Source organism: Carica papaya, chromosome 6 (genome assembly GCF_054855325.1).
Source record: "Carica papaya isolate Zhongbai chromosome 6, ASM5485532v1, whole genome shotgun sequence".
Classification (NCBI taxonomy): domain Eukaryota; kingdom Viridiplantae; phylum Streptophyta; class Magnoliopsida; order Brassicales; family Caricaceae; genus Carica; species Carica papaya.
The window spans coordinates 9120429-9192517 of record NC_142314.1 but is presented as its reverse complement, the minus strand read 5'-3'; the positions used below and the strand labels follow the sequence as shown (position 1 = coordinate 9192517).

At 36.8% G+C, this 72089-nt stretch overlaps 2 protein-coding genes across 3 annotated transcripts; both read left to right on the top strand.

The window, feature by feature from the left end:
- Nucleotides 1–49095: 49095 nt before the first annotated feature.
- LOC110824786 (UPSTREAM OF FLC protein (DUF966)) lies at nucleotides 49096–51567 on the top strand. Of its 2 annotated transcripts, none has more exons than XM_088223534.1 (5): nucleotides 49096–49559; nucleotides 49638–49707; nucleotides 49799–49902; nucleotides 49981–50797; nucleotides 51164–51567. In XM_088223534.1, the coding sequence occupies exons 1-5, from the start codon at nucleotides 49331–49333 to the stop codon at nucleotides 51294–51296; spliced, it is 1353 nt and encodes a 450-aa protein (XP_088079660.1). In that variant the 5' UTR covers nucleotides 49096–49330; the 3' UTR covers nucleotides 51297–51567. The 2 variants fall into 2 exon arrangements, with proteins under 2 accessions (XP_088079660.1, XP_088079659.1); XM_088223533.1 differs by having other exon boundaries at nucleotides 49098–49559; nucleotides 49799–49911.
- Nucleotides 51568–53876: 2309 nt separating this feature from the next.
- Nucleotides 53877–54746, top strand: LOC148253294 (protein DOWNSTREAM OF FLC-like). The gene is made up of 2 exons (XM_088222759.1): nucleotides 53877–54082; nucleotides 54322–54746. The coding sequence occupies exons 1-2, from the start codon at nucleotides 53938–53940 to the stop codon at nucleotides 54654–54656; spliced, it is 480 nt and encodes a 159-aa protein (XP_088078885.1). The 5' UTR covers nucleotides 53877–53937; the 3' UTR covers nucleotides 54657–54746.
- The last annotated feature ends 17343 nt before the right edge of the window (nucleotides 54747–72089 follow it).

Below are 72089 nucleotides of genomic sequence, written 5' to 3'. Positions count from 1 at the left end.
CTTTTATTAATTGATGAATGACTCTTTGTTAGAAAGATTAAATATAAGCTTCTTATGAAAGCAATCTATGATGGCGTGATACACCATAACCAATTCATCACTAGAATTACATCCAAAATCTCTCATGTCTATTATTATCAAATCTACACTCAATTTTTTACTTGTTATTTTTACTATGCAAGATTTGTATATGACCTCCCCCTAATAGTGTCTCATTTCCAAGAGTAGACACAAATAGTACAGAATTAAGATTTTTAGGTAACACATTGAAATTTTTTACAAAAGCATGTGAGACAAAAGAATAAAAAGCATCAGTATCAATTCAAACATGTGCAAGGTGATTACAGATAGTGTACGTACCGTGTATCACGTTCGGGTTAGCTTCAGTATCCTGCTGGGTGAGAATGTAAGCTCTACCGTAGAAGGGAGGTCTGCCTTAATTCTAATTTCGCGGGCACTCTCTCGTGTAGTGCTGACCACTTCCACATTTACGACAGGTATTGTTGAAGCAATAGCAAGGTCAGTTCCCATGATCCTTGCCACATTGTTGGTAAGCCCTGTCACATCCTGTTACTGGAGTCTGAGTAGGAGCTTGAGTCACAGGCCTAGATATCTTATTCTGCTGAGTTGGTGCAGTTGGTATCGGTTTGCGGTGTGAAACCAGGGGTTTGGAATTTCTTTCTGTTTGAGAGGAAATGCGAAGATTCCTTTCTATTAACTGTGTCTTGGCCATGACTTCTGAGTAGGTACTGAGCTCGAATACATACAACTGTTGTCTGATCTCAGGATGGAGGCCCCACTCAAACTTTTTTATCTTTTTGTAGTCATCCATCATACTCTCAGGAGAATACTGGTCCAACTCTAGGAACTTTTGGGTATATTCAGACATTACCATCTCACCCTGTACCAGGTATGCAAACTATATTTATTTCAAATACCGAAGATGCTTTGGGAGGTACTCTGCATTGAAAGCTATTAAGAACCATTCCCAAGTGACTGGAATGGACAAGGTGGTCTGCTTTAGCTGCCACCAGTGACCCGCCTCACCCATGAGCATGTAAGTGGTAAGTACAACCTTCTGTTCGGGAATTACCCCAAGAATTGCAAATGCCTTCTTTGTCTCGGTTAACCAATACTCGACCTCTTCGAAGAATGATGCCCCTGTAAAGGTAAATGAGTTTAGTCTATTATATCTCTCAATGTAGTCTTGTTCTATCATTGGCAGAATTGAGTCCCACAGAAGAGGGGTTGGATTATGCTAAGGAAAGGCCAAGTGGTCCTGTGGTTACACCTGATTGTATGGTGGGGGCACCGAATTATACTGTGGTGGTGCCAGATGATAAGGTGGAGGAACAGGGTTGTATCGGGGTGGCACTGGATTTTTTCATTACAGGGGTGGCTTATACCGTGGTAGTGGTGGAGGGTCAGGCAGCTCCCTCCTATCTTATTGGGCTTGCTAGGTAGAGATAAGTTTCTCCAACATCTCAAAGAGTCAATTGACATCCTCTTAAAGCGACCCATCCCGGGTTGCTCTATTTAGTACGGGTCTTCCTCTCTTCATATCCTTATACATGTATTTCACAATAAAGGGTTGAGCATCGAGTTGTATTCCAGTGTTTTTAAATCTCTGTATAAAGAATGGTTATGAGGAATACGACTCTAATACCAACTGTAAAAGCTCAAAACCTTAAGGAAAGGAATATATATTAAAATAGCGAAAACAAATAGTAATTTAGGATTTACATTCCTTACACAGTAAATTAAAGTGCTCAATAGGGTTACGAGAATGTCCATTTTAAAGAAGTTAAAGTAATAGAAAACAAAAATGAAACTAAAATTCCATGGGGTTAAACTATACTGCCAACTTTGATGGGGTATGAGAAATAACCTTTACTCGCAACCCTCCTAATGTTCAAGATCTAGATCTTAATCTTCTTTAACTGAAATGGTTAAATAGAAAGATGAACTACACTAGTCCAGTAAGAATATCACACTAATCACTGATATGGAAAGTCGAATGTTGGTAAAAATTATAAAATAGCTAATTGAGCTATTGATTTAGATAAATTCATTTAACGTAAAACCGTTTATTTCATACTTACCACTATGGATTCCTAAAAATCGACCTATAAAGGCAATAACTCAAATAACATTGTAATTTCATCTTGAAGTGAGCAAGAATAATAACTTATATTTTTACCTGCTTACTGGTACTTCTGATGGTCCATAGGGATCTCCCCCTAAACGTGAACCCAATATCTAAATTTGTAAATCAACCGGCCGTCTTCATACCTTATCTAGTAATGGGCGTTAAACATACCATCGCATCGACACCCCGTCCGATATGAGGGTGGACCATATCTCACAAACCCTTATGGTATGGAACTTTTCAGCCCCGTCCAACTAAGGTAACATTCACGGTAGATTTTTTCCTATGTACTAGGTCCATCCATCTTTTCCTAGGGTACCCAGTAAGCTTTCATGCTTAGATTTACATTATCAACCAATTCCCAATTATATATCAATATCTCATATTTACCAATCGTCAACATCCCATATTTATAAATTAAGCGTGAATGTTAGCAGGGTGTTACATCCTCCTCCACCTTAGAAAATTTGGTCCCCCAAATTTATCTTGAATAAGCTTGAAAACTTCTCTCTCATCTCGTTCTCCAACTCCCACGTTGCCTCTTTCAGAGTGTGGCGCTGCCACTGCACCTTCACCATAGGGATCTTCTTGTTACGTAAAACCTTGTCGGTCCAACCAATAATTTTCACGAAAATTTCTTCGTATGTCATATCGGCTTGCACCTGCGTCTCATCATGAGGAATGATATGAGAAGGGTCAGGGTGGTACCTTTTAAGTATGAAGACATGGAAAATATCATGTAGACCTGCAAACTCTCGAGGCAGAGTAAGGTGGTATGCCACGGGTCCAATGCGCTCCACGATCCTAAAAGGTCCCACAGATCGAGGACTCAACTTCCCTCTTTACTCGAACTGTATTTTTCCCTTGTAAGGAAAAATCTTGAGGAAGACGTGGTCATAAACAGTGAATTTCAAGGATTTTCTACGATTATCAACCTAACTCTTTTGGTGACTCTGAATGGTAGCCAATTTCCTACAGATGATAGCAACCTTCTCAATAATTTTCTGGATGAAGTCTGGTCCTAAACGATGTTGATTTCCGACTTCGCTCCAGTAAGTGAGAGAATGACAGGGCCTATTGTACAACGCTTCATACGAAGTCATGCTGATGCTAGAACAATAACTGTTATTATAAAAAAATTCATACAAGGAAATATATTCATACCAGTTTTCACCAGAGTCGATGACGCAAGCACGCAACATGTCTTCTAACATGTAAATAGTATGTTCAGATTGACCACCAGTTTGAGGACGATAAGTAGTGTTGAAATACAATCCAAACCCAAGTCCTTCTTGGAAGCTATCCCAAAAGTGGGAGGTGAATCGAAGATCTCAATCGGATACAATGAATAAGGGAACACTATGGAATCGAACAATTTCATTGACATACAAGCGGGCTAATCTGCTGGTGGAGTCAGTGGTTCTGATGGGTAAGAAGTGAGCAGTCTTACTTAGTCTATCAATAATGACCCAAATAGCACTACAACCAAAATAGGTCATGGGTAAACCAATGACAAAATTTATGCTTACATGCTTCCACTTCTATTCTGGAATCAGGGGGCCCTGTAACAAACTGTTGAGTTTCTGGTGTTCTGCATTAACTTGTTGGAAGGTATCAGGAGATATAGTCAAAAATATTCTTCTTCATTCCCCACCACCAGTATTAATGCTTTAGGTCCTAGTATATCTTGGTATTCCTGGGGTGGATGGACAATTTGGAGGCATGGACAGCCTTAAGAACAACCGTCCTGACAACAACAGGGACCCAAATACAGTCCTGAAATTTGCATAACCCATCATCACTAAACCTGAAATCATGAAACTAGTCAGAAGTGAACTTACTTAATTTTTTTGTGATTTCTTAGTTCGTGGACTAAGTTTCCCAAATCTTTATAAAAAGATTAGGCAAAGCTCGGATCTTAACGAGATAGGTGCTATTCGGTTGAGACGAAAGTACCTGCATAACATCAACTAATTTTCAAGGCAAACACAACAAACTCCTTCTGGCTCAACACATCAGCGAGTATATTCTCTCTACTGGAATGATAGATGATCTTACAGTCATAGTCCTTAAGGAGGTCCATCCAATGTCTTTGTCTCATGTCCATCTTCCGCTGCGAGAAAATGTACTTTAAACTTTTGTAGTTAATGTAAATTTTAAAGGTAACCAAACAAGTAATGACGCCATATTTTCAAGGCAAAAATGATGGTCATCAACTCCAGATCATGAGTAGGGTAGTTTTAGTCATAGGACTTCAACTGTATGGATCCATAAGCGACCACCCTACAATATTGCATCAAAATGCATCCCAAACCAATATGAGATGCATCACAGTAGGCCTGAAATTTTCTAGTGTTGTCAGGGAGGATCAACACTAGAGCAGAGGTAAGAGGATGCTTTAATTCCATAAAACTCTCTTCACATTCGTAATCCCAGAAAAAAGGTATGCCCTTCCTAGTGAAATGGGTCAATGGACAAGCAATCTTAGAAAATCCATAGATGAATAATTGGTAGTAACCTACAAAACTAAGGAAACTATGTACCTCAACTACGTTGGTGGGCGGGTTCCAATTGATCACTATTTGAACCTTGGCTGAATCCACAACAACTCCTTCACTCGAAATCATATGACTAAAAAAAGAGACTCGATCCAACTAAAATAAGCATTTACTGAGTTTAGTAAATAGTTAATTTCGACGAAGTGTCCCCAGTACTTCAGATAGGTGGATTGCATGTTCCTCCAAGCTCTTAAATACACTGGGATGTTATCAATGAATACGATGACATATTGATCCATTGCATGCCGGACCCTGTTCATGAGATCCATTAAGGCAGTAGGGGTATTAGTTAACTCGAATGATATAAACTTGAACTCGTACAGGCCGTATCGACACCAAAAAATCGTCTTTAAGATATCTTTTTCCTTGACTCTCAATTGGTAGTACCCTGATCTGAGGTCGATCTTGGAAAAGATCATGACTCCTTACAACTAGTCGAAAAGATCGTCGATATGAGTTACCCAATTGAGTTCATGGTAGTCTATGCATAGTCTGAGGGAGTTGTCATTCTTTTCAACAAATAACACCGGAGCGCCCCAATGGGAATGTCTAGGGCAGATGACTTTCTTTCCAAGGAGTTCAAATAGTTGATTTTCCAGTTTTACGAGCTGAGTACGACTCATGTGATATGCAGGTTTTGATATTAGTTAAGTTTTAAGAAGTAGGTGGATAGAAAACTCTATCTCTCGTGGTGGAGGCAGACTAGGTAGTTCTTCCGGAAAAACTCTCGGAAATTTACAAACAATGGGAATGAAATACAAAGCTGGATTAGCTGTCATATTCTTGTTTATTTAATTATTAGAGAATAACAAAAATAGTTTTTTTTTTTTTTTCTGAGTTCGCAAGGTTACAACTTTACTTTCACAATTAATAATTACCCTATATTTCTCTAACCAATCCATTTCTAGAATAATGTTAAACCTTGAGAAATGGAAAAGTATTAGATATACAAATATTTCTATTTTTGAAGTTTTTATCTTACAATTTTTATATACACAGTGAGCTTCTAGTAATCCCCATAGAGAGAGTTTTAATAGCTAATATTTCTTTTAAAGGTTCAAGCTTAACATCTAATTATAAGTAAATACACAAGAAATAAAAAGAGTTGATAGCACCTGCATCGATTAAAGCTATAACATAAGTATCATGAATAGAAAGTATACACACGACCCTGGGCTACAGGTCTGTCCAAGTTCTTTAATCGCTAAAGGCAACCTTTTATAAGGTATTGAGTTCTTCTGCACTGATAACAGACATGATTAATATGCTGACAGGGTAGTTCACCATACAGGCGACCACAATGCTAACATGGTTGAGAAGGTTAGGTAGTTTGCCAGTGGGTGGAGGTAAAGCAAAGGGATGGACAACTCGGGTTTGTTTATCGGGGTGGCTACTTACTGGGTGTGACATTCTTCTTCTGGGTTATTAGGGTTATTGTCATTATTGGGTGCGAACTTGGATAATGCATTGGTGCTTGACTAAGATGAGGTCTTCTACCAGCTGGGCATGTTTTAACACTTCGACATACGAGTTGGGTTTCAGCATTACAACCCGATTGTAGATATTGGCATGAAGGCCTTTTAGAAACTTCCTAACTTTACGACTTTAATGAGTGACCATTAGAGGGGCAAATCTAGATAATTGAATAAATTGAGCTACATATTGGGAAATCGTCAAATTTCCTTGGAGAAGGTCCTAAAATTCCTCCTCCTTCACTCGGGCATAGGCTAGGAAGAAGTTATCAAAGAATACGTCCATAAAAACTTCTCAAGTAGTAGGGGTAGGTAGAACTTCCTTTTTAAGTCGCCATCAGTGTTCAACTTCGTTGGTTAGTATAAAGGCTCCTAGGGAGACTTTTTGTTTCTCGGTTAGGTATAGGACAGAGAAAAACTTCTCTATCTGCAAGATCCAGACTTAGGTACTAAAGGGTTAAGACCACCTTCGAAATGTAGTAGGTTAAGCTTCTTAAACTCTACTATGTTATGAGAGATAGACCTTTTGGTTGGTCGGTATTCTGAGGCAGGGTGTTGACAAGGGATGGCTTGGTTCTGTCCTATGGCTGTGGTCAATCCCTAGGTAGCTCAGAAGAGGTCGGTAAACTTGGCACTGGTCGGAAGATCCTAGGCCTCAGGTCTTTTAGTACACTCTACAGAAGGTCTCCCTTGCGTCATTCCTCCAAAAAGAAAAGGAAGACACGAGTTAGTGGTCTAGTTTTGGAATATATGACTTATTTTCCTAGATATCCTAAGGGTTTTTCTACCTACAGCCTCAATCATAAGGGATTTAATTCACGTAATTGCTTTGATACTATCTGTGACATCCTAAATTCTAATTAAGGCATAAGGATGTTAGATACAGAAACAGATTACGAGTACATGATAAATAATTGTATGCAGTGGAGTAAATTATTACAAATCTCTTACCAAAATATATGAGTCTCAATTACACATATATAACTGAGACTAGAAGTGACAACATAATACAAAATATCAAAATACAATACTATGTGAATGGACTCATCAGAGTGTGGGACAAGTCATGCACTCAAGGTTTGTAGATCCTTAGGATCCTTATTGCCTTCAAGGGATAGGTCAGCGATCGGTTCCTCACTATCTTCCTCATTTGGGGAGGGGAATGGAAAGGGGTGAGTTCCATATACTCAATAAGAAAAACAGTATTTAAATAACATCATAAGATTTTAAGAATGAATAATTATGTCATCAACACTTACCATTATGGGTTATATCAGGATACTTTCTTACTTTATCAAAATAATTTATTTACTAAAGAAAATATCATATCCATCATATTATAATCATAACAATAAAATCAATCATGCTGATAATAGAGAAAATCAAATAAATGAGAAAATGCTCAGATTTTCGTTTCATGCTTCACAAAGTCGTTCTAACTTCCATCTACTGAGGGTAGATACAAATTTTTGACTACCTATGTGGAATGACCAGATCAGATTTATATAACAGCAATTTGCTTACGGTACATTTTCGGCTTGTCAAACCATGACACGATCTATGGCCACGATTGTGCCAACCACAGTAATCTTATCAGATATTCTATATTCATGGTAGTACTTAGTGAAAGGCGATCCTTAACAAATAATTCGTGTCACCACTCTCATAAAAGGGTACGTCGTCATCCACATGGAGCAGTTCTCTCATGTTTTTCTAGAGCAAATGGGGGAGGGAAAAACAGAAACCTATCAGAAATAAAAAGTCTAAAGAGACATTTGATAAATTATACATGTCAATACAGACACATATTTTTCATACTATTTCATGCTTAATCTCCTTTTCATGTTTCAAAAATTTATCACCAATCATATCATTTAATTCACATGCGAATCATCAAATGCCTATATGATCATATAACATGCTTTATCAAGTAAAATTTACTTTATTTGGATAATAAATTTCAAGCTTCATAATTTTAATTCTAGAAATACTCCTTAAGATATTAAAAAAAATATTAAATTCCTTACCGAAACCGAAAGCTTGAAGTTTTCCTACAACTTTCTTCTTCTTCTCATCTCTTCTCTCTAGATCACTCCCTCTCTCTCTAAGATCTTGGAAGATGGAAGAATCAAATGGAAGTTATGGGGAAAAATAGAAGAGAGAGGTCCGTATTTATAAAAAATAGGGACCGTTAGATTTGCGCTAAATGGCAAAATCTGGTTAGTAGAGAAAAAGTTAAGTAAAAAAAAGTGGTGTGATGCGACGCGATAGCAGCGCAAAAATAGAGGAAGACCCTCCCAACTGACGACGACTCATCACCCAAGGCGGCGGTGGCACACCGCCCAAGGCAGTGCAAAGTGCCCAAGGGGTGGCAACACAATGCCCGAGGCAGTAGCATGCCGACTTATCCTGATGCGCGCAGGCCTACTTCACGGACGGGGCGCACACAGGTCGCACGATGCCTGGCCTGTCCACGCATGATGGTATGCGTGCGCAAATTGGCCTCACGCCCCGCGCAGACAGATGTACGCACAGTGAACACATCATGTGCTGGTCGCATGCACACACGTACACGCGGCGTGTGATGCCTGTGCATGAGAGTTTTTCCCACGAGATTCCGCTCCTTTTTCGGTCTTTTCCGTTGAATATTATTTTAAAATGAAATAACATAATAATAAGGTAAAATTGGCAAAAATAATAAAATTTTAAAATAAAATTAAAAATACGAATTAAATTTACGAAATATAATATAAAAATTACAAGATAACTTAAAAGAGTTCATGTGGCCTTAGGGCCCAAATAAATAGGAGTTACAAATTAAGCGCAATAGTTTGCAAGGTGTTACAAAGCAAGTCCTGGGTTGCTTTGATAACGACTTATCAAATCAACCGTAAAAAAAATGTCTGGCCATGTAGACAATATATGACATACACCAAACTGCCTATTGCACTAGCATAAGGAACGTTGCTCTTTTTTTTTTTCTCTTCATCTATCTTTGGGCATTGACTTAAGATTAGACTATTCTCAACGGGATTATCAACGAGTTAAGAGTAATGTATCCGAAATCATTTCAAGACTTTTTTAATATATGCTTATTGGCATAGTCCTAAAAGCTTCTTGGGACGGTGTAGCGCCCGGAAAGGGGCCGAAAAAAAAAAAAAAGCCACGTCGGCAGCCACGTCGGCAGCCACGTCAGCAGTCCCGGCCAACCGGGACCTGCCACGTGGCAAGACCACGTCGTTCCAAAAAGGGCCACGTTGGCGATCCACGTCGGCGCGATCGGACGGCCCAGATCAAGCGTGCGATCGGACGGCCCACATTTAAACGCACGGACGGCCCAGATTTAATCAAAAACGGACAGCCCAGATTAAAACAAAATGGACGGCTGAGATCAAAAGGCAAAGGGTTATAAATAGAACCCCCACACCAGACCACAAACCCTAGCCGCCTGCCGCTCGCCGGAGAAGACGAACCAGAAGCCGGCCGCCGCCACCCGCCGCCGCACCGGAGAAATTTCCGACCGCCGATCGAGGTAAATTTCGCGCCCCGACTCGGTTTTTGCCTCCGATGAGGCCCTTCCCGGCCTCCGTTTGATGCAATTTTTATATCACCGTGATCACCATTCTTTTCTCTACAGGTTGACCGGAGCCGAATCACCAAAACACGAACCTCACCGGAGAGCCGCTGCACCCGAGAGCGCCGCCCGCCGGTAAGTTCCGTTTTTCCGTGATTTTTTGGCCACCCCCGAGGGCCCTAGGGTTGTTTTCTCGCAGGGACCGATGCGAGTGTGGCCGAATTCGGTCGGAAACGGCCGAAAATAGCCAACCCGAGGCGAATCGCCGCTGCCAGCGGTGGCGCCGTCGCCGGAGCTCGGCGGAGCCGCCGTGCCGGAGTTGCGATTCGGGCCGAAAGGGGCCCTGGGCCTAATTTGGGATTTTTTTGGAACACGTGCAGGTACCAGTAGTGCGTTTCAGTTCCCCGAGGAAAATTCAGGGAAAATTAAGGACAGCCTGCAAGCGCACTGTGAAGCCGTGTTCGGACCCCGAAACAAGTAAGGACCCCTCACCCTATTTCCTATCACGGTTTTAAAGTCCAATAAATGATAAAACGGTATTTCATGAATCAACGAATGTGTGAAATTGCTTAAGGTCGCTAATGGAGCCCGAGTCTAGTGTGTTTGTCGGTTAACTGTTATTTGGCCTGTTTTACAGTTTTAAATACAGCATGAGGTTCGATGTTTTCATTTTATAGTTTCGTGTGCATATTTTACTGTTTTATTGATTATGGATTGAATGACCGGGATATTGATGCTATATGTTGTCTGTTTGGCATAAATTATCGTTTTGCTTGTTTGTATGTGATTTATAATGTTGACTGAGGGAAAAGGAGAATGAAAGATTATGTGAATGGAAATTGTCTAATGTGTTCAGCCTGACTAGATATCCTGGGAGATGGTGGACGGACCGGGTCCGTAGGGAACCCTACCGGGATTGTGGTCTCCCATACCGAACGGGGTATGGAGATCTTATGTGTTTTGGCGCCCATACCGGACGGGGTATGGGGACGGCCCGTTTCACCCTCATACCGGACGGGGTAATGAGGTCTATGGTTTGGCGCCCATACCGGACGGGGTATGGGGACGGCCCTGGAATTTAATTTCAAGTGTTAAGCATTAACGGGTAGCGGGACCCCTATGGATCCCCATGGATACTAGTGGGCTGGTGAATTAGGAAAATATGTTGTGTAACGATTGAATTACAAAAATTGTGATAGGTATTATGTTATACAGTTCATATATATGTTTCCATGATGATGATGATGTTATTGCTTTCGTATATTATTTTATGAATTTCACCGAGGTAAGTAAATGGTAAAGGTTTTATTATCGATAAAAGGATTTGTTGTAAATTATGCTCCATTGGTCTTTTTGTGTTTTCTACCCACCTTTATCTCCGTGACGGTGAGATATCGTGATGTCTTTACTGGGCTAGTGTAGCTCATTCCTTATTTAATCATTTCAGATCAAGAGGACATCGTTCCCGAGCCGGTTCCGCAGGAGGACGACGAAGGGGACGCCTAAAGACTCCATAGTCACATTCGTAGTTTTTACTTTCAAGTTTCTCCTTTAGGTAGTTTAATCTTTTATATTTTGTGAGCACGTTTTGGTTTCAGTGTAAGGGATGTTATTCAAATTTTGACTTCGCTTCCGCATTTGATATTTATAATATAAATTCCATTATGAATTTCCGGGGCTGCTACAGACGGTCTTTCATTATTTCTACACCAAGGACAACCACTGCTTAGTATTATCGATGATCTCTATGTTGTTTCCAGTTAATAGTATGTCATCATCGTATAAGGAAAGAAACATAATCCCCCCATTGTTTTCTTAACATACACACAATAGTCTTTATCTACCATGGACAAGCCAAACGAAGTAATGGCTTCATGGAATTTGAAATACCATTTTCTGGAAGACTGTTTGAGACCATATATGGATATTTTAAGACGACAAACTTTGTTTTCTTGACATTTTGAGACAAATCCAATAGGTTGATCCATATATATTTCTTTTTTAAGTGTACCATTGAAAAAAGCAATTTTAACATCCATTTGAAATAACTTCAAGTCTAAATGGGCAACTAGGGCGAGAAGGAGGTAAATAGAGGTAAATCTCACCACATGAGAAAAAGTCTCTTCATAATCTATACCCTCAATTTGGGTAAAATTTTTGCCACTAGTTGAGCCTTAAATTTTTCAATTGATCCATCTATTCTACGTTTTATATTAAAAACTCACTTGTTTCTATTTGATTTATGTCGAGGTTGGAGATCAACTAGTTCTCAAACCTTATTTCTCATCATTAAATCCATTTCATCCCTCATGGCATCAATCCACTATTTACTGTTTGGTGAATTCACAGCCTCCTTAAAGGAAGTGGGTTCCTCAATTTCTAAAAGAGTGCATAGAAAAATTTCTCTTTCGATTTGAAAATATTGTCGGAGAATTTTTCTACATTCAATCCTTTATATTCTAGGAAATTCATCACCTATCTGACTAGATGATAAATCTCTCTCACTGTCCCTTGGCATGAGATTTGGAACTTAAAAAGTAAGCTCATGTTCCAAGCTCGGATCTTGAGGACTAACCCCATTTTCTGGTGGATTATCATTTGTAGGCAAGTTTTCACAATTTAAAATAGTAGGATCACTCCCACAATCTTTTTCATTTGGTAGAATATCACTATCCTTGGTGACTTAGTAGGTTCTCAATACCTCCCTCTCACTAATAGATAGTTGCATGTTCTCCTATAACTCATACAGTTCAAGATTCTCTTTTATTTCACTAATGTTTGGGATTTAATCCTCAAGGAAATCAACATTGTGGAAGTCTATTTCGGTCATGCCACCATTCGAGTGTTCTCCAAACATTATATATCCTTTTGAATGTTCAAGATATCTAATGAACACCATCTTAGTTGCTCTTAAACTTAGTTTTTCGTGCTTATGGGTTGGGTTATGCATATAGCTTGCTGACACTCAAGGATATAAATGATCTAAAATGGGTTTCTTACCATTTCATAACTTATATGGAGTGATGGGTACACTTTTACTCGATACACAGTTAAGGATGTAGGTTGTCGTAAGCCAACGCATCTTCCCAAAAATTATTAGAGAGGTTGGCCTATGCCATCATCGATTTAACTATGTCTAGTAATGTACGATTCTTTCATTCTGTTACATTATTTTGTTGTGGAGTATGAGAAATTGTAAGTTGCCTACGTATTCTCTTTTTCTCACGATATTCTTTGAACATATCATAAAGATATTCACGACCACGATAGGTTCAAAGAGTCTTTACTCTTTTATCCATTTGATTTCCTACTTTTGCTACAAAACGTTTAAATATATCTAATGCTTCATAGTGGTGAGAAAGTAGATATACATATTCATATTGTGAATATTCATCTATTAAAATGAGAAAATATATGGCATCATGACGTTTTTTTATATTTAAAGGTCTGCAAATATCAAAATGGATTAATTCTAAGGGACTTGACGCCCTTGAAGCCTTACCAAAAGGCTTTTTACTGACTTTACTGGCTAAGCATGACTCACATTTAGGCAACTTAACCTTAGTAAGTAAGTCTATACCTTCTTTAGCCAATCTACTCATTCAGTCTTGGCCAATATGGCTAATTCTAGTATGTCACTTAACAGATTCAGAATCACAATCAAAGTGAGAAACATAAGCAAGTATAGAATTATTATATATGTTATCATCCAAGTCAAGAAAAAAAAAATTATTTCTTAAAAACCCATGACCAAATATATCGCCATGATATAAAATGTCTAAAGTATCAGGCTTAAAGTTAAAAGAGAAACCCAATTTCAATAAGAAAATAACTAAAAATAAACAATATCGCACCCTAGGTGTATAGAGAGTATTATGAAGGAGTAAAGTATTTCCTCCATGTAGCTTGAGGTGGTATATTCTGATTCCAAGGACATCATTTTCATTGTCGTTGCCCAATACAACAGTTTGCGAACCCATCGAAACACGATGGTAGTCCATGAATCCAGCTCGATCTTGAACTACATGTTTGTTTGCTCCCGTGTCTACAATCCAATTAGAAAAATAATTAGAAACTAATGCATGGGAACAAATAAATAAATCAATAGGTAAAATATAAAAAAGTACCGTCTTTGGCTCGAAATAATCACGAGCGAAGTTTTTCTTATTGCCGCAATTATAGCACTTAATACGCGCTATATTTTCCTCTCTATGGCCTTTAGTCTTATGTTGTTTGTCACACCACCTTTAGGTGAACGAGGCGCCAACCTTTATTAAATTTCTTAGCACGATTAGGCTTGTTTGCCTTGGGTCTAACCCAATGGGCAACAAACGCCACATTGGAAGGATTAAGCACTTTTTTATGCTCAACTTCCATCTCAATGTGTTTGGCAATTTCAGAGAAAGTATTAATGTGTTCACTCTGAACTATCAGGAGTTTAAAATTTTTCTAACATTTAGGTTCATCTGGAAGTGAACGAATCACATTCAGAACTTGCTCCCGATCTCTTATATCACGTCCTTTAACCTTAAGGTCACGAACCATAACACTCACAATATATAAGTGTTTAGCTATATTGTGCTTTAGATCTATTTCATATTTCATCCACTTTAAATCCAATGCACAGAGCCTTGTAACGAATATTGGTCATAAGTGACCTTATGCTTATCCCACATGTCCTTAGCCGTAGAATAACTCTCAAACTCTCCAATGAAATCGTTATGCATGCAACACAATATAATATAACGCACAAAATGATCTTTCTTAGACCATTCCTGGTATGCAGCTAGATCTTTATTGTACCGGTCACTATAAATATTTGTTGGTTCAGGTACAGTAGTGGTCAAAGTTTCAAAAATTCTACGCTCATTAAGAAGATATTAAATCTTCCTATGTCATATACCATAATTTGTCATATCTAACTTCTCATTGGTAGACAAATTAGTTTTCACGTTCTTGATTACTATTTCTACAAATATATAAAAAATTTAATATTAAGCACGATTTTTTTAATAATTAAATTATCACTTCAGTGTTTATATCACATGCTCGAAAACTTCACTACGTTCATAATCATCACATATAATAAAAATTAAAAACATGATAATTTAATTATATAATAAAATAAAAATTAAATGGAACATATTCATGTAACCCTTTAATTTTACTAAATTAATTAGCATAAAAAAAATATCATGTAAATATATATAATTATTTCAACTTAACATAAAATACATAACTAACTAATGTACATAAATTAATTAATATACATTAGTACAAAGATGATAAACAGCATAACAAAATATTATATACTATCCAAATAAATAAAATAGTATGCATACATGGAATACTATTAAAATGCACATACTGTCAACAAATGAATATGCTTAAATGCAAAAATATTGATGTTTATTTCTTAGCTCAATTTATTAGAGCATTCATTTGGTTTTGAGTTCAAAACCTACTTTCGCAATTTATTTTTTTTTATAGAAAAACAAAATAAGCAACATCGTCGTCATCATCATCATGAAAGAGAAAAAAAGAAATAATAATAATAATAAAATAAAAGGGCTTTTCTTTATACATATATGCATATATATATATATATCTATATAATGCACATATTTATATATGTACATATATATATCTCTCTTCTTCTGCTTTCACGCACACACAGTGCACTTTTTCTTTTTGTTACTCACCATAGTGCATCATCCTCGTCCTTTTTTTCTTTCAAACACACACAGTGCAACTCCTCTCTCAATTGTTTTTAGTATTCTATATATATATTTATATGCATATTCTATATATATATATATATATATATATATATCTTCAACATTTTTCTTTCTCTCCCAAGTTTTTCCTTCCTTCATGCATACACTGCACGCACACACCCTTTTTTTTCATTCTGCCACCAACCACAAGACAGTATTTAGGATTTTCTGATTTTCACTAATTATGCTAATTTAGCATTCGACACAGAAGAAAAATAGTAGTTACTAATTCTTAATTAAAAATATATGCATGTGAAAAAAAAAATATGTCATCTAGATTTATCATTATAAAAAAAATAAATTTAATTCAAATTGAACATAATTATTATAGAGACAGATGTAAACTATTAAATTTTGATACAATTATTAAAAAATATTAAAATTAATTTTAATGCAAAAATAATAAAATAAGATGTTTATTTTTTTATTAACAAAAAATAATTATATTAATATTTTATTTTTTTTCAAATACTATTAGAAAAATAAAAATATAAGTATATCATTTTTTAAATAAATTGTAGAAGTACCAATAGCTAGACTAGAAAGGCATGGACTTCTAAATATACGTTTAACTTTATAACATATTTTATATATGATTTTGATAACTTATTTTGCTTTTTATAACTTTTTTATGAATCATTTTTTTTATAGTTTAAATACTTGTAATGTCTGAATTAATAATTTTAAACCACTTTCGTAATTTATTATTTTGAGATAATTGCTAACCTAAACATTTGACCATAAGATATCATAGTAATTAATCAAGATACTATTTGGATTACCACCCGTAAAGAATTACTTTATAAATTGATTTTTTTTTAAAAAAATATGTATATATATTCTAAAAATATTAGTAGTAGTATATGCTAAACTTTTTATTTTATAATTAATTATTAATATTTAAAAATAAATTAATCATATTTACAAAATTTTGTAAAAATATATAATATTTAATTTAATAAAATTTAGTAATGTATTTATAATATTATAATAATTAAAATAATTATAATATATTAAAAATTTAATCTAATAGTTGAAGGTAGGGTGGCATAGGGTTTTGTAGGCTTATAGGAAATTTGCACAGATTGATTCCTTCCTTTGCTAGGCCCTCACCTCTCTTCTGCCTATTTCTAGCTGCCTCCACTCTTTACGGCAAGGATGTGGGGGTCTACATACTACATAATCGAAATATTAAATTTTTCTTAAACAAAAATAATATAAGTCCGGATAATTTAATATGATCTCAAAATAGATTGTATATATAAAATTATTGTAATATTCGGACTCAAAATTTAAGACGGGATTAATTTTAAATTTTAAAAAATATATAAAAATCTAATTTTAAAATTAATAAATTTTTATTTAATGTGAAATTAGGAAAAAAAATAAGTTGAAAATAAAATTGAAAACAATTTTGAGAAAAAAAGGTGAAAATTTAGGTTCAGATTGTGTTTTTAAAAGAAAAATCAGAAACTGTGAGTCAATATGTAATTAAAAAAAAATTTTATCATGTAGGACCACCTAGTCAGCAGTCCTGATGAACCAGAGCGCACCGTGTGGTAAGGTACGCTGACTCAGTGCCACGCAGAAGGCAATGTTTGTAACACCCTAAATTAGTTTCTTTGTAATTTAGGATTTTATTATAAATATAATAAAATAATTTTTTCAATTCTCTTTATTTATTTAGAGTAAAATTTAAATAAAATTGATGAAGGATTAAATTAAAAATAATTTTAGGAAAAAAATGTGAAAATTTTGATTCTAGAGATATTTTTGAAAGAAAAATCGAAAATCAGGGGTCAAAATAAAATTTAGAGAAGTTTTCCCATGTCAGACGCTGTAACGACCCCGAAAATTTAAAAGGGAAATGTATATAAAGAATATAAGTGCAGAAGCGAAATAAAAGGTTCTGGTTCATATCCTTTACACAATAACTTAAACGTACTAACAATATCGAAAATAAGTTATCTAAAGGAAAATACTAGAAATGAAAGACTATAAGAGAAATTAATAAACATCTAGGTAACTACTCGCTGTCTTCTTGTAGATCAGGCTCGGGAACCAACTCCTCCGGATCTGAAATGGTTAAGTAAGGAGTGAGCTACACTAAGCCAGTAAAGACATCACACTATATCACTGTCACAGAAATAAATATTGGTAGAAAACCAAAAACAACCAATGGAGCATAAGTTTCAAGTAAATTCATTTATCAATAATCAAACTATATACCGTCCACTTACCTCAGTGGAATTTATAAAAACGACATATAAAAACAATAACATCATAGATATCATAAGTTCATACACAATCTGTAACATAGTACATGTCATACTTTTATATTTCAATCATAAAACAATAGTTATCCCTTTTTATCAGCCTACTAGTATCCGTGGGGATCCAAAGGGGTCCCTGCTAGCCGTGAATTATTCCCTTAACAAACTTAATTTTCAGGGCCGTTCCCATACCCCGTCTGGTATGGGCGCCAAACAATAAACCTCAATACCCCGTTCGGTATGAGGGTGAAGCGGGTCGTCCCCATATCCCGTCCGGTATAAGCGCCAAAACATTTAAAGTCTCCATACCCCGTCCGGTATGAAACAATGTTCCCGGTAGGGTTCTCTATGGACCCGGTCCGTCCACCATCTCCCAGGATATCTAGTGAGGCTGTCAACTTATCCATTTATCAATTCACATACCTTTTCTATTTTTTTTCTTAGTTTTTCGTTTTCCACATAAACATGAATACTTAAACAATTAACGAGCACCCAACAAGGCAAGTATATTATTAGTTTCACGAAATCAGACCGAAATAAAGTAAGCAGTGATTCATGTATTCAAAACTATAGAATGAGTAAAATAGATACCATACTGCATTTAAAACTGTAAAATAAACCAAACAGGAACTGACAGAGAAATACGTCCGGTTCGGGCTCCATTAGCAACTGTAATAAATTACGTGTATCTATATAATTCATAAAATACAGTTTTATCACTTATTAGACTTTAATCCCGTGATAGAAAATATGGTGCGGGGTCCTTACTCGATTCGAAGTCTAAAATCAGTTTTTCACTGTGCCTACGGGCAGTCCTTAGATTCCCTAAATTTTTTTCTAGGAATTGAAACGCACTTACGGTACCTACACATGTCCCCAAATAACTCAAAATAAGAACCAGAGCCTACTTGGCCAACTTCAAAAATTTCGGCACGGCGGCTCTGCAAATGTTCTAGAGACAGTGCCGCTGCTTATGGCGACAATCCGCCTCGGGCTGGTCGTTTCCAATCGTTTTTGGCCGAATTCAGCCAAACTTGCATTGGTTCCTGTGATAAAACACCCCTAAGGCCCTCGGTGGGCCGAAAAAACACCGAAAACTAAAACTCACCGGCGACGAGGCTCTCCGGTGCGGCGGCTCCTCCAGCTCGAGTCGCGCTTTGGTGTTTTGCTCCAGTCAACCTGTAGAGGAAGGAACGGTGGTCACAATGGTGTAAAAATTACATCGAATGGGAATCAGGAATGGCCTCATCGGAGGCAAAAATCGAAAAAACCTGCGGCGGTGCAGCTGGGCTTCGACGGTGTTTTTCGGCCAATTAGCCGATTTTTTGGCTTCGATTTGGCCACAGGTGGGTTTAGAATCGAAATCCGAGCCAAGAGGAGAATGTTTACCTCGTTTGGCGGCCGGAAGGTGCTCTGGTGCGGCGGCGGGTGGCAGCGGTCGGTCCTCCGGTGGCTGGGCTATCTTCTCCAGCGAAGGCTCTGGCGGCTAAGGTTAGGGTTTGGGTGTGGATGAGATTATTTATAATTTTTCACTTTTAATTTGAGCCGTCCATCGCGATTTAATCTGGGTCGTCCGATCGCGATTAAATAGGAAAAGAATATGGACTGTTCATCGCGATGCAATATGGGCGTCTGTGCGCGATTCAATCTGGGCTGTCTGTACGCGCTTTTGATCTGGGCCGTGCGTGCGCGCGAGAACGGATCTTAGCCATTCAATTGCGCGCACGCGGATCGCCCACGTGGCTCCCTTCCGCGTGGCCTCCCGCGTCAGTGTCTCTGCCACGCGCGTGTCCTGGTTGGCCGGGGCTGCTGACGTGGCGTAAATTTTTCAAATTACATTTTGACCCCTGGTTTTTAAATTTTCTTTCAAAAATACTCCTAGAACCCAAATTTTTACCCATTTTTCCCAAAATTGCTTTCAATTAAATCCCTTAAATAATTTTACCCCCTTTTTATGTTATTTATTTATTATTATTTCTATTTAATATAAATTAAAATAATTTAAAATAAATTAAACTCGATTAACACTTAATTGTATTTATTTAGAATTAATTAAAAATAATATAGTAAAATAATAATAATAATAATAAATAAATAAAATTTTTGGGTGTTACAACTCTCCCCCCTTAAAGAAATTTGGTCCCTCAAATTTGCCTCTTATTCTTGATCGAACAACTGGGGGTATTGGGCTCTAAAGTCTGATTCTAGCTCCCATGTAGCCTCCCTTGACGTATGATTTTGCCACACGACCTTTACAAAAGATATTTTTCGATTGCGGAGTAATCTCCTCTTTCGGTCCGTAATACCAACTGGTACTTCCTCATAAGATAAGTTCTCCTGGAGTGGAAGCAGTTCATGAGCCAAGACATGAGAGGGGTTCGGGTTGTACTTACGTAGCATGGATACATGGAACACATTGTGGACCTTGGAAAGCTCTGGAGGTAGTGCTAGTCTGTAAGCAGTAGTACCAATCTTGTCTAAGATTTCGAATGGTCCAATGAATCGGGTGTTCAGTTTTCCCCACCTGCCAAACCTACTAATTTCCTTGAAATGAGTGACCTTGAGGAACACCCGATCATCTTTCTCAAACGCTAAATCTCTCATCCGGGTGTCCGCGTAACTCTTCTGCTTACTCTGAGCCATCTGAATGTTCCTTCTGATCTTAACTATCTTGGATGTGGTCTCCTCCACCAGCTCTGGGCCGAACAGTTTCCTATCGTCCACTTCTTCCTAACAAATCGGCGATCTGTATGGACGCCCATATAATACCTCATACGGGGCCATGCCAATGCTCGTTTGGTAACTGTTGTTGTAGGTAAATTCTATCAGGGGCAGATGGTCGTCCTAATGGCCCCCAGAGTCAAAGACACAAGCTCGAAGCATATCTTCAAGTGTACGGATTGTCCTATCTGATTGTCCATCAGTCTGCGGGTGGAAAGCAGTACTGAGGGACAACTTCGTTTCCATGGCTTGCTGAAAGCTACTCCAAAATCGAGAAGTGAACCTAGGGTCCCTGTCGGACACCACTGTCACTTGAACTCCATGTAATCTGACTATTTTCCGGGTATACATTCTTGCCAACTTGTCCAAGGGATTGGTCGTTCTGATGACTAAGAAGTAGGAAGACTTGGTGAGCCGGTCAACAATTACCTAGATGGCGTCATGTTCTGCGCGTGTCTTAGGTAACCCTGTCACGAAGTCCATGGTGATATGTTTCCATTTCTATTCAGGGATCAGTAAAGGCTGAAGTAGGCCACCTGCGTGCTGATGCTCTGCTTTGACCTGCTGACATATTAAGCACTTAGACACAAAGTCAGCTATGTCTCTTTTCATCCCATTCCACCAAATTCGCGGTCGCATGCTTTTGTACATTTTGGTTCTTCCGGGATGCATGGCAAACTTTGAGCTATGGGCCTCAGTCATAATGTCTCTCTTCAATTCACTGTCATTCGGAACACATACCTTGTCTTGAAATCGGAGTAACCCATCGACAGAGACTCAGAATTCTGAACTAACTCCTTGTCCTGCATTGTTCTTGAGGGCCATTAGGGCGGAATCAGCTGACTGAGCTTCCTTTATTCTCTGGATTAACTCAGGCTAGATGGTCAAATGGCTCAAACATGTGGCTATCCTCAAGTCCTGAAGTCGAACCTGTTGTGTAGCCCCAATTTGCCTGCATTCTGAGACCATCAAATGGGCTAAGATACCTTCACTTTTCCTACTGAGTGCAACGGCTACCACATTGTTTTTACCCAGGTGGTACAAGATATCACAATCATAGTCTTTAAGAAGTTTTATCCACCTTCTCTAACGCATGTTGAGATCCTTCTGAGTGAATATATGTTTCAAACTCTTATAATCGGTATAGATCTGAAAGGTCTCTTCGTATAAATAATAGCCCCAGGTCTTCAAGGCGTGTATAATTGAGGCAAGCTCTAAGTCATGGGTGGGATAATTTTTCTCATGGCTCTTTAACTGTCTGACCCATAGGCTATGACCTTCCCATGCTGCATTAGGACACAACCCAGGCCTAATAGGAGGCATCACTGTAAATCGTATATCCCTCCGATCCACTCGGTAAGGCCAGCACGGGTGCAGTAGTCAGCCGCTTCTTCAGTTCTGAAAAACTTCTTTCACAGTTCTCATTCCACTCAAACTTGACATTCTTCTTTGTAAGTCAGGTTAAAGGAGCTGCTAGGCTAGAAAATCCTTCAACGAACATGCAATAATAGCCCGTCATTCCCAAAAAGCTACGAATTTCTTTGACTGATGTCAATTTCTCCCAGCCGAGCACCGCTTCAACCTTTTCAGGATTCACTGATACTCCATCCTTTGATATGATGTGTCCTAGGAAGGCGGTCGGCTCAAGCCAGAATCCACACTTACTCAACTTTGCATACAGCTTCTTTCTTCTGAGAACCTGCAAAACCTGGGGTAGATGGTGAGCATGTTCTTCCCTGCTTTTTGAGTAGATTAGGATGTCATCGATGAATACGATAACAAATTGATCTAGGAATTCTTTGAAGACCCAGTTCATCAAATCCATGAAGATGGCTGGGGCGTTGGTTAGCCCAAATGGCATGACCAGGAACTCATAGTGTCCATACCTGATTCGAAAGGCCGTCTTGGGGATGTCTTCTGTTCTTATTTTCACCTAATGGTAACCTGATGGGAGGTTTATTTTGGAGAAGACCTGCGCACCCTGCAACTGATCAAAGATGTCATCAATTCTGAAAAAGGGATACTTGTTTTTGATTGTGACCCTGTTCAATCCTCTGTAATCAATACATAGCATCAACGTTCCATCTGCCTTCTTAGCAAAAGTGACTCTGGCACCCTAAGGGGACACACTATGTCTGATAAAACCACTGTCTTGAAATTCAGTGATCTGCTTCCTTAGCTCCTCTATCTCAACGCGACTCATGCGGTAAGGAGCAACCGAAATAGGTTGGGTGCCAGGCTGTAGGTCTATGGTGAACTCGACTTCTCTATCTACTGGTAGTCCGAGCAGCTCATCCGGAAATACATATGGAAAGTCTCGGACTACCGGGATCTCTTGAATACAATTCTCTTTCTTGGGTTTGCCTAGTTAGAAAAAATAGCAAGGTTAAAGAATTCGACAAGTAAGAAAATTGTCATCGAGTAATAAGTACTAAATGATTTTATTCATTTGTAAATGGCTCCCCATTTGGAGGATTAAATACAACTTTTTAGCTAAAACAATCTATGGTGGCGTGATACGCTGCTAGCCAATTCTTTCCTAAAATTATATCAAAATCCCTTGTGTCTAATTTTATCAGGTCTACACTCAGTTTCCTATTTGCTATCTCCACAGAACAAGCCTTGTAGACAACTTCTCCTAGTAATGTTGCACTCCCAGCAATAGACACAATTAACATCGAATCAAGTTTATCAGGCAATACATTAAAGTTGGATGCAAAAACAGGTGAAATAAATGAATGCGATGCACCAGTGTCAAACAAAACATGAGCAAAATGGTTACAGATAGTGTACATACCCTGTATTACGTCTGGGTCGGCATCGGCATCCTGCTGGGTAAGGTTGTAAACCCTGCCTTGAATAAGAGGTCTTTCTTTATTCTGGTTCCTTAGACACTCTCTCGCATAGTGTTGGGTACTACCACATATGCGACAAGTGTTGTTAAGGCGGTAACATGGTCGGTCCCTGTGATCCCTGCCGCAATGCTGACAGATCTTACCACGTCCTGCCACTAGAGCCTGAGGGGGAGCCTGGATCACCGGTCTGGGCCTCTTATTCTATTGGACGGGCGCAGTAGGTGCTGGTCTACGGGGTGGAGCTGAGGGTCTGTGACTCCCTGCTGACTGAGGAAGGGTGTGGAGGCTCCTCTCCACTAACTGTGCCTTTACCAGAATGGCTGAGTATGTCTTGAGCTCCAGTACAAATAAGTGTTGTTTTATCTCTGGGCGGAGGCCCCACTAGAACCTCCTAACCTTCCTACCCTCATCCATTAACGTCTCCAGAGAGTCTCGGCCCAACTCTAGGAACTTACGAGCATATTCCAATACCGTCATGTTTTCTTGGACTAATTGGACAAACTCCATCTCCTTTAGATGTCGGATGTGCTCTGGGAGGTATTCCGCATGGAAGGCTACTAAGAACTGTTCCCAAGTGACTGGAACAGGCAAGGTGATCTACTTGAGTTCCCACCAATGATCTGCTTCTCCCACCAGCATGTAGATAGTAAGGGTGACCTTCTGTTCGGGAACCACTCCTAGGGTTTTAAAAGCCTTCTCTGTCTTCGCCAATCAGTACTAGCCATCTTCAAAAGAGGATTCCCCTGCAAAAGTGGAAGGGTTCAGTCTCCTGTACCTCTCTACGTAGCCTGGGTCAATCAAAGAAGGAGTTGGGTCTCGTGGAAGGGGGACTGAGACGGGCTGAGGATAGACTGGGGGGCCCTGTGGTGGCACTTACTGGTATGGTGGGGGCACCAGATTGTACTGTGGCGGTGCCAGGCAGTACTGCGGCTGGGGCACTAAATTATACTGCGGTGGTGGCACCGGGTGGTACTGTAGAGGAGCAGGCTCATTTCGGGGTGGCTCGAGATTCTCTTGCTGCAGTGGTGGCTCAACTTGTAATAGTGGGGGAGGGTCGAGTAGTTCCCTTATCTCCACTCGACCTTGCTGGGCAGCAATGAGCCTTTCCAACATCTCAAATATTCTGTCAACGTCCTCCCGAAGTGAACTATCCTGAGTTGCTCAGTTTAGTGGGAGTCTTCCTCTCCTAATCTCTCTGTACCTGCATTTCACAAGAAAGGGTTGAGTAATGATTCATTGGTTTTGTATGTCTCTACGTATTATTATATAAGGGACGAGTCCGAGGAACGCGGCTCTGATACAAACTGTAACGACCCCGAAAATTTAAAAGGAAAATGTATATAAAGAATATAAGTGCGGAAGCAAAATAAAAGATTCTGGTTCATATCCCTTACACAATAACTTAAACGTACTAACAATATCAAAAATAAGTCATCTAAAGAAAAATACTATAAATGAAAGACTATAAGAGAAATTAAATAAACATCTAGGTAACTACTCGCAGTCTTCTTGTAGATCGGGCTCGGAAACCAAGTCCTCTGGATCTGAAATGGTTAAGTAAGGAGTGAGCTACACTAGTCCAGTAAAGAAATCACACTATATCATTGTCACAGAAATAAAGGTTGGTAGAAAACCAAAAACAACCAATAGAGCACAAGTTTCAAGTAAATTAATTTATCAATAATCAAACCATTTACCGTCCACTTACCTCAGTGGGATTTATGAAAACGACATATGGAAACAATAACATCATAGATATCATCAGTTCATACACAATCTGTAACATAGTATATGTCATACTTTTATATTTCAATCATCAAACAACAGTTATCCCTTTTTATCAGCCTACTAGTATCCGTGGGGATCCAAAGGGGTCCCCGCTACCCATGAACTATTCCCTTAACAAACTTAATTTCCAGGGCCATCCTCATACCTCGTCCGGTATGGGCGCCAAACAATAAATCTTAATACCCCGTCCGGTATGAAGGTGAAGCGAGCCGTCCCCATATCCCCGTCCGATATGAGCGCCAAAACATTTAAAGTCTCCATACCCTGTCCGGTATGAGACAACGTTCCCGGTAAGGTTTCCTATGGATCCGGTCCGTCCACCATCTCCCAGGATATCTAGTGAGGCTGTCAACTTATCTATTTATCAATTCACATACCTTTTCTATATTTTTTTTCTTAGTTTTCCGTTTCCCACATAAACATGAATACTTAAACAATTAACGAGCACCCAACAAGGTAAGCATATTATTAGATTCACGAAATCAGGCCGAAATAAAGTAAGCAGTGATTCATGCATTCTAAACCATAGAATGAATAAAACAGATACCATACTGCATTTAAAACTGTAAAATAAACCAAACAGGAACTGATAGAGAAATACGTCCGGTTCGGGCTCCATTAGCAACCGTAATAAATTATGTGTATCTATATAATTCATAAAATACAGTTTTATCACTTATTAGACTTTAATCCTGTGATAGGAAATAGGGTAAGGGGTTCTTACTTGATTCGAAATCTAAAATCGATTTTTCACTGTGCCTACGGGCAGTCCCTAGATTTCTTGAATTTTTTTTCGGAAATTGAAACGCACTTACGGTACCTACACATGTCCCCAAATAACTCAAAATCAGACTCAGGGCCTACTCGATAAATTTCAGAAATTTCGTCACGGCGGCTCCGCCGTGTTCCGGCGCAAACGGCGACGATCCGCCTCGGGCTGGCCTTTTTCGGCCAGATTCGGCCAAACTTGCATTGGTTCCGATGATAAAACACCCCTAGGGCCCTCAGTGGACTGAAAAAACACCGAAAATCGAAACTTACCAGCGGTGGGTGGCGGCGGTCGGTCCTCCAGTGGCTGGGCTGTCTTCTCCGGCGAAGGCTCTGGCAGCTAGGGTTAAGGTTTGGGTGTGGATGAGATTATTTATAACCTTTCGCTTTTAATCTGAGCCGTCCATCACAATTTAATCTGGGCTGTGCAATTAAATAGGAAATGAATCTGGGTCGTTCATCACGATACAATCTGGACCGTCCGTGCGCGATTCAATCAGGGCCGTCTGTACGCGTGCAATCCGGGCTGTCCGTATGCGCTTTTGATCTGGATCGTCCATGCGCGCGGGAACGGATATCAGCCGTTCGATCGCGCGCACGCAGGTCGCTCACGTGTCTCCCTTCCGTGTGGCCTCCCGCATCACCGTCTCTGCCACGCGGCGTGTCCTGGTTGGCCGGGGCTGCTGACGTGGCGCAAGTTTTTCAAATGGCGTTTTGACATCTAGTTTTCAATTTTTCTTTCAAAAATACTCACAGAACCCAAATTTTCACCCCTTTTTCCCAAAATTGCTTTCAATTAAATCTCTAAAATAATTTTACCCCCTTTTTATTATATTTATTATTATTATTTCTATTTAATATAAATTAAAATAATTTAAAATAAATTAAATTCGATTAATACTTAATTATATTTATTTAGAATTAATTAAAAATAATACAGTAAAATAATAATAATAATAATAATAATAATAATAATAAATAAAATTTTTTGGGTGTTACAGACGCCCGGTCAGCAGGCCCGATGAATCAGGATGCACTATGTGGCAATGAATGCTGATGCAGTGCCACACGGGTGATCCACGTGCCCGCAATTGAACAACCCAGATCCGTTTCTGTACACACGGATGGCCCAGATGCGTTTCCTCCCCAAATGCGATCGGACGGTCAAATTTGAACGCGATTTGATGGCCTAGAGTGGATCGCGATGGACAGTTCAGATTGGATCGCGATGGACGACCCAGATTTACTCCCTATTTAATCGCGATCGGACGGTTCAGATCAAAAGTAGATGGATATAAATATCCTCCATCTACACCAAACCCTAACCCTAGTCGCCAGACCCCTTTGCCGAAGAAGAAGACCCGTCCACTGGGAAGGACACCGCCACCAGCCGCCGCCACACCGGAGCTTTTTTCGACCGCCAAAAATGGTAATACATTTTCCCTTTTGCTCGAAATTCAATTTTAAGCACACCTATGACCAAATCGAAGCAAAAAGACCGGCCAATTGGCCGAAAAATGCTGACGAAGCTCGGGGGCGGCGCCGCGGGGAATTTCACAAAATGCCTCCGATGAGACCCTTCCCGATTCTCATTCTATGTAATGTTTCCATTGTTGTGACCACCATATCCTTCTCTACAGGTTGAAAAGAGCAAAACACCCAACCGCAACGTGAGCCGGAGAAGCCGCCGCATCGGAGAGCCCAGCCGCCGATGAGTTTTGATTTTTTGTATTTTTTTCGGCTAACCGAGACCCTTAATATGTTTTCTCGCAATTATTGATGCAGAATCAGCTAAATTTGGCCGAAAATGGCCGAAAACTGCCAACCCGAGGCGGACCGCCGCTGCAGGCGACGGTGTCGTCTCCGTAGCACGGCAGAGCCGCCATGCCAGGATTCTGAAGTTGGTTAAGTGGGCCTTGGGACTGATTTTGGGAATGCAGGAACCGCCCGTAGGGGCCGTCGAACAGCGTAGCTTTCAGACATCGAATTGAGTAAAGACCTTCACTCTATTTCCTACCATAGAATTGAAGTCAAAATAAATAATAATATGATATTTTGTGTGAATATAGAAAATGTGCATAATTAATTACATATTGCTAATGGAACCAGAACTAAAAATTATCTACTGTTGTTTGTTGATTGTTTTACAGTTTATATGTATGATGGTATCTCATTAACTTATTTTATGACTTTGAATGCATGTATGGTTTATTCTATGTGTTACTATCGAATCGGAAAAAAAGAAGGTTAAACGGTAAAAATTGTGTGATAAAATGAATAGATGAAAAGGCAGCCTTACTGGATATCCTAGTAGATGATAGACGGACCAGGGATATAAGAAACTCTACCGTGAACATTGTCTCATATCAGATGGGGTATGAAGACTTGATAATTTGGCGCTCATACTGGACAAGAAATGGGGACGACCCGCTTCACCCTCATACCAGACGGGGTATTGATATTTGATAAATTAGCGCTCATACCAGACGATGTATGGGGACGGCTCACAATTGAGAATGTTAAATGAAAGGGTTCGCTTGTGGCGAGGACATCCCTTTGAACCTCAATAAATATCAGCAGGCTAGTAAAAAGAGCGATAGTTATTGTGGGTTTATTGATGATAGACATAAATGTATAATGTGTACTATGATTGCTGATTTTACATCAAATCATGATCTGTATAATATTATTGTCTGTATAGATTATTTTTATGAATTCCACCACGATAAGTGAATGGTAAATGGTTTTATTTTTAGTAAATGTATTGGTTTAAGTTAAGTTCTCCATTAGTTGTTTTGATTTTATACCAATTTTTACTTATGTGTCGGTGATATAGTGTGATATCCTTATTGGGTTAATGTAGCTCATCCCTTATTTAACCATTTCAGATCAAGAGAACCAGATTCCAGAGGCCGATCCGCAAGAGGATTGCGAGTAGATGTTAGATTTCTTTATTTTCGTTCATTTCTTTATTTCTTGTGTTTCTTTCAAAATGGTGAATTCCGTAACACTATTTAGTACTTTCAGTTATTTGTGTAAGGAATATAAACTCTGAACATTTGTTACACTTCTGCACTTTAATTATCTTTTATTTTCATTGGATATTTCCAGGGTCATTACAACATTGGTGATCTATGTGCCCCGCGATCGGACGGCCCAGAAACGTTCCCACGCGCGTGGACGGTCTGGATCCGTTCCCTCCTCCGGCGCGATCGGACGATCCCGATTAAACGCGATGAACGGTCCAAATTCGTTCCCTCTTTAAACGCGATCGTATGGTCAAGATCAAATTGCGATGACGGGTCATATTCATTTCTTCTTTAAACGTGATCGGACGGTCGAGATTAAATGCGATGAACGGCCCAGATTAATGCGAGATGAGTATAAACATCTCGCATCACACCGAACTTAAACCATAGTCGTCAGTCTTGCACCGAAGAAGAAGAACCAGTCACTAGAGAAAGGAGCCGACTGCCGCCCGCCGCCAAGCAGAAACCACCTCTGACTGCCAAAAAAGGTAAAAATTCTCCTATTCGCTTGGAATTTGATTTCGAGCACCCCCATGGCCAAATCGAAGTAAAAGGAATGGCAGATGTAACACCCACCTAAAGCTTTTATTTTTATTTTTTTATTAATAAATATAATTTTTGATTATTTAATTTAATTTATTATATTATATTTTGTTTTATTTTAATTTAACAAAAAACTGAGTAAATTAATACAGGATTAACTTGAAAATAATGTTGGGAAAATGAGTGAAAATTTAGGTTATGTGGGTATTTTTGAAAGAAACTTCAAAAATCGAGGGTCAAAACGTAATTTAAAAAAATTGCACCACGTCATACGCCCAGTCAGCAGCCCCGACCAACCAATACGGGCCAGGTGGTAGAGGCGCTGACGCGGGAGGCCACGCGGGGGGAGCCGCGTGGGCGATCCGCGTGCGCGCGATCGAATGACTGAGGTCCGTTCCTGCACACACGAACGGCCCAGATTGGATCGTGATGAACGGCTCAAATTCACTTCCTATTTAATCGCGATCGGACGGTCTAGATCAAAAATGATAAACAGCCCAGATCAAAAGCAGATGGGTATAAATAACCTCATCCGCACTCAAATCCTAACCCTAGCCACCAGAACCCCTCGCCAGAGAAGACAACCCAGCCATCGGGGAGCCGACCGCCGCCACCCGCCGCAGCACTGGAACCCTTTCCGACCACCAAAAAAGGTAAAGATTTTTTATTTTGCACGAAATTCAATTTTAAACCTATCCATGACCAAGTTAGAGTGAAAGAACCGGCCAATTGGCTGAAAAATATCACCGAAGCCCGGTGCTGCCGCCGTGGGGAATTTCACAAACCGCCTCAAATGAGACCCTTCCCAATTCTTATTTCGTGTAATTTTTCTACCGTTGTGATCACCGTTTTCCTCTGTACAGGTTAACCGAAGCGAAACACCCAACCGCAATGTGAGCCGGAGGAGCCGCTGCACCAGAGAGCCCCGCCGCCGGTGAGTTTCAGTTTTTCATATTTTTTGGTCCATCGAGACCCTTTAGCATGTGTACTCACAGGAATCGATGTAAAATCGACCGAATTCGGCCGAAAACGGCCGATTCAGGGCGGGGGCGCCATCACCGGAGCACAGCGGAGCCGCCGTGCTGGATTTCTGAAATTGGTCGAGTAGGCCCTGGGACTTATTTTTGGGTTTATTTGAGATATTTATAGGTACCATAAGCGCGTTTCAGTTCTCAAAAAAAAATTCAGGGAACCCAAGGACCGCTCGTAGGCGCAGTAAACCATTTAGCTTTTTGGTTTCAAATCAAATAAGGATCCCTCACCCTATTTTCTATTATAGAATTGAAGTTTGAATAAATAATAATGCGGTATTTTGTACAAATTAAATAGATGTGCATAATTAATTTTGGATTGCTAATGGAGCCTGAACCAGACATGGTTCTCTGTTGATTTTTGTTGATTTATTTTATAGTGTAAAAGTATGATGGTATCTTGTTTATCTATTTTATAGTTTAAATGCATGTATTACTGCCTTACTTGAGCACTGTTTGATTTTGAAATTTGATACATGATTGCATTACCGGATGCATATTTATTTGTTTATGTGATTATATTTGATTTGATAATGGAGACTAAGAAAAAACAAGAAAGGGGTGTAATCAAGTAAAAAGATATACAGACAACCTTACTAGATATCCTGAGAGATAGCGAACAGACCAGTACATAAAGAACCCTACCGTGAACGTTGTCTCATACCGGATGAGGTATGGAGACTTGGTAATTTGGCGCTCATACCGGACGGGATATGGAGACGGCCCGCTTCACCCTCATATCAGATGGGATATTGAGGTTTAATGTCTTTGGTGCTCATAACGGACATGGTATGGGGACGACCCTGTAATTGAGATTGTTAAGGGAAATGGTTCACGTGTAGCGAGGACACCCCTACGAACCTCCATGAATACTAGTAGGCTGGTGAAACGAGAAACGGTTATGATTTGGTTTATTGTTAATGAATATGAATTTATGATATGTTCTATGTTACTAATTGTACATGAAGTTATGATCTGTATGATATTATTGTCTCTATAGGTTATTTTCATAAATTTCACAATGGTAAGTGAACGGTAAATGATTTTATAATTGATAAACGAATTTGCTAAATTTAGTGCTCCATTAGTTGTTTTGATTTTCTACCAACCTTTACTTATGTGCCGTGATATAGTGTGATATCTTTACTGGGCTAGTGTAACTCATCCTTTATTTAACCATTTCAGATCAGGAGGATCTGGTTCCAGAGTCCGATCCGTAAGAGGATTACAAGTAGATGCTAGATACTTTCTATTTTCCAATACCCCTCACCCTATTTCCTATCATGAAATTGAAGTTTGAATAAATGATAAACTACATTTTGTACAAATTAAATAGAAATACATAATTAATTACGGTTGCTAATGGAGCCCGAACCGGACATATTTCTCTGTCAATTCCTGTTTGATTTATTTTAAAGTTTAAATGCATTATGGTATCTTATTTATTTATTCTATGGTTTTAAATACATGTATCACTGCTTACTTCACTACTGTTTGATTTTGGAAATCTAAGATATGCTTGCTTTGTTCGATGCACGTTACTTGTGTATGTATTCATGTCTGAGTTGGTAACGGAGACTAAGGACAAATAGGAATGGGATGGGATTTGATAAATGGATAAGATGACAACCTCACTAGATATTCTGGAAGATGGTGGATGGACCGGGTTCATAGGGAACCCTACCGTGAACGTTGTCTCATACCAGACGGGGTATGGAGACTTGGTCACTTGGTGTCTAGACCATATGGGGTATGGAGACGACCCACTTCACCCTTATACCGAACGAGGTATTGAGGTTTATTGTTTTGGCGCTCATACCGGACGGGGTATGGGGACGGCCCTGGAATTAAGCTTGTTTAAGGGAATGGTTCACGTGTAGGTAGGACCCTTATGGATCCCCATAGATACTAGTAGGTTGATAAAAATGGGCAATTGTTGTTTGATGATTTGAATATAAAAGTATGATATGTGTTATGTTACAGATTATATATGAATTCATGATATTTACAATGTTATTGTTTCCATAGATTGTTTTTATAAATCTCACTGCGTTAAGTGGACGGTAAATAGTTTGATTATTGATAAATGAATTTATTTAAATCTACTGCTCCATTGGTTGTTTTAATTTTCTACTAACTTTTGCTTCTGTGACGGTGATTAGTGTGATGTCCTTATTGGGGTAGTGTAGCTCATTCCTTATTTAACCATTTCAGATCAGGAGGACCTGGTTTCCGAGCCCGATCCACAAGAAGACGGCGAATAGATGCTAGATACCTTATAGTTTCGTTTATTTTTCTTATTTCTCGTATTTCTTTTAGAGAACTTATTCTGTGATATTGTTTAGTACTTTTAAGTTATTATGTAAGGGATATTAATCTTAATCTTTTATTTCGCTTCCACACTCAGTTATTATATGTATTTCCTTTTAAATTTTTGAGGCTGTTATACCGGGTATATAGAGAACCCTCCTGTGAACGTTATCTCATACCGGATGAGGTATGGAGACTTAGTAATTTGGCGCTCATACCGGACGGGATATTGAGATTTAATGTCTTTGGTGCTCATACTGGACATGGTATGGGGACGGCCCTGTAATTGAGATTGTTAAGGGAAATGGTTCACATATAGCGGGGACACCCCTACGAACCCCCATGAATACTAGTAGGCTGGTGAAACAAGAAACGGTTATGATTTAGTTTATTGTTAATGAATATGAATGTATGATATGTTCTATGTTACTGATTGTGCATGAAATTATGATCTGTATGATATTATTGTCTCTATAGGTTGTTTTCATAAATTTTACAATGGTAAGTAAACGGTAAATGATTTTATAATTGATAAACGAATTTGCTAAATTTAGTGCTCCATTAGTTGTTTTGATTTTCTACCAACCTTTACTTATGTGCCGTGATATAGTGTGATATCTTTACTGGGCTGGTGTAACTCATCCTTTATTTAACTATTTCAGATCAGGAGGATCTGGTTCCAGAGCCCGATCCGCAAGAAGATTGCAAATAGATGCTAGATACTTTCTATTTTCTATTACTTTCTTATTTCTCATGTTTCTTTTAGAGAATTTATTCTGTAATGTTTGTTTAGTACTTTTAAGTTCTTGTGTAAGGGATGTAAACTTTAACCTTTTATTTTTCTTCCGCACTTAAATTATTATATGTTTTCTTTTGAATTTCTGAAATCGTTACAGCAGATGAGCTGAAAACTGCGGGCAAAGCCCGGCGGTGGCGCCGTCGCCACAGTTAAAACTCACAACTACCTCCGATGAGCCCCTTTCCATTTTTCGTTTTGTGCGATTTTTTTACCATTGTGTTCACTGTTCTGTTTTCTACAGGGTTGACCGAAGAAAAACACTCAGTCAGAAGGTGAGCCAGCGGAGTCGACGCATCGAAAAATTTCGTCGTCGGTAAGTTTCTAATTTTTTACTTTTTTCGGTCAACCGAGACCTCCTAACGTATTATCTCGTAGGGATGAGTATAAAATTGACCGAAATCATCCAAAACTAGCCAAAAATACCTCTTCTTATTATTCTAGTAGGGTTGAGGATGATTGTAAAGACCCGAAACTTTAAAAAAAATAAAGTTATGAATTAAATGCGGAAGCGAAACAATAGAGTTTAGGGTTTACATTACTTACATAATAATTTAGAATACCCAATAGAGGTACGAAAATGTCTCTTCTAAAAAAATAAACGAAAATCAAAGAAATAAATAAAATGCAATTTACTGAACATTTTAGGACAACCTATATATATTTATTTTGAATTAATCTCGTCTGTTTAATTATGATCTAATGGTTTGACTGGTTTAATTCAATAATATAACTATTTATTCTTTAAACCTATAAAAATTAATTGATCTAATAAAAAATGACAAATAAGGCACGTTATAGTTATTTAAATTATTAAATATTCTTTGAATAGATATTTAGTAATGTTATTCATCTTTATGAGTTTTAAAGTTTAAATAAGAGTCATTCCATTTGTATTTTCTTTGAATAGTCAATTTTATTATCATCAGTTTGTAACTAGCATTTAATTATTAAAAAATAAATATTTAAATTGGCTAATTCAATAAAAATGTATATTTTAGGCTAATAATTTAAAGTTACATAGTGAAAATTTATGAAGTATGTATTCTATTTTTCTATAAATTTTTTGGTAGATTTTGATTATTTTCTTTTTCTTAATTTATAATATAAATTTTGAAAGTTTAGTATTACGCATTTTTAACATTATTATTTCTATAATTGGCAATCAAATCAGTACAGCAGTGTCTTATGCCCTCGGCAAATATTGTAATAATTTTAATAACTAAGCAAAAAATTATTAAAGATTGATGAAAAAGGAAAACTAAGTGTTAATATAATATTTAATTCCATCAGCGAAAGATACTCCACTAGTACTAATTAGAGTTGTAGGGTTTTAATGTAGATACTAAAATTTTTAAACTCCTAAAAATTATTATTTAAATAAGTAAGTGAAAAACGATAAGAATATTTAATTAGTTAAATAAAATAATTAAAAGGTGAATTTATAAGTTAATATTTGACTTAATCCATATTTAAAGGAATATGAGTAAAATATGTGCTTATTCTTATCTTCTGTCTCTCATTTATGCTTATGCTCTTAATTAATTTTTTAATTCAATTTTTATGTCATAAAAATTAAATATTTTTTAAATAATTTTAATAGCGTACTTTTTGGACTAATTTAATTTATTTAAAATCTTATTTGAATTATTATTTATAAAAGTTAATTAACGTATCTTGTTTCTCTTATGGGGTTGCACATATTTTATTTACCCACATATATAATATAGGTGATAGTGTAATGTATTATCAGAATTTACGTGTTATCCCACTCATTGTCTCAAACTGGATGATGGATACAATGTTAAGATCATTTTCTTGTTGAATGATTGAGCTTTTTTTTAGAAAAAAAATAGTATATATAAAAAATAAAGCCCAATAATGTTGTAGTATCCGGAATTAATTTTAAAACTTTAAAATTAATGTATAAAATATAATTTTTAAATTTATGAATTTTTATTTAATGTAAAAATTATGAAAAAATAGGTAGATGATGAAATTGAAAATAATTTTGGGAAAAAAAGATTGAAAATTTAAGTTCTTGTGGTGTTTTTGAAAGAAAAATCAGAAACTATGAGTCAAAATATAATTTAGAAAAATATGCCACGTAGGACAGTCCAGTCAGCAATTCTGACGAACCGTAGCGCGCCGCGTGGCAAGGCATGTTGATGTTGTGCCATGCAGGAGGCCACGTTAGCAATCCGCGTGCCTGCGATCAGACAGTCCGGATTTGTTCCCGCGTGCATGGATGGTTCGAATCTGTTCCCTCCTCAGGCGCGATTGGACGGTCACTATTAAACGCAATGGATGGTTCAGATTCGTTCCCTCTTTAAATGCGATTGTACGGTCCAGATAAAATCGCGATGAACGGTTCATATTTATTTCTCTTTAAACGCGATCGGACGGTCGAGATTAAACGCGATGAACAGTCCAGATTAAAGAAAAACGGATATAAATACCTCACTTCACACCGAATCCTAATCCTAGCTGCCAGCCACCCTGTCGAAGAAGAAGAACCAGTCACCGGAGAAGGGAGCCGACCGCCACCCGCCGCCGTGCCGGAGCCACCTCCGACTGCCAAAAAATGTAAAAAAAATTCCATTCGCTCAAATTTGATTTTGAGCACCCCTATGCCTAAATCAGAGCAAAAGGACCAGTGAATGAGTCGAAAACTGTGAGTAAAGCCCCGCATAGCCGCTGTAGGAAAAATAAAAAATTGCCTCCGATGAGGCCCTTCCCGATTCCTGTTTTATGTGATTTTTTCACTATTGTATTCACCATTCTGTTTCCCACAGGTTGACTGAAGAAAAACACCCAACCGCAAAGGTGAGCCGGTGGAGCCGCTGCACCGGAATACACTGCCCCTGGTAAGCTTCTGTTTTTCGACTTTTTTCGACCAATTGATGCCCCTTAATGTATTTTCTCATATGGATGAGTATAAAACTGACTAGAAACGGCCAGTTTGAGGCAAACTGCCGCAGTGCCGGAATTCTAAAATTGGTCAGAAAAGAGTTTTAACGCCGATTTTGAGTTTTTTGGGGGATATTTCTAAGTACTTGAAGTGTGTTTTAATCTCCAAAAAAAAAATTCAGGGAACCCGAGGATCGCCAGTAGGCACAATTAAAATTTTAGTGTTCTTACACCGATTCCGTAAGAATCCATCACCCTATTCCTTGTTATAGAATTAAAGTTTAATTATAAATAATGTGGTATTTTGTACAATTTATAAAATCTCAATAATTAATCACTGGTTACTAATGGAGTCAGAACCAGTTATTTATCACTGTTTATCTTGTTTTAATTGATTGATTGATTTTACAGTTTTAAATGCATAGCAATACACTGGAGTTGGTAAGATGATTCAGTTGTGTTTTCTTGATGCATGTATTGCTTGTTTTGCATTATGTATAATTAAATTGTGAAACTGAAAATTAAATGTAAATGGAAAATTATTTGATTAAGTGAATGAATGAATGGTAATCTTATTGGATATCCTAGGAGATGGTGGATGGACCGGGTATATAGGGAACCCTACCGTGAATGTTGCCTCATACCGGATGGGGTATTGAGGATTGGTATTTTGGTACTCATACCGGACGGGGTATGGAGACGGTCTATTTCACCCTCATACCGAATGAGGTATTGAGGGATGGTATTTTTGGTGCTCATACAGGATGGGGTATGAGACGGTCGGTTAGTTAACAATGTTGAATAAGGGTTCACGCGTAGTGGGGATATATCTATGGACCCCCATGGATACGAGTAGACAGATAAAAATGGAAAGTTGTTATTCTGATTAATTGAATATGAGATTATAATATTGTTGTGCTATTGCCTCTATAGGTCAGTTTTAGAAATTTCGTTACGGTAAGTGTACAATAAATGATTTTACTTATGATAAATGAATTTACTTAAATTAAGAGCTCCATTAGTGGTTTTCATAATTTTTACCAATATTCGTTTCTGTATCGGTGAGTAGTATAATATTCTTACTGAGTTAGTATAGCTCACTCTTTCATTAATCATTTCATATCAATAGGACCAAGTTCTAAATCCCAATCCACAATAGGGTTGCGAATAGGATATCCAGTTATTTACTTTCTATTTATTTTTTTTATTTTTCATTATTCTTTTAAAAGGGTCATTCTCATATCTCTATTGGGTATTCTAAATTATTGTGTAAGGAATGTAAACACTAATGCTATTATTTCGCTTCCGCATTCAATTTATAATTTATTTCCTTTTATGTTCCGGACTGTTACAAATATTGTATTAAAATTGTATTAAATATATATATGTGTGCTATATTTGGAATTTTTACTGTCTTTTACCGTTATATTTTTTTAATCCAAAAAAAAAGTGACAGTACTTCTTAAAGAAAAAACTTCAAACTTAGTTAATGCAAATTTATAAAATAATATGAAATCATTAAATAAATTTCATGTTGTTCAATAAATTTTTAGCTAAACTACAAGTTTACCATTTGTTGATCAAGAGTTCTTTTAATTTTAAATTACATAATTTTTGTAATAATATATATTTGTAGCTTGATAAATCACTTTTGCTTAAATTGATTTATCCTATATATCTCAAATTGCAATATATTTTTTAAAAATATTTTATATTATTAAAGGTTTATGTTGAAACGAAATAATAAATGATTTAGGGATCAATAATAAGACAAATTACCCTCTAATTTGCTTCTATTAATTTATATTAAAAGGAATAAAGTTGAAATTATTATAACTATAGGGACAAAATATAAATACTCATAGTTTAGGGTTAAAATTATAAATAGTTAAAGTTGTATTTCTACCATAAATACTATTGTAAACTCTTCATTAATACACTTCTCATTTTTCCAAATACAAAGCTGGAGTCTCTGTTTCTCTCTCACTTTTTAGCTTACCAAACAATAATATTTCTTCTAGATTCTTAGTGTTTAGTGCGTATTTTCCACTAAACACACTTTGAAACTCTCCACAAAAGCTGATACGGTATCAGAGCCCTCTGATTATTCCAATTAACCGGTGAAAAGTGAGCATTCAGGAAGCCCTAATTTTTCGTCTTTGCTGATTTCGTTGTGATTGAAGATTTCATAGAAGATTTAACAAGTTCATACTTGTTAAGGTTGGATGAGGTGATGTTAAATCTAAGTGAGAATCCCTCTTTTCAACTTACTTTTGTGATGCTGACAGATAATATCTTTTATACTTGGTCTCGTTCAATGTGTATGGCTTAACTATGAAAAACAAACTATGTTTTGTGGATGGATCTATTTTTGTACCTGAAAAGAACGATCCTTTGTATCGTCCATGGGTATGATGTAATACCTTAGTTGTGTCCTAGATAACGAGGTCGTTATCGCCCTCTATAGCACAAAGCATAATCTAAATAAATAATGTTAAGGATTTGTGGAAGGATTTTCATGATCGCTTCGCATGAAGCAATATAATGCGTGTCTCCTCTCTTCAAGATGAGATATCGTCATTGAAGCAGGGAACTCAATCTGTCACTCAGTACTTCACTCAGATAAAAAATTATGGGATGAGCTCTCGAATTTGAGGTCAGTTCCAATGTGTAAATGTGAGACAAAATGTGATTGTGATGTCTTCAGCATTAGTAGGCATTATATAGAAGAAGATAAAATAATATAGTTCCTAAAAGGACAGAATGAATCCTTTAGTGTGGTGAAGTGTTTGATTTTGATTATTGAGCCTTTGTCAACTCTAAACAAAATCTTTGCACTTGTCTTGCAACACAAGCAGAGCTAGCATAAAATAATTCAGTGCTGTATGAACCAAATATACTCTATGCAAATAAATTTATCTTTAGTCAACAACAACTAGGGACCATTACTTCAAATAGTGGGATTGGTAAGAAACCTATATAGCTGGGAATGAAAAATGACCAACTTATACTTATTGTAGATTTATTAGTCATACAGTGGATAAATGTTACAAGAAATATAGCTATCCACTAGGATATAAGCCAAAGTCTCGGAATGTGGCCAATGTCAATCAAGTTATTTCTTAAAATACTAAAAAGGTCCCTGAAGCAATTGAATCCCATATGAGATTCAACTCTCAGTGCAATATCTCGAAAAACATGCCTCCCTTATTTCCTAAAGAGCAGTACAACAAACTTCTTGAATAATACCAAAACCTTATTGCCTTCAATCAGCCTACACTAGCAGCATCAATAATACCACAACTCAACACTCTTACAACTAGTTTTAAACCAAACTCAAATTTAAGTACTATTTTTCCTTTATTTTCCACAACAAATAATTGGATAATTGACTCTGAGACTGATTAGATAGCTAGTATCATTGAGATGTTTGATTGCTATGAATCCATAAACAATGTATACATTAAACTACCTAATTCACAGACCATACCTATTACACATATTGGAAATATCACTATTTTACCTACCCTTGTTATGTATAATGTGTTATATGCTCGCCATTTTTCTTGTAACCTCATTTCTATTAGTTGCCTATTATAATACTCAAAATACAACTTGTTATTTTATAATCATTGTTGTATCGTTCAGGATGCTCATAGCTAGATGAAGATTGGTACAACTAGAAAAAGGAATGGGTTGTTTCATCTTAAAGTCAACAAGACCACGGCTTATATCTTTGTAAATTCTGTTGTTCAAACTAGTTCTTTTGATTGTCCTTCTGTTGTTTCAAATAAATCTTTGTGGCATTTTCGTCTTGGTCATTCATCAAATGAATAAATTAATATTGCCTCGTTCTTCATTTGATTGTAATATATGTCATTATAGTAAAAAAAAAAAAGATTTTTTTCGTGACAGTACCTTAATTAGTGTTCACTATTTTGATTTAGTTCATGTCGACATTTAGGGGCCATTTTCAATTGCTTCACTTCATGACCACCATTATTTTCTCACGATCGTTGATGATAAAAGTCAGTATACATGGGTATACCCTATGCATAATAAAGCTGAAATGAGACAACACATCAAAAATTTCTTTGCATCTGTATAAACATATTTTAATGTAAAGATAAAATGTATTAGAACAGACAATGAGAAAGAGTTTAACATCCCTAAATTCTTTGCTACGAAAGGAACAGTACATCAATGTTCTTATCCATACACATCACAACAAAATGGTGTGGTGGAAAGAAAACATCAACACATCACATCCTAAATGTAGCAAGGTCCTTACGGTTCCAAAAAGGCTTGCCTTAAAAATTATGGATAAAGTATGTACTTCACGTTGTCTATCTTATCAATCATATACCCTCTCCAATCATCAACAACAAAACCCCTTTTGAGCTACTGTTTAAATATGTTCCCATTTATACTCGCTTGAAAATATTTGGTTGTTTATGCCTTACTTCCAATCTTTCTTTTAATATATCAAAATTTGACAGCAAGGTCCTCAAATATATATTTCTTGGATATCCTTCACACATAAAAGGGTACAAAGTATCTGATTTATAATCTCAAAAACTTTGTCTCTCATGATGTTGACTTTGTTAAAACCCAATTTCCTTTCATGTCCACATAACAAAAATCTTTAAACACATTTGTGCTGCCTCTTATAACATATTATAGTTATGAGAATTGGTCTGTTGAACGCCAAAAATATTGCAGGTCATGAAGAGTCTCTAATACCAATCAATTCTTATATTACCTCTCATTCTTCACCTATTATTAAATTTAATGACACATTACTTGATATCTCCACATCTAATAATGAATATGTTTATGTATCTCAAAAATCTACCAGACATAGAAAACAATCATCTCATCTGAGTGATTATTATCTATATGGCTTTAAGTCCACAGTTAATTCTAATGTATTAACCCCTCACTGTATTTCCCGGTTTGTGTCATACAATAACAATGATAAAACCTATTAGTCCTTTGTACTTGCTGCCTCCCAAGAAACAGAACCCAAAACATATAATCAAGCAATTACTTCACCATGTTGGAGAAAGGCAATGGAGGCTGAGATAGATGCATTAGATAAAAATCATCTGTGAGATTTAGTTCCATTACCTGAGAATAAAATACATGTTGGTTGTAAATGGGTCTATAAAATCAGGAGAATGGTTTATGGCACTATAGAAAGATATAAAGCCAGGTTAGTGGCTAAAGGTTACACTAAAAAATCAGGTGTGGATTATTTTGATACTTCTTCTCTGGTTGCTAAGTTGACCACCATAAGAACTCTATTTGCTATTGTTATAATTCAAGGTTGGTTTCTTCATCAACTTAACATTAATAATGCATTCTTACATGCAGACTTGCATGAGGAAGTATATATGACACTGCCACCTGGATTACAATTAAATTACCAAACTCAGGTGTGTAAGTTGAAGAAAGGCTCATATGGTTTGAAGCAAACCATCAGGCAATGGAATTTTAAGCTGACATAAGCTTTAATGGGCTAAAAGTTTATTCAAGTTCATTTAGATTCTGCTCTATTTGTTAAGCATACATATTCAACCTTTGTCATTCTTGTAGTGTATGTTGATGATGTTATTTTAGCAAGTAACAACATAGATCAGATTGAATCTGTACAGAAATTTCTGCATGACTGTTTTTATATTAACGACCTTGGTGAGCTTAAGTTCTTTCTAGGCATTGAGGTTGTCAAATCATCTGAAGGAATTAATCTTTTTCAAAGAAAGTATACTCTGGATCTTCTGCGAGATACAAGGCTTTTAGGGTACAAACCACCCTCTACACCCATGGCTTCATCCATAAAATTGGTTAAATCAAATGGCTTTCATAATGTGGATATTACTTTGTTGGAAAAAATTAATTCCTAAAGCATGCACAATCACATCAAAGTAAGAATATAAAGAAAAAAAATATAAGAATTTTATGTGGTTCGACAGTGTGCCTATAGATCGACGGGTAAGACCGACAAGAAAGAATTCCACTATATAATCTGATAGTATATCACCAATAGGTTAGCAAACTTATTTATAGAGAGATTAACAGAGTTTTTCACAAATAAAAACTCTCAAAGATATACATCAAAATTTTCTCAGGATAAATACAAAGAAAACTCAAAATTATTCCCAGAATATAAATAAATATACCAAAATTCAAGACACATCAACCAATTTTCTTATTAGCTTGAATTTCTTCTATCATCAAAGTAACTAACCATCTTATCGCACCGTTTTGCCAACATGCCCCCACTAGGGTGTTATTGAGTATCACATACTCCAGCTAGTTTAGGTCGCACCTAAACTTATTATATGATCCCTGAACAAAGTGACTTCTGCCATCAAGTTATTCATAAACAACAGTAATCATCTGATCAACATCTAAACTCCCTGGTTCCTGCAAATCAACTGGCCCTGCAACTGACAAATTATATGCAACTGACAAATTATATGCAACTAAATTCTCATACCTCTGTGGTCGTATAATCTGTTTTCTCTCCCTTTCTGTTGTAATACTATATGATTGTTGTTGATCAGGTACACTATCACTTTCTTGATTAAGATCATGCACTTTATTTCCTAAACTATTGGACTGAACTTTTAACTCTGTTTGTTCTTTGACACCATGATTTGATTTTACTATTGTCTTCCCCTTCTGACTGTCTAGTGAAGCAAACTTATTAAATATCATATCTCTGTTGATAATCAATCTTGGAGTCTTGGGATCACTACATCATAACCAATAGCCTTTTGCTCTATATGCATACCCTAGAAATATGCACTTCTTTGCCCTCGGCTGAAGCTTACCATCCATAACATGAGCATAAATAAGACAACCAAACACTCTCAGTTGAGAGTAATCAGTATGTGACCCAGACCCTCAAAAGGAATTTTGCTTTCAATAGTTGTGGATGGAGTTCTATTAACCAAGAAACTAACAATACTCACATATTCAACTAAAAATTCATATCTAAGACAATATGATTCATATCCTATCACAAATTGTCTTATTCATCCATTCTGCAATACCATTCTGTCGTGGTGTCCCAACATAAGTGTGGTATCTCACTATACCTTCCATACTACAAAAATCATCAAATCCATGGTTACAAAATTTCAATTTATTATAAGTCCTAAGACATTTATCTTTCTCTCTGTCTGCTTCTCAATCATGGTCTTCCATCTAACAAATGTTAAAAATGTCTCTTTCTTAAATTTTAGAAAATACACCCATATTTTCCTAAAGTAATCATCAATCAAAGTCATAAAATATCTGACACCACTCTTTAAGGAAACTCTGTATGGACCCTATAAGTCAGAATGAACATAATTCAACTTATCTCTGGCCTTGTGTATTGTTTTTTTTATTGAATTTTACTTTGGTCTACTTACCAAACACACATTGTTCACAGAAACCCAAAATTCCTTCTTTATACCCATTCAACAAACTCTGCATATTCAAAATAGATAACCCTTTGTCACTCATATGACCCAGACGCAAATGCCACAACTGATTCTGATTACTACTCCCTAATTCTACAGTAGCTTCTTCTGAAACTATATTTTTCTGAAGAACGTCCAATCTAGATTCTAACCTACCTTGCATGAGTACTTTAAGGTCGTTACACAATTTAAGAGTACCATTCTCTGCATGATATTTATAACCTTGAGTCACCAATGTATAAAGAAAAATCAAATTCCTCTTCATCTAAAGAACATTCCAACACTCAATAGTTCCGATGATGCCATCAAACATTCTTAATATGATATTACCAATCTCAGCTATAGACAACGAACTATCATATCCCATATACACGTTACCACTCATCTGCTTGTAAGTAGCAAACTAATGCCTATTGGACACATGTGGAATGTAGTACTAGAATTAAGAATTCATGAGTTCTTTCTATAATTTGAATTCACAAATAGAACTACCTCAACATTATTGTTATCACTATCATTGGAATTATTCTTGTCAACTATATTAGTAGAACTCTCCTGCTCCTTTTCTCTCTTTAACATAAAACAATCTTTCCTAAAGTGACTATTCTCCCCACACTCAAAATAGTTTCCCTTTTTACCTCTAGATTTTAATTTGCCCATTGTCTGCGTCCTTCCCCTACTTACCAAACATTTCCCTTTTTTTCTCTACTCAATAAAGGTATTTTGTAACTCTTTTGATTTTAGTGTATTATTAACATCATTTAATGAAATACTAGCTTCTCAAACAGTAGAGTACCTACAAAAGTTTTATAAGAAGATGATAATGAACATAAAATAATCAATGTCTGATTCTCATTTTCAATCTTAATATCTATGTTATTCAGGTCTGTAATTAAAGAATTAAACTCATCAATATGTTATTTAATGGGTGTACTTTCACTCATTCTAAAATTGTACAGTTTTTTCTTCAGATAAAGACGATTCATCATCGATTTTACAGAGTACAACTCTTCTAATTTCTTCCACGCAGCTAAAACTAATTGACACTCATAAAAATCGCACATAAGGCTCTATAATGCATATTTGCCTTTTTTGATTCTCTCATACCCTCAGGATATCTTTCGTCAATTACCCCCCACAAATCTTGAAGTACAAGAGGTGATCTCATTCTAATCTTTTACAGACTAAAACTCATACCACCATCAAACTTCTCTATCTTATACTTTATGGATATCATCTCGAATCCCTAGACTGTGCATTAAAAAACTAACAGGGAGAAAAAACATAGTTAGAAAATAAAAACACTCACAGGGAGTCACCACTACGCAGAAAATGACCAACACAACCACCAGAATACCGTACTCGTCTCTATGCACCGCCACACGCCCCCATGCACTGCTTCATATGTGGTCGCCAGAGCTGTCATGCATCGCTGTTGTAAAATACCAAAAAATGCACAGAACCGTGTGACTCAACGAATCCAATACAGATATAGTAAAGACGTGCCAAAAAATTACCGAAAACACTACAAATTAGGCTTCACAGAACTGGGTGCTGCCACGTTGGTTCGTCTTCTCCAGCGCACGTTCTCTCCCTCCGTCTCTGGTTTTTCACACAAGCAGGGTCGTACGTCATGGATCCGTCTTCAATTTTTCTTCTTTGGCCCTCCTCTCCGAGCAGATCAGTTTTTTTGTGTGAGTCGTTGCGCATCCGTTCTTTATTTTCGATCTGGTTTTATCGATCGCCACTCGCATAAACTAGCTTTCTCCCTTGCTGATCTGGTCGAACAGATCTGAGCACGGACCGTTTTATCCCTTTAAGCTGCGCCACATGCCATTCAACCTCTGCATGCGATTCACCTTCTTCAAGTCACGGTGGGCACAAAGAAAAAATAGATTTATTTTTTTCTTCACTAATTGATCTACTTTCTCTTTGTAATCTAGCTCAAACTTGAGCTTCGATATCACTTGTTGGAGAAAATTAATGCCTAAAACATGCACAATCACATCAAACTAAAAGTAGAAAGAAAAGAACACAAGAATTTTACGTGGTTTAGTAGTGTGTCTACATCCATGGACAAGACTGGTAAAAAAGAATTTCACTATGTAATCTAAGAGTACATTACCAATAGGTTAGCAAACCTATTTATAGAGAGACTAATAGAGTTTTTCACAAATAAATTTTTTTTAGAATATACATCAGATATTTTTCAGGATAAATACAAAGAAACTCCAAATAAATTATCCCCAGAATATAGATAAATATCATTAAAATTTAAGACATATCAACACTTCCTACAGGCAATTGGCTGTTAAGCTGTTTTATCTTACTAACACTAGGTTTGATGTCACCTTCTCTATTCAATAGTTGTCTTAATTTCTTGATACTCCTACTAAAAGTCATTTAAAGGTCGCTCATAAAATATTGTGATATTTGAAGGGAACTCTCGGTCAGGGTCTATTTTATCCAGCCAAGAATTCTTTATAACTTAAAGCCTTTAGTGATTCTAATTGGCCTTTTGTGCGGATTGAAGGAAGTCACTCACAGGATTTTACGTATTTCTTGGTGATGCTCTTCTCTCTTGGGAAACTAAGAAGCAATCTATTATATCTCGATCCTCATAAAAATAGTTTACTTCGTTTGTTACCTATTTCCTCTTCTCATCAGCTGGCAGATTGCTTCACCAAATTTTTCAGGATAAATACAAAGAAACTCCAAATAAATCATTCTTATAATATAGATAAATTTCATCAAAATTTAAGATATATCAACACTTCCTACAAGCAATTGGTTGGTAAGCTACTTTATCTTACTAACACTATGTTTGATGTCACCTTCTCTGTTCAGCAGTTGTCTCAATTTCTTAATGCTCCTACTAAAAGTCATTTAAGGCCGCTCATAGAATATTGCAATATTTAAAGGGAACTCCTGGTCAGGGTTTGTTTTATCCGGCCAAGAATTCTTTATAGCTTAAAGCCTTTAATGATTCTAATTGGCATTTTATGGAGATTAAAGGAAGTCACTCACAGGAGTTTATGTATTTCTTGGTGATGTTCTTGTCTCTTGGGAAACTAAGAAGCAATCTATTGTGTTTCGGTCCTCATGGATGGTTTACTTCATTTGTTACCTAATTCCTCTTCTCATCAACTGACAGATTGCTTCACCAAACCACTTGGAATTTCTTTGTTTCAGAACATGCTGGTCAAGCTGGGTCTTCAAAATTTACATCCTCCAGCTTACGGGGAGGGGGGCTATTAGAAGGGATAAAATTATAATTTTTGTAAATATAGGGACAAAATATAAATACTCATAGTTTAGAGTTAAATTATAAATAGTCAAAGTTGGTTCCTACTATAAATACTGTTGTAAATTCTTCATTAATATAGTTCTCATTTTTTTCAAATACAGAGCTCGAGTCTCTGTTTCTCTCTCACTTTTTGGTTTACCAAACAACAATCTTTTTTCCAGATTCTTAGTATTTGTTGTGTATTTTTCACTAAATATACTTTGAAACTCTCAACAAAAACTGATAATTTCATTTGCAGCAGATACTTGAACTTTAAGGAGTTGGGGGACAGGTACAAGTATTAAAAAGATTATATCTCCGGTGTGGGTAAAAACTTGAAGTTTATTCAATCATGGTTTAATCTTGCAAAATACAAACAGGTTTTACTTCTCATTTCAAATAAAAATGTTATTTGAGAAATTTGATTTAATTAATCAACAAGGGATGTTAGCAAAAATTATATGCTGTAATTTAAGAAGCTAAATTACATCGTCTCGTAAAGGAAAGGTGAAATAGTCCTTATTGGCAGCCGAAATAATATACATATATATAAATATCTAGCTATATAGATGTGTATAATTATTATGTACATACGAAAATTTGATTTGTATATTGAAAAATAATACATATAATATAAATAGGAAAGTAAAGATAAGGGTAAAGTGCATTTATGTAATTGTAAGCTTTTTGAGGTTAAGAAGAAAAATAATTGCACGACATTAATTGACTGCAAGGGTAAAAAAGAAAAGCAGAAACATTTGCTGCAAAAATCAGGTGAACACAGAATTATTAATTTATATACTTTAAAACAACTAAACAAAGTACTACAATAATATCAATGTGTGAAAACTGAAAACTTCAAAGTTGCCTCAATTTTGAATTTCTACCTTTTGTCTCATTATTGGAATCCAGTTTTTAATAACTTTAATTTATTATTCTGCCTTCTTGATCAAACAAACTTTGTTAGTCCATGTTTTTTTGTAACGGTAATACATTGAATAGAATAGTAACACTATATATATATATATATATATATATATAGACACACACACATACATGCAAACCAGATGAAATAAAAGGGTAGGAAGAAATTCCTTAGGCATGTAATTTGAATAAAAAGAATTTATTTTTAAGTTAAAATTTTGGATTTTATATATATCTATATATATGATTGAATTATTATTTTTTTCTTTTCTTTGAATGTAAGTGTCATATAATTATTGAAATGTATGAATTGGAATTGTAGTTATTAGTGCTTTAAAGTAATTATATAAAGTGTTTTCATTTGAGTGTAAAAATAAATTTTAGTATTTAAAGTATAAATTTTTATTTTAAATATTCTTTATTTTAACTATTTAATTATAAAATAATTTTAAAAGGGGAAAATTGAATAGCAAAATTTGGTGCAAACCATGTGTTAATTAAAGAATATTACAGCTCATTTGTCCTTTGAAGAATTTCTCAGCAACAGGGTTCCAATGTTGCAAATGACAGACAAAAGCTAGATTGCATAGCGTCATGTGAGACTTTGCTGGGTAATAATAAAAACCCAATAAGTAATTAATTAAACGTCTTCTTTTTTTTTTTATCTATTTTCCCCTCTCTAATCTCTGAGTTCGGGATCAGAGCTAACCCTAAACCCAAAGTCAAAATACGTTTTATCCATGCACAGTCGCCCTGCAATCACATCTTCTCCTTCTCTCTCCACATAATAAATTAAAAGAATCCAAAGTGCAATTTTTTTTTTTTTTTTTTTTTTTTTACTCTTAACTCTCTTTTTTCATGCCCTGTCCTTCTCATTTCCCATTCTCTCTCCTTCCTTTTCACCTTCTTCTCCTTCCCTTCCTTCCTACAATATTTGCAGTTGCAGACTTGCAGTAATAGCCGATTTAATACACAGCAGACCCTACTGGGTCGCAGTCGCATACCCTTTTTTGTTTTCTGCTCAGAGATTTCAAGACAGAACACATAAGAGAATATTGTAGAAGAGGAAGAAGAAGAAGAAGAAGAAGAAGATGGATGTTCATGTTTGTTCCAGAAGGTCGGCCAGAGAGACAAGCCCAGATAGAGTGAAAGTCTGCATGACGGTCCAACAACAACAACAGAACCCGAAGCCATTAAAGGTCGTCAAGCCTATTAGAAGATCAGTTCAGGTTGTTTACTATCTCACCAGAAATGGTCACCTCGAGCACCCTCATTACATGGAAATCAACCTCTTACCCAATAACCCACTTCGTTTAAGAGGTAATACTACTTAATTATGTAACATCATCTTTTCTCTCTGTTTTCTTTTCTTAATCATTTAAAGATTGTTATGAACAGATTTCATGGACAGACTCACTGTTCTCAGAGGCAAAGGCATGCCGTCTCTCTATTCTTGGTCCTGCAAACGGTATATATACATATATATATATATATGTGTGTGTAATTTCTATTATTACATTCTTATTATTTGATTAAGTGGGTTTGTTGTCAACTCTCAGGAGCTACAAAAATGGGTATGTGTGGAATGACTTGGCGGAAAATGATGTTATCTATCCATCAGATGGAGCTGAATATGTTCTTAAAGGATCTGAGCTTGTTGCAGGTTGCGCTGGTCAGTGAACTAATATTTCTTCATTACTCTCTTAAAATTGATTAATTACTTTGCAATTAATTGTTACAGGGAGATTTCAACGAGTTAACAAGCAAGAACCAAATAATAATCATAGCATTTCTTCCAAGCCAAAACCATTAATCACCAATCAGAGTCGAAACAGAGCAGCCCAAGAAACAGAGAAAACGACTGCGTATGAAGGCCAAGCATTTGTTGATGAACAGGAACATGAAGAAGAACAAGAAGATGATGATGATGATGATGATGATGATGATGAATATTATGAAGATGAAGAGAAGACGAGTTACACATGTTCCACAACACCCCATTCTCGTTGCTCAAGAGGAGTGTCCACCGACGAGCCGGAAGAAGACCAAGACCAAGAACCCAACAAAAACCACCCAATTACAATCTCCACCCAGTCAACTCAACTCAACTCGACTCCGCCGCCATTACAAACTTCCTCCATTCTCTCTGACAAAAACAACAAAGCCAACAGCTACAGCACATCCCAAAGGTTCGAAGATGGCGACCCCATTGCACCCGACTCAGCAACGAGTCGGAACTCAGTATTGCTCCATCTCATTTCTTGTGGTAACTTGGCAGTTGCCAAGGCGAAGAACAATGTGACAACTACAAAGCAACCGCTAAAGGCAACTGTCAAAACGAGCGAGAGTCTCCGTAGAGGAGTTATCTGCAAGAGTGCAGCAAAGGTTGTCGACGATGACAAAGACATGATCATCTACATGTCGGAGAATCCAAGGTTTGGGAATCTTCAAGCTGAAGAGAAGGAATATTTCAGTGGGAGCATCATTGAGTCAATGAGTGAGGACCGAGTTGCGGCCGAGCCGGTGCTTAAGAAATCAAACTCGTATAACGATGAAAGGTGAGTCACCAATTCACACTTGTTTAATTAAAGAAGATAAAAACGAGTTGACTCATGTATCTGCATGTTTGACCATCTCAGCTAGAATTGGGTCAAACCTAGATACGACTTGGTCATTTACCATACATATCATGTCAACCGTAACTCAAATTAAAATTATAATTGATTTTTTTCTCAGAATAAACTCATAGTTAGTTTATACACATAAATTAACTATAATATAATATAAAGATTTTTTTTTTTTAAAAATAAAAGCATAAAATATAATTTTTTATAAAGAAAATAACGTGTTTAGTTAAAGATTATGATTGAATTTTGATTAAGATGATAATTTGTATTAGTTACTTACCTTGTTTTTGTGAGCAGGAACAAGAAGATGGGTGCCATGGAGGAAGAATCAGAAACAGGAGTGGAAGAAGAGAAAAGAAGTGAAAAAGGCGTGAAAGGAAAATGTATCCCTCGAATAAAATCAACCACAAAGCTGACGGGGAAGAAATGAATATTTTATTTTCCAATCTATAATTACTACTTTCTCCCTCCCCCCCCCCCCCCCCCCCACTATTTAGTGTAGTTGTTGGGATAATTACTTTGAGTAAATAGGGATTTTACTTTTCTAAGTTTACTGTGGAGCTTCTGCATGTGAAAATGTGAAATAGGTAGTAGGAAAATCTTAATCATGGGGGTTCAAAACGGTGTCGCATCGCCCGAGTCTGTTATGGTGAATCTCGTTCCCGCGTCTAATAGACAGCAGAAGTATTGTGATTTACTTATATTTTGACATGCAATTAATTTTTTTTGACGATGAACTTACAATTTAAAACTCAAGCATTTGAAGAGATTAACAATTGAATCAAAAGATGGTTTATCTTATATGTAATTGAGGTGAGGTCGCTTCGGATGCAGTTTTCATTTGTAATTTTTGTATTTTGTTTTTTAAAAGTATTTTTGGTACCTAATGAATAAAATTAAAACTATAATGTATGATTTTTTTTTTTTAATAAAAACTGACATTTAAAATTATCCAACTTCAAAATTTATAATTATACGCATATACTTATATTACAAAATCTTTTACGTCCAATAGTTTTTTATAAATATATCTCTTTATGTATATATTTAAGTTGTTTCAGTATTAAAATTTATTTTTATTAAATATGTTGTTTCAGTTTTTCTTTTTTTTTTTTTTTTTTTTGAAAGTAACAATACTTTTTATAACTAATGTCAAATATTAAATATTTTTTTACTAAAATAATTATTTTAATAATATTTTTAAAACCCATAATTTAAATTATAACCTTTTCTCAAATGTTAATTAATTATAATATATTTATTATGGTTGGGAGTGGAATGTACTGAGGTACATAATGAATTGACCGGAATCTGTGTGTGGTATAAATCATTTATGCAGTTCTTGTCATGTTACAAACAATACACTGATCATAATTTATTGTACATTCTAGAGATAATTGTGAGATATGAGAGTTATATACTGTTTTTATAACCATCTATAACAACTTTCTTCTTACAAAAATTACTTATTAGAAAATTGAAATTCAAACAGATTAGCAACAATTAATAAAAAAAAAAAAAAAAGAGAGAGAAGAAGAATCTGGTGTGCAATTTACCCAAAATCAATGGGGTAGGAGCAGATCCCAGTAATGAGTACCACATGATTGGTAACATTGTGCCCATCTAAATTTTTGCAACGTACTAGTACAAATTGTTGTATGCCTTTGTCTCCCTTGAAATTATAAATTCGAAATATTTACCCAAAAATACTTTATTCAAATATATTCTTTATAATATTATTTTTAATGAATTTAATTTATTTTTTTTAAAAAAAAAATCCATGAAGTACGGACTCAAAAAATCTAAACTAAAAATGCACATATTTTTTAAAAAATAAATATTTTTGAATTTTGATTTTTTTCTAAAGAAGAATTGTAATGACAAACGACAAGACATGAGCCGAAAATATCGACGAGTCAATCCGTGAGCGGTCAGCCCTTTTGTCTGAACCCGGTACCTAAGGGCTAGACCTGTCTTCTTAAATGTCAAAAATACCCCCAGCCCTAAGCTACTGCAGGCCTACTCCTACAATCGATCGGAATTTGGGCCCATCTATCTATGCGAATGCTAAATGAATTGTGGCGCGGCTTAATTTTCCGCTCCAGAAGGAAATTTCCACGTGCAGTGCACGTGGGTTGCCTTCCTCCTTTTGACTCGATATTAAGTAATTTAGTTCTGATAACTATTATTTTCAGAATAAATTTCAATTTAATTTATTAATTCATATTTTGCATAATTAATTAAATTACTTAATTAATTCTCACAAAGAATGTGTCACTTTTTTTTTTTTTTTTTTAATTTTACCATACTGTACTAATTTAAACTATAAAATAACAAATTATTATATAAATATATTCGAAATATAATGAATAGATGGTATGGATATTTCTCTTACAAATAAATTTAATTTATGTAATTTAAATAATTTAAAAATAAAACTTCAAAAACATATCAAATTCAATGGAAGAAGATGGCAATCCTTAAAATTATTCAGAAAGTAATTTGTTCTTAATGAAAAATTTGATTGGAATATACTATTTCACAAAAATCTATATATATATATATATACACGTATGTTCTTAAACAATATGCCGATTTACAAATAAATTATTTATGATATTATATTTAATTATTTACACTAATTAAAAAATGCAAGATAATTATTAAAAATTATAATACATATTGTCAACCAGCATAAATTGCTTCCTCAAGCCCATGAAGTTAGCTTCTGCACATGCCTATGGTTCATTTATGGAGGGTCGAGGCTTAGCAAATTTCCATAATAAAATCAATGTGTATATGTATGTGCGCAACTGAAGGAGTAGCAAGTGGATCTAAGCCACCAAAATTAATGACAACCATGTGATCATCTTGCAATTCCAAGTATTAACAACTATATTATTATTATTATTATTATTATTTTTTTTTTATGTACAATACCCTCTAATTACTTGATATATACTCACTACTATATATATGGTTCCTACTCCCCTTACCTTTTTGTATTGTTCATCAAGAGATACTCGCAAAAGTCTTAATTCTCTGTTTGTTTACTCTGTTGAAACATAGTTATGGCTCGATTAATATTTTTGCTAGCACTGTGTGCACTTCCGCTGCTTATTGGTGGTGCTACTCCTCCGTATCACATTCAAGGCAAGGTTTACTGTGATACATGTCGTGCTGGTTTTGAAACTAATGTCACTACTTATATGAAAGGTATGTTTCTCTTCTTACAAATGAAATTTGATTTCTAGAAAAATATAATTTTTTATTTCAAATGCAATTGAAATTTTAATTATAAGTTTCTATAGAGTAAACAATCAACTTTATCAATTGAACTTGCTAACATCCAGAATATCCATTTTTTTATTAGTACAATTTGTAATGGTAATAAACATTATCTACATCTTTTAAATATTTATTACATGTTACATTATAAATTGTTAATTTTTCAGATGTAAAAGTTAGAGTTGAGTGTACAGACAGAGTTACTTTAAAACTCAAATTCAGTATCGAATATAAAACTGATTCAACTGGAACCTATAATATAAAGGTTGACCATGACCATACAGATGATATTTGCTACGTCAAACTTATTAGTAGTCCTGTTGCTAATTGTAAAACACCAGATCCATTACGATACAAAGCCTCAATTATCATCACTGACTCCAACGGCATTGCTTCTCGTATTCGTTATGCAAACGCAATGGGTTATTGGAAAAATACTCCACTATCTGTATGTGCTAAATTGCTTAAAGTTTATTTAGAGAATGGTGATAGATTTATTTAAATAAATAAAATTTTTGATTGTTGTCAATTAACTCTATTTACTATCTTGTTCATTTGTATTAATCATGCTAATGAGATCTTATTCGAGAAACATTGGGTTCTTTAATTACAACATTTAAAGATTGCAATTTTATCTTTTTAGAAAGTGAGTTGCAGGTTGTTTTTTTTTTTTTTTTCTTTTTCAAGATTTTAAATTTTATTTAATCATTATTTATGTTTTTTAATTTAAATGTGAAAATTGTAACGATGGAGGTATATTATGGGTAATGGATAGTTACTCTAGAGAAATTAAAAAAAAAAAATCAGCATATATTTTATTAATTAAATTATATAAATTGCAATCAGAATTTAAAAATAAATTAAATTGAATTTCTTCCTCATTCATTTTTAACTATAAATATTTTAAATTCTAAGAAAAATGGTAACTTTTAAGAATGCTTATGCGTTGCTGAGGGACCTTGTGGGTACATCAATCTAATCCACGAAGGAAAGCATCTTATTTCTTAAACGATAATGACTCATCATATCTTTAAAAAAAATATATATATATATATTGGTGAAATAATATTAGTTAATAAATATACAAGGCAAAGTTATGGTCTTAAATAAATAAATAAGGTGGCCCATTGATGATAATAAGCTTGAATTAATGGAAAAAGTACTTAAAAAACAGTTTTCTTCAATTCAAATGGAAAGACACGGTCCACTACTTTCCAAAATAAAATGATTCATTTACCCAATTGAGATGAAACCGTGTAGTCAACAGTGGAAATGACACGTGTCGTGATTTTATTCGTCGCGTTCTTCTAGTGTGCACAAAGTATGGTGCGGAGTATCATTATTATCATTGTTATTTTTTTTTTAAAAAAATTATAATATATTGTATATATAAATTTCATATTTAAAGAAGACTCAGAACTTTACGCCTTAATTGTGCACTAGAATTCAAATAACTATTAGGTATAAGTCCTATCATTTGGAGGATGATTAATTTGACCATATGGTAAAACTTATATAAAACATATATAAATAAATGAATTGTCCACTTTAACAAATTATAATTTAATCTTTATTTTTTTTTTGAATATATAGAGCAATTTAATATTAAAACAAAAATTGGAGAAATTTTTTGAAGAAATAGACTCAAAAAAATTTTGACTGACCAAAGTCTCTTTTTAATTTTAGTCAAACATTTTTATTTTCTTGGTATTCTTGCTTTTTGTAAGAAACACTTAATTATCTTCTATAAGAAAAAAATATTCATATGTATTTAAAAAAAAAGAAGTTGATTGACAAAATTTTGCTATATGAATTTATTTATTTATTTATTTTTTTACTGTGGGAAACCAATTAATTTCCTTGTTAATTTATACATTTTATTTAATTACATTCTTAATTTGATTGATAATAAAGGTTCATTTTTTCCATTAACTTAGTAAATTTAATAAATTATAAAGGGGATAAATTTCAGGATTATTTTCTTAACTAGGAAACAAAATTGTATATATTCAGTATGTGGGAGATTAATTGATATTTCCTTCCATTTTTTAATTTGTAATTCAATAATTTAATTGTTAGTATTTAATTTCAAAAATAAGGAGCAAATTATATTCTATAATACTCTGATTTACTGAAGTATACACAATATTAAGTTCACTTGAAGTTTCTACTGAAAAAAAAAGATTTACTTGAAGTTCATATATATATATATATTGAGGAACACTCAAAAGAAACTTAGAAATAATAAAGTGACACTAGATGAAAGAGTCACAATTATATATATGTATATATATATATATATTACATAAAGGAAAGAGTAAATGCACTTCATGAAATATATAAAATAAAAAAAGATAAAATAGAAAAGTAGATAAGATAGTGGTAGAGAATATAGAAAATGTTTATTATTCTCTGACAAAATTTTTATAATTATATAAAAAATTGAAAATTTAAAGATGAAATAGTACAGAAAAATATTTTGAGACTTAATTTAACATTATTGACTAATACAATAAGCTACATTTCTTTTTCAACGAATTAGTCTACTCTAAGTATAGCTGATTTCTACCAGTTTGGGTCGGTTTTATGCGAAAACTTACAAAAAATAAGGTTTGGTGGCTTTTGTTGGCAAAAAAAAGGGAAAAACTGAGGCTTACTGGTAGGGTGGTTTTTCAATGTGGCGGCTCTGTCATTCCTCTCATGTGGCCGAGGATTTTCCTTGGTCGACCTATACCAGAAAAGGGTTAGGGACACAATGGTAAGAAAATGGCAGGAAATAAAAAGCGGGATCGGGTTCACTAGAGCGATTTTGGGTCGCGGATGTGGCGGCTCAGCCAAGCTCTACTCTTAATTTCCGGTTTCTCTTTTGGCTTTTTAGCACCAATATGGGTGTGGGGATGCTTAGAATTGAATTTTGAAGCAAAATGATGAAAAAAAACTCACCTCTCTGGTGTCGGCGGAGGCTCCAGTGCGCGACAACGATGATCGGCTTTTCTTCTGGCCGCCCTTCTTCTTTTTCTTCGGCGGGGTCAGGTGTGGCTAGGGTTAAGGTTTTCTGGGAAACGACGACTAAATACTGTAATATTTTTTTTTATTTTTAAATTATTTATTAAAAAAATTATTTAATTTAGTTCATTTTTAATTAATTAAAAATTTGAGAAAAATAAATTAGAGACGAGATTGAAAATAATTTTGAGAAAAATGGGTAAAAATTTGAGTACGGGGGTATTTTTGAAAGAAAAATTAGAAACGTGGGGTCAAATTGCAAAAACAAAAGTTCGGCAATGTAGGACCGCCCAATCAACAGTCTTGACGAATCGAGGCGCATTGTGTGGCAAGGCATGCTGACGTCGATGCTATGCGGGAAGCCACACTGGCGATCCGCGTGCTCCGCGACCGGATTACCCAGGATCGATCTTGCACACGTGCACGATCCAAATTTATTTTTTCATTAGGCGCGATCGGACAGTTGAGATCAATCACGATGAACATCATAAATTCATTTTCTCCTTAGGTGCGATTGGATGAACACGGTCGATCGCGATGAACGGTCTAAATCAACGCGGGATGGGTATAAATATTTCGCATTACAATGGAACCCAAACCCTAGCCGCCAGCCCCCGCCGGAAAAGAAGAACCAAATGTCAGAGAATGAGGCCGACTACCGACTGCCACCGCACTGGAGCCTCTGCTAGCCACCAAAAAAGATAAAAATTTCCCATACCTGCTCAAAATTTGATTTCAAGCACCTTTATGGCCAAATAGGAGCAAGAGGCACAACGGGTGAGTTGAAAACTACAGTCAAAGTTCGGGGGAGCTGCCGCGGCCAAAACTTCAAAATCCCTTCGATGAATCCCTTCCCGATTCCTATTTCATGTAATTTTTTATCATTGTGTTCATTATCCTTTTCTATGCAAGGTAGCCAAAGAAAGAACCTCAGCCTCGTCGGTAGGTTCAGATTTTTGTGATTTTCTGGCTAATTGAGGCCCCTAATGCGTTTTGCTACAGGGAGACGGCCAAAACTAGTTAGACCGAGGTGAACCGCTACTGTGGACGGCAGAGCCAGTGGTGGAGCACAACTGCGGCGGTGTGCCGGAACACCCAAATTGGCTAGAATGAGTTTTAGACACCGATTTTAAATTTTTGGTATATTTTTATGTATGTAACAAGTGTTTTGGATTCCACAAAAAATTTAGGGAACTTGGTACCTATTAAGAGACGTAGTAGACAGCTCGACGTCTCAAAATATCGATCCGAGTAAGGATCGCTCACCCTATTTTCCGTTATGATAAATTGAAGCTTAACGATGTATAATTTCATATTTTTATAAAAAATTAGAAAACTCTAAAAATAATTACAGGTTACTAGTAGAGCAGGATCCGGTTAGTTCACAACTATCTTGATTTTTCGTTTATTTTTTTATACTATTCCACTTGCTTGATTGATCCACCGTATGATTAAAATTATTACTTTTAAATTATTATTTTTCATTTATTGATTCTCTGATTGTGATCTTTATCTGATTCATTGATTTGAAATAAAGGCTCAAATTACGTTTCTTAATTGTTGAGGTATGAAATCGTACTATTTGCTTAAATGTCATTTGATTGATCCGTGAATATACAATGAGATATTGGTATACACTTATTGGTTATTTGTTGATAGAAATCTGTACGTGAAAGACTTACTGGCTACCCGGGAAAGGGCGAATGAGCCAGTACATAGAGAATCCTACCGTGAATGTTACCTTAGTCAGACGGGATTGGAAAGTTGATATGGTTTATTCTCATACTGGACGGAGTATCGGACGAAGTATGGGGATGATGTAACGGCCCCATAAATTAAAAGAAAATATATATATTTATTCTAAGTGCGGAAGCGAAATAAAATAGATTATGATTAAAATCTATTACACAATAACCAAAACGAATTAAACGTATGAAAGAATAAACTAACTAAAGGAAATACTATGAATGAATACTATAAGGAAAACTAATAAATTCTTAGGCTTCTACTCAGCGTCTTCCTGCAGAACGGGCTCGGGAACCATGTCCTCCTGATATGAAATGGTTAAGTAAGGAATGAGCTACACTACCCCAGTAAAGACATCACACTATCTCACTATCACAGAAGTAAAGGTTAGTAGAAAACAAAAAGGACTAATGGAGCATAATTTATAACAAACTCATTTATCAATAATAAAAATCTTTACTGTCCACTTACCTCAGTGAGATTCATAAAAAAATAACTTATAAGAAACAATAACATCATAAATATCATGAATTCATACATAATCTGTATCATAGTACATGTCATACTTTTGTATTTTAATCATCAGATAACAAATTTCCTCTTTTATCAGCCTACTAGTATCCAACGGGATCCATCGGGGGTTCCCGCTACACGTGAACCATTAACATTAATAACTTAATTCCAGGGCCGTCCCCATACCCCGTTCGGTATGAGGGTAAAACGGACTGTCCGATCGCGATTAAATTAGAAATAAATCTGGGCCGTCCATGCGCGCATTTGATTTGGGCCGTCCGTGCGCGTGGGAACAGATCTGGACCGTCCGATCGCGCGCACGTGGATCATCCACGTGTCTCTGTCCCGCGTGGCTTCCCGCGTCAGCGTCTCTTCCACGCGGCGTGTCCTGGTTGGCCGGGACTGCTGACCAGGCTGCTGACGCGGCTGCTGACGTGACACTATTTTTTTAAATTGCATTTTGACCTCCGGTTTTCGATTTTCTTTTCAAAAACACCCCCATAATCCAAAATTTCACCCATTTTTCCCAAAATCAATTTCAATTAAATCTCAAAAATAATTTTACCCCACTTTATTATTATTATTATTTTTATTTCTATTAAATTAAATTAAATTAAATTAAAACCTTATAAATTAATTATTAAAATAAAATAAAATAAACAAAATTCTAAATTAAATTAAAAAAAAATAAAATAATAAAAGAAAATTTTTTGGGTGTTACAACTCTTCCCCCTTAAAGAAATTTGGTTCCTCAAATTTACCTCTTACTCTAGGTTGAACAAATGAGGATACTGAGCTCTAAAGTCTGATTCTAGCTCTAAGGTAGCCTCCCTTGGCGAGTGGTTCTACCACACTACCTTTACAAATGATATTTTTCGGTTGCGGAGTATTCTGCTCTTTCGGTCCGTGATACCGACTGGTACTTCCTCATAAGATAAGTTCTCTTTGAATGGAAGCGGTTCATGAGCCAAGACATGAGAGGGGTCCGGGTTGTACTTACGTAGCATGGATACATGGAACATATTGTGGACCTTGGAGAGCTCTGGAGGCAGTACTAGTTTGTAGGCGGCAGTACCAATCCTGTCTAAGACTTCATATGGCCCAATAAATCGGGGGTTCATTTTTCCCCTCCTGCCGAACCTACTAATTCCTTTGAAAGGAGTGACCTTAAAGAACACCCGGTCGCCTTGTTCAAATGCTAAATCTCTTCTCCGGGTGTCCGCATAACTTTTCTGCCTGCTCTGAGCTGTTTGAATGTTCTTTCTGATTTTAACTATTTTAGACGTGGTCTCCTCCACCAACTCCAGGCTGAACAATTTTCTGTTGCCCACTTCTTCTCAACAAATCGGTGATCTGCATGGGCGCCCATATAACGCCTCAAACGGAGCCATGTCAATGCTTGCTTGGTAACTATTGTTGTAGGCAAATTCTATCAGGGGTAGATGGTCGTCCCAATGGCCCCCAGAGTCAAGAACACAAGCTCGGAGTATATCCTCAAGTGTACGGATTGTCTTTTCTGATTATCCATCAGTCTGAGGATGGAAGGCAGTACTGAGAGACAGCTTTGTTCCCATGGCCTGCTGAAAGCTACTCCAAAATAGAGAGGTGAACCTGGGGTCCCTGTCGGATACCACTGTCACTGGAACTCCATGCAATCTGACTATTTTTCGGATATACATTCTTGCCAACTTGTCCAAGGGATCGGTCATCCTGATGGCTAGGAAGTGGGAAGACTTGGTAAGCCAGTCAATAATTACCTAGATGGCATCATGTCCTGAACATGCATTGGGTAATCCCGCTACGAAGTCCATGGCGATATGTTCCCACTTATACTCCGGAATCGGTAAGGGCTGAAGTAACCCACCTGGGCGTTGATGCTCTGCCTTGACCTCCTGACATACCAATCATTTAGATACAAAGTTAGCTATGTCCCTCTTCATCCCATTCCACCAAAACGGGGTCGCATGCTTTGGTACATTTTGGTGCTTTCGGGATGCATGGCAAACTTGGAGCTATGAGACTCTGTCATAATGTCTCTCTTTAATTCACTGTCGTCTAGGACACACACCCTGTCCTGAAACTGAAGTAACCCATCGGTAGAGACTCGGAATTCTGAGCTCGCTCTCTGTTTTGCATCATTCTTGCGGGCTACTAGGGCAGGGTCGACTGACTGGGCTTCCCTTATTCTCTGTATTAACTCGGGCTGGACAGTCAGACAGTCCAAACATGCAACTCTCTTCAGGTCCTGAAGACGAACCTGTTGTGTGGCCCCAATTTATCTGCGTTCTGAAACCATTAAATGGGCTAAGATACCTGCACTTTTCCTGCTGAGGGCATTTGCTACCACATTGCCCTTACCCGGATGATACAAGATATCACAATCATAGTCTTTAAGGAGTTTCATCCACCTTCTCTGACGCATGTTGAGATCCTTTTGAGTGAATATGTGCTTCAGACTCTTATAATCGGTATAGATCTGGAAGGTCTCTCCGTATAAATAATGGTGCTGGTTTTTAAGGCATGTATGATTGCGGCAAGTTCCAAGTCATGGGTGGGGTAATTCTTCTCATGATTCTTTAACTGTCTGGACCCATAGGCTATGACTTTCCCATGCTGCATCAGGACACAACCCAGGCCTAGATAGGAGGCATCACTATAAATTGTATATCCCCCCGATCTTCTCGGTAAAGCCAGTGCGGGTGCAGTGGTCAGACGCTCCTTTAATTCTGAAAAATTTCTCTCACAGTCCTCATTCCACTCAAACTTGGCATTCTTCTTTGTGAGTCGGGTTAGGGGAGCCGCTAGACTAAAGAATCCTTCGACGAACCTGCAGTAATAACCTGCCATTTCCAGGAAGCTAAGGATCTCTTTAACTGATGTCAATTTTTTCAAGCCAAGTACCACTTCAACCTTTTCGGGATTCACTGATACTCCTTCCTTCGATATGATGTGTCCTAGGAAGGCGGTCTGCTCAAGACAGAATCCACACTTACTCAACTTTGCATATAGCTTCTTCTTTCTGAGGACCTGCAAAACTTGGGCTAGATGGTGAGCGTGCTCTTCTCTGCTTTTTGAGTATACCAAGATGTCATCAATGAACACAATAACAAATTGATCCAAGAATTCTCTGAAAATCTTGTTCATCATATCCATAAAGATGGCCGGGGCGTTGGTTAGCCTAAATGGCATGACCAGGAACTCATAGTGTCCGTACCTGGTTCGAAAGGCAGTTTTGGGGATGTCTTCTGTTCTTATTTTCACCTGATGGTAACCTGATCGCAGGTCTATTTTGGAGAAGACATGCGCACCCTGCAGCTAATCGAAGAGGTCGTCAATTCTGGAAAAAGGATATTTGTTCTTGATTGTGACCTTATTCAATCCTCTGTAATCAATACACAGTCTCAATGTTCCATCTCATTTTTTAGCAAACGTGACTCCGGCACCCCAAGGAGACACACTGTGTCTAATAAAACCAATGTCTTGCAATTCAGTGATCTGTTTCCTCAGCTCTTCCATCTCAACGCGGCTCATGCGGTAAGGAGCAACCGAAATGGGCTGGGTGCCTGGTTGTAGGTCTATAGTGAACTCAACTTTCCTGTCCACTGGCAGTTCGGGCAGTTCGTCCGAAAATACATCTAGAAAGTCTCGGACTACCGGAATCTCTTGGATACAAATTTTTTTCTTGGGCTTGCCTAGTTAGAGAAAATAGTAAGGTTAAAGTACTTGAAAATTAAGGAAACTTGCCATCAAGGAATAAGTATCAAATGATTTTATTAATTTGTAAATGGCTCCTCATTAGGAGGATTAAATACAACCTTCTTGTTAAAGCAATCTATGGTGGCGTGATACGCCGCTAGCTAATCCATCCCTAAAATTACATCAAAATCCCCCGTGTCTAACCCTATTAGGTCTACACTCAGTTTTCTATTTACTATCTCCACGGCACAAGCCCTGTAGACAACTTCCTCTAACACCCTCAGCAGTAGACACAAACAACATTGAATCAAGTTTATCAGATGATAAATTAAGTTTGGATGCAAAAACATGTGAAATAAATGAATGCGATGCACCAGTGTCAAATAAAACATGAGCAATATGGTCACAGATAGTGTACATACCCTGTACCACGTCCGGGTCGGTGTCGGCATCCTACTGTGTGAGGTTGTAAACCCTGCCCTGAAAAGGAGGTCTTCCTTGGTTTTGGTTCCTTTGGCACTCTCTCGCATAGTGCTGGACACTACTACATATGCGATAGGTGTTGTTGAGCCGATAGCATGGTCGGTCCCCATGATCCTTGCCGCAGTGCTGACAGATCTTGCCACGTGCTGCCCCTGGAGCCTGGATCGCCAGTCTGGGCTTCTTAATTTGTTGGACAGGCACAGTAGGTGCTGGTCTGCGGGCTGGAACTGAGGGTCTATGACTCCCTGATGACTAGGAAAGGGTGTTGAAACTCCTCTCCACAATCTACGCCTTTGCCAGAACAGCTGAATATGTCTTGAGCTCTAGTACCAATAAGTGCCGCTTGATCTCTGGACGGAGGCCCCACTGGAACCTCCTGGCCTTTCTGCCCTCATCCATCAATGTCTCAGGGGAGTATCGGCCCATCTCTAGGAACTTACGAGCATACTCCGACACTGTCATGTTTTCCTAGACTAGCTGAACAAACTCCGTCTTCTTTAAATGTCGGATGTGCTCGGGGAGGTACTCAGCATGAAAGGCTGGTAGGAACTGCTCCCAAGTGACAGGCGTGGGCAGGGTGGTCTGCTTGAGCTCCCACCAACGATCTACTTCCCCCACCAGCATGTAGGAAGCAAGAGTAACCCTCTGCTCAGGAACCACTCCTAAGGTCTTGAAAGCCTTCTCTGTCTCCGCCAACCAGTACTAGGTATCTTCGAAAGAGGACTCCCCTGCAAAAGTGGAAGAGTTTAGTCTCCTGTACCTTTCTACGTAGCCCGGGTCAATCAGGGAAGGAGCTGGGTCCGATAGAAGAGGGACTGGGCCGGGCTGAGGATAGACTAGGAGGCCCTGTGGTGGCACTGGATCATACTGTGGCGGTGCCGGGCAATACTGTGGCTGAGGTACCGGATTATACTGTGGTGGTGGTGCCGGGTGGTACTGTGGAGGAGCAGGCTCTTGCCGGGGTGGCTCGGGATCTGCTTGCTGCAGCGGTGGCTCAAACTGTGGTAGTGGGGGAGGGTCGGGTAATTCCCTTCTCTCCTCTCGCCCTTGTTGAGCAGTAATGATCCTTTCGAGCATCTCAAATATTCTGTCAACGTCTTCCCGAAGTGAATCATCCTGGGCTGCTCGGTTTAGTAGGGGTCTCCCTCTCCTCATCTCTCTGCACCTGCATTTCATAAGGAAGGGTTGAGTAATAATTCTCAGTTTGGCATTCCTCTAAGTATTATTGTGTAAGGGATGGGTCCGAGGAACGCGACTCTGATACCAATTGTAACGGCCCCAGAAATTAAAAGAAAATGTATATATTTATTTTAAGTGCGGAAGCGAAATAAAATAGATTATGATTAACATCCCTTACACAATAACCAAAGCGAATTAAATGTACGAAAGAATAAACTAACTAAAGGAAATACTATGAATGAATACTATAAGGAAAACTAATAAATTCTTAGGTTTTTACTCGCCGTCTTCCTGCAGAACGGGCTCGGGAGCCAAGTCCTCCTAATCTGAAATGGTTAAGTAAGGAATAAGCTACACTAGCCCAGTAAAGACATCACACTATCTCACTGTCACAGAAGTAAATGTTGATAGAAAACAAAAAGGACCAATGGAGCATAATTTATAACAAACTCATTTATCAATGATAAAAATCTTTACTGTCCACTTACCTCAGTGAGATTCATGAAAAAGAACTTATAAGAAAAAATAACATCATAAATATTATGAATTCAAACATAATCTGTATCATAGTACATGTCATACTTTTGTATTTCAATCATTAGGCAATAATTTTCTCTTTTATTAGCCTACTAGTATCCATGGGGATCCATAGGAGGTCCCCGCTACACGTGAACCATTCACATTAATAACTTAATTCCAGGGCCGTCCCTATACCCTGTCCGGTATGGGCGCCAAAACCATAACCTCAATACCCCGTCCGGTATGAGGGTGAAACGGGCCGTCCGATCGTGATTAAATTAGAAATAAATCTGGACCGTCCATCGCGATGCGATCTGGACCGTCCGTGCGTGATCAAATTTGGACTGTCCGCACGCGTGAGATCTGGGCTGTCCACGTGCGCATTTGATTTGGGCGGTCCGTGCGCGCGGGAATGGATCTGGTCCGTCCAATTGTGTGCACGCAGATCGCCCACGTGTCTCTGTCCTGCGTGGCTTCCTGCGTCAGCGTCCCTACCACACGGCGTGTCCTGGTTGGCCAGGACTGCTGACTGGGCTGCTGATGTGGCGCTATTTTTTAAAATTACGTTTTGACCCCCAATTTTCGATTTTCTTTTCAAAAACACCCCCAGAATCCAAATTTTCACCCATTTTTCCCAAAATCAATTTCAATTAAATCCCAAAAATAATTTTACCCCATTTTATTATTATTTTTATTTTTATTTCTATTAAATTAAATTAAATTAAATTAAAACTTTATAAATTAATTATTAAAATAAAATAAAATAAACAAAATTCCAAATTAAATTAAAATAAAATAAAGAAAATAAGGGCTTTATTAGTTATTTTTATGAATTTTTTTACCAATATTTAATTTTTCGTATATGTGATTTGTGTGATATTCTTACTAGGTTAGTGTAACTTACCTGTTCATTAACTATTTCAGATCAAGAGGATCAAGATCCATCCTGATCAGTAAGAGGGTTGTGAGTAGTTCACTACTCGGACTCCCTAAGTACTAATGAAGGTTGTCTTAGGATGTTTAGTTATTCGCTTTTCATTTTATTTTTTTAATTTTCGTTTATCTTTTAGACGAGACATTCCTGTAGCCCTATTGGGCATTTTAAATTATTGTATAAGGAATGTAAACCCTAACTCCTTTAATCGTTTATGCATTTAATTTATAAATTTATTTTTATTTAAGTTTCAGGCCTTTACAAATACCTTCTGCGCATCGATCTGGACTGTCTGTGTAGGGTCATGTGGCCCACACCTAATCGTCAGATCACTCTTATTTGGGGAACAAATCTAGACCGCATGATCGGATTAAATCTTTTCATTCAATCGCGGATGAAGAGTAAACAAATTTGGGCTGTCTCTGTGTGGGGGAGGGGATCTGGGTCGTTGGATCTATTGGCAAACGGATCGCTCATGTGTCTTCTCGTGTGGACGCATATCTGTGTGTCTGTCATGCAGCACACGACGATCGGCCATGCTACTGACATGGCAGTCCACGTGGCCAAATTTATGTTATTATCACGTTTATCCCAATTTTTTGGATTTTTTTTCAAATAGATCCTCTCTTATTTTTACTTTGACCCTATTTTTGTAAATATTTTTAAATACACTGAAAACACAATTTTCTTTAAATTTTCAAATAAAAACTGGAAAATAAATTTTTTATAATTTATTTATTAGTAAAATTGATTATTCTAGGCCTAAATTCTGGGGTAGGGTGTTACAACTCTTACCCTAAATTTGCCACTCTCTCAATAGTCAAATAATTAATAGTACTGGGCTCTAAAGTCTAATTTTAGCTCTCAAGTGGCATTGTCCTTCGAGTGATTCTGTCATAGGACCTTGATGAAAGAAATTTCTCTATTGTGAAGCACTCTACTCTTCTGGTCCAAATACCAACTAGTACCTCCTTGTAGGATATATCATCTTGGAATGGAAGTGACTCATAAAACAGTATAAGTGAGTGGTCTAGATTGTACTTGCGTAGCATAGATACATAAAATACATTATGGACTCTAAATAGTTCTGAAGGTAGTGTTAATCTATAGGCGGACATTCTAATCCTTTCTAATATCTCAAACGGTCCAATGAATCGGGGATTCAACTTCCCACTCTTTTCAAACCTGCTGATACCCTTAAAGGAAGTGACCTTAAGTAACACTCGATTTCTCTTCTCTAATTCCAAATCTCTCATTTGGGCGTACGCACAACTTTTCTGTCTACTCTGGGCTGTCTATATGTTCTTCTTTATTTTAACTATTTTCGTTATGATCTCATCTATAATGTTTGAGCCAATCAATTTTCTATCACCCACATCTTCCCAACAGATCGACAATCTACAAGGTCGGCCATACAATGCCTCATACGGAGCCATGCCAATACTTGTTTGATAATTGTTATTATAGGCAAACTCTATAAGGGGTAGGTGGTCATCTCAATGCCCTCCAAAGTCTAGAACACATGCCCTGAGCATATCCTCCAGTGTACGAATGGTTCGTTTTGATTGTTCATCTGTTTGAGGGTGAAATGTTGTATTAAGGGACAGTTTCGTCCCCATTGCTTGCTTAAAACCTGTCCAAAACCGAGTAGTGAACCTAAGATTCCTGTCTGATACCATTATCATCGGAACTCCATGTAGCTTGACTATCTCCCAAATGTAGATTCTAGCTATTTTGTTCAAGGGTTTGGTCATTCTGATGGCCAAGAAATGAGAGGACTTACTTAGTCAGTTAATAATTATCCAGATTGCGTCATGCCCTGAGCGTGCCCCTAGGCAACCCTGTTATAAAATTCATGATGATATGTTCCCATTTCTATTCCGGAATTGGTAATGGCGGAAGTAGCCCGCTTGGGCATTGATGCTTCGCCTTGATCTGTAGACATACAAGGTACTTGAAGATAAAATCGACAATTTCTCTTTTCATCTCGCTCTACCCGAATCGGGGACGTATGCTTTGATATATCTTAATATATTTGGGATGCATAATGAACCTTGAACATTGAGACTCTATCATGATATCCCTTTTTCAGTTCACTGTCGTTTGAAACACATGCCATGTCCTGGAATCTAAGCAATCCATCGGCAGCGGCTCAAAATTCCGAATTTAAACCTTATTTTGTATATTTCCTGAGAGCTGCTTGAGTGGGATCAGTTAGTTGAGCTTCTTTATTCTTTGAATCAATTCGGGTTGCACTATTAGATAGAGCAAATATGTGGCCTTTTTTAAATCTCGAAGCTATATCTGCTGCGTAATATTTATTACCCTATATTAAAAAACCATTATATGAGCTAACATACCTGCACTCTTCTTGCTGAGAGTGTCAGCTACCACATTAATCTTGCGTGGGTGATACAAGATTTTACAATTTTAGTTCTTGAGGAGCTCTATCTAACACATTTGATGCATGTTGAGATTCTTCTAGATAAATATATGCTTTAAACTCTTATGATCTGTATAAATCTCAAATATCTCCCTATACAAGTAGTAGCACCAACTCTTCAAGGCATGGATAGTGGCAGGAAGTTTTAAATCATTGATCGAATAATTCTTTTCATGAGTTTTTAACTACCTAAACCCATATACTATGAACTTTCCATGCTGCATCAGAATATAACCCAGTCATTGGTATGACGTATCACTATATTCTATATATCCACCTGACCCACTCAGCATAGCCAAAACTAGCGCAGTAGTCAAACATTTCTTGAGTTCTGTAAAACTCATTTCACATTAATCATTCCACTTAAACTTAACATTTTTCTTCGTAAGTCGGGTCAGGGGGGCGACTAAGTTTGAAAATCCCTCTACAAACCTGCGGTAATAAACTGTCATGCCAAAAAGCTTTGAACTTCCTTAACCAAAGTTAACTTCTTCCAACCTATCATTACATCAACCTTCTCGGGATTCGCTGATACCCTATCCTTTGATATTATATGCTCTAGGAAGGTAATCTGCTCAAGCCAAAATTCATACTTATTCAATTTTGCATATTGTTTCTTTTTCCCGAGAACCTGTAAAATCTGAGTCAGATGCTGAGTGTGTTCCTCTCGGCTCTTTGAATAGACTAAGATATCTTCAATAAACACTATGACGAACTAATTCAAGAATTACCTGAAGATCTTGTTCATCACGTCTATAAAAATAGCAAATACATTGGTTAACCCGATTGACATAACCAAGAACTCATAGTACTCATATCGGATTTTTAAAGTTGTCTTTGGGATGTCCTTTGTTTTTATCTTTACTTGATAGTAACCCGAACGCAAGTTAATTTTAAAAAAAACCTAAGCACCCTATAACTGATTGAAAAAATCATCAATCATGGGGGGGGGGGGGGGGGTACTTGTTCTTGATTGTGATCCTATTCAATTTTCTATAGTCAATACACAACTTCAAGGACCCACCACCTTTCCTTGTGAATGTGACTCCAATACCATAATGAGATATACTATATCGGATGAACCTATTATCATGTAATTTTTTGATCTGTTTTCTCAATTTCTCTATCTCGACACGATTCATTTGGTAGCAGGCAATCGAAATGGGCTGGGTGCCAAGTTGAAGGTCTATGACAAATTCAACTTTTTTATCCACCAGCTGTCCTATTAGTTCATTAGGGAATACATTTGGAAAATCTCGAACTATAAGAATCTCTTGAATGCAAATTTCTTTCTTCGGCTTGTCTAACGTAGAAAAGAATAATTGAGTTAAAGCATCTGATAAACAATGCAGTTACCACGAGTGAACAATATCCAAAGCTTTTATTAATTTGTGAAGGACTCTTTGTTAGGAAGGTTGAATACAAATTTCTTATGAAAACAATTCAGGGTGGCGTGATACATCGCTAGCTAGTTCATTCTTAGAATTATATCAAAATCCTCCTTGTTTAGTATTATCATATCTATACTCAATTCTCTACTTAGTATTTTTACTATACAAGCTTTGTATATGACATTTTCTAATAGTATCACATTCTCATGTATAGACACAAACAACATAAAATCAAGATTTTCATGTGACACATTTAAAGTTTCTATAAAAACATGCGAAACAAAAGAATATGAAGCACTAGTATTAATTAAAACATGTGCAGTGTGATTACAAATAGTGTACGTACCATGTATAACACATGGATTAGCTTCAGCATCCTATTGGGTGAGGGTATAGACTCTATCCTGAACTGGGAATCTGGTGAGATTATGATTCCGCGGACACTCTTTCGCATAGTGCTGGGCACTTCCGCATATGCAGTAGGTGTTATTGAGATAATAGCAGGGTCGGTCTCCATGGTACTTGTGACAGTGCTGACAAGTCCTGTTGCGTCCAACTACTCGGGCCTAAGGAGAAGCTTGAGTTGTGGGCCTAAGTCTCTTGTTCTACTGGTTCGGTACAGGTGCTGGCCCGCGATATAGAACAAAGGGTCTGGAATTGCCCACTACTGGAGGAAAGATGCAGAGGTTCCTTTCTATTAGTTATGCCTTGGCCAAAATTGCTAGTAGGTACTGAGCTCGAATACATACAGTTGCTGTCTAGTATTAGGACATAGCCTCCACTCAAACTTCTTCGCCTTTCTACCTTATTTATCATTCTCTCAGGAGAGTACATGCCACTCTTCAAAAATTTTCGAGCATACTCAAATACTGTCATATCACCCTAGATCTGGTGTGCAAACTCTATCTCTTTCAAATGTCAAAGGTGCTCTAGGAGTTACTCTACATTAAAAACTACTAAAAACTGTTCCCAGGTGACCATAATGGGTTGGGTGGCCTGCTTCAGTTGCCACTAACGTCCTGCCTCGTCCACGAACATGTAAGTGGCAAGAATGACTTTTTGTCACAAGAGTTGTGAAGACCTTCCCTGTCTCTACTAACCAGTACTTAGCTTTTTTAAAAGTGGATGCCCATATAAAAGTAGACGGGTTAAGTCTTTTGTACCTCTCAATGTAGTTTGGAACCATTCTGGGTGGAGTTGGGTCATGTTGAAGAGGAACTGGATTATGCTGGTGAGGGACAGGGTGACCTTGTAGTGGTACCTGGTTGTATGGTGGGTGCACCGGATTGTACTGTAGTGGTGTCGGATGATACAGCGGATGAGTAGGGTTGTACCGAAGTGGCATTAGATTCTCTCATTATAGGGGTGGTTCATACTGTGACAGTAGTGGAGGATCAAGCAGCTCCCTCCTTAATTTCCTGGCCTATTGGGAAGAGATGAGTCTCTCCAACATCTTGAAGTGTCGATCAGCATCCTCCCAAAGTGACGCCTCCCAAGCTGCTCTGTTTAGTGGGGGACTTCATCTCCTCAAATTCTTGTACCTGCATTTCACAATGAAGGGTTGAGAGTTGAGTTGTAGCGAATGATTGTAACATTTTATGCAAAGAATGTTTCTGAGGAACACGACTCTGATACCAATTGTAAAAGCATAGAATTTTATTGAATGAAAATGTTAAATTAATGAAATATAAGCAGAAGCAATTAAGAATCTAGAGTTTGCATTTCTCTTACAGCAAATTAGGATACCCAATAGGGCTATAAAAATGTTCCTTAAAGGAGACAAAAATAACAAAAATAGAAATATAACTAAAAATTTATAGGGTCAACCTCTACAAGGCAACTCCGATAGGACGCGAGAGGTAACTTTTAGCCGCTAACTTTTTTACTGTTCAGAATCTGAATCTTGGTCTTCCTGATCTAAAATAGTTAAATAAGGTGAATGAGCTACACTAGCCCAGTAAGAATTTCAATACTTAACAACTGATGCAAAAAACTAAAGGTTGGTAAAAATCACAAAACGACCAA

Bases quoted from the DNA above. Each gene is read 5' to 3' on its own strand.
- LOC110824786 (XM_088223533.1), top strand. From the start codon at position 49,331: ATGGATGTTCATGTTTGTTCCAGAAGGTCGGCCAGAGAGACAAGCCCA. The intron at 49,708-49,798 runs GTATATATACAT...GTCAACTCTCAG, and splicing joins TATTCTTGGTCCTGCAAACG to GAGCTACAAAAATGGGTATG. The intron at 49,912-49,980 runs GTCAGTGAACTA...TAATTGTTACAG, and splicing joins GCTTGTTGCAGGTTGCGCTG to GGAGATTTCAACGAGTTAAC.
- LOC148253294 (XM_088222759.1), top strand. From the start codon at position 53,938: ATGGCTCGATTAATATTTTTGCTAGCACTGTGTGCACTTCCGCTGCTT. The intron at 54,083-54,321 runs GTATGTTTCTCT...TTAATTTTTCAG, and splicing joins TGTCACTACTTATATGAAAG to ATGTAAAAGTTAGAGTTGAG.